The sequence below is a fragment of the Oncorhynchus clarkii genome, chromosome 2 (assembly GCF_045791955.1).
Source record: "Oncorhynchus clarkii lewisi isolate Uvic-CL-2024 chromosome 2, UVic_Ocla_1.0, whole genome shotgun sequence".
Lineage (NCBI taxonomy): Eukaryota > Metazoa > Chordata > Actinopteri > Salmoniformes > Salmonidae > Oncorhynchus > Oncorhynchus clarkii.
Window position 1 is genome coordinate 93,170,428 of NC_092148.1, and position 72,089 is coordinate 93,242,516.

The 72,089-nt window shown below is 43.8% G+C and overlaps 2 protein-coding genes across 2 annotated transcripts; one reads left to right on the forward strand and one right to left on the reverse strand.

Moving 5' to 3' along the window:
- Positions 1 to 15,679: 15,679 nt before the first annotated feature.
- On the reverse strand, positions 15,680 to 55,787 carry LOC139383196 (dual oxidase 2-like). The gene is made up of 33 exons (XM_071127647.1): positions 55,730 to 55,787; positions 55,489 to 55,572; positions 55,195 to 55,359; positions 54,771 to 54,958; positions 53,134 to 53,335; positions 51,945 to 52,111; positions 51,548 to 51,611; positions 50,491 to 50,587; positions 49,254 to 49,344; positions 48,933 to 49,035; positions 46,791 to 46,963; positions 44,995 to 45,170; positions 44,578 to 44,696; positions 44,191 to 44,331; positions 43,826 to 43,939; positions 40,200 to 40,402; positions 39,604 to 39,789; positions 37,123 to 37,348; positions 36,899 to 36,992; positions 36,382 to 36,557; positions 36,081 to 36,153; positions 34,917 to 34,997; positions 25,748 to 25,926; positions 24,284 to 24,514; positions 23,455 to 23,554; positions 22,984 to 23,033; positions 22,355 to 22,482; positions 20,168 to 20,321; positions 19,465 to 19,697; positions 19,155 to 19,313; positions 18,542 to 18,697; positions 18,301 to 18,429; positions 15,680 to 15,802 (listed from the first exon to the last, which is right to left on the reverse strand). The coding sequence occupies exons 1-33, from the start codon at positions 55,785 to 55,787 to the stop codon at positions 15,680 to 15,682; spliced, it is 4,623 nt and encodes a 1,540-aa protein (XP_070983748.1).
- Positions 55,788 to 59,532: 3,745 nt separating this feature from the next.
- LOC139383201 (dual oxidase maturation factor 1-like) lies at positions 59,533 to 72,037 on the forward strand. Its single transcript, XM_071127660.1, has 7 exons — positions 59,533 to 59,679; positions 60,398 to 60,455; positions 60,789 to 60,923; positions 63,023 to 63,230; positions 70,806 to 71,023; positions 71,243 to 71,436; positions 71,802 to 72,037. Exons 1-7 carry the CDS (start codon positions 59,533 to 59,535, stop codon positions 71,859 to 71,861), a joined length of 1,020 nt encoding a protein of 339 aa, XP_070983761.1. The 3' UTR covers positions 71,862 to 72,037.
- The last annotated feature ends 52 nt before the right edge of the window (positions 72,038 to 72,089 follow it).

Sequence of the window (72,089 nt, forward strand, 5' to 3'; positions counted from 1 at the left end):
TCAGTGAACTTAAAAGACATGGGCCTTTTGCTCAACTCCTCCATCCTCTCTCACCTCCTTTTGAAAAAGGTAAAAGGTCATTGAGGAGACTCTGCTGAAAAAACAGCATAGACCAGCATAGGCCAATGACCAGCCTTCATTGTGTTTTTGCTGGTGACCAGCCTTCATTGTGTTTTTGCTGGTGACCAGCCTTCATTGTGTTTTTGCTGGTGACCAGCCTTCATTGTGTTTTTGCTGGTGACCAGCCTTCATTGTGTTAGCTGGACTAATCCAATCTGTTAGCTGGACTAATCCAATCCGTTAGCTGGACTAATCCAATCTGTTAGCTGGACTAAACCAATCCGTTAGCTGGACTAATCCAATCTGTTAGCTGGACTATGCTGCTCTGTACCATCACTCATTCATATATCCTTATGTACATATTCTTTATCCCCTTACACTGTGTACAAGACAGTAGTTTTGGAATTGTTAGTTAGATTACTTGTTATTACTGCATTGTCGGAACTAGAAGCACAAGCATTTCGCTACACTCGCATTAACATCTGCTAACCATGTGTATGTGACAAATAAAATTTGATTTGATTTGATTTGATTTGATTTGGACTGATCCAATCTGTTAGCTGGACTAATCCAATATGTTAGCTGGACTAGTCCAATCTGTTAGCTGGACTAATCCAATCTGTTACTGAAATAGTTGTTTCAGTTTAGATGGGTTAGGTAGTCCTAATTTATTAATCTTTCTAACCCTGGCCGTCTTTCTGAATGCAGCTTGTGGGAATCCACTCTGGCTGGATGCCAATAGGAATTAAACATCACTTGGCAAGCCAACACAATGTGACTTGATGCGGGCTTTGCTTTAACTTAGCCTGCTCACCAGTGTCCAAAAACACAGCGAAGGCTTGTCACCAGTGTCCAAAAACACAGCGAAGGCTGGTCACCACCTGGAACTGGTAGGTTCACTAGACCTTATTCATGATTACCTTGTGTGTAAAGGTGGTGGAATCATGAGGGAATGAAGTCAAGGTGAAAACAGGGCCTCTATGTAAACACACCTTTATATATTTGATCTCCACCTCGAACTAATAGCAGGTTGAATAGCATGCTGTCATCATGCTTAAGTTCCCGGTCAGAATGGAGAGAAAAGTGCAGAAATAAAGGGAATTACATTCCCTTTACACACGCTTAGCTCAGGTCCGATTCCCTCCCCCAAAGTGTCTCAGAGAGGAAGTGCTGATCTAGGATTACTGAGAGTCCCCTTGTTCATGTAATAAGCAGATTCAGCACTGCTCAGCACTGAGAAAAGGTCCCCTTGATTACGTCCCCTTGATTGCGTCCCCTGTTTGCGTCACCTGATTGCGATATCATTATAGTAAATCAAATCAAATCAAATGTATTTACATAGCCCTTCTTACATCAGCTGATATCTCAAAGTGCTGTACAGAAACCCAGCCTAAAACCCCAAACAGCAAGCAATGCAGGTGTAGAAGCACGGTGGCTAGGAAAAACTCCCTAGAAAGGCCAAAACCTAGGAAGAAACCTAGAGAGGAACCAGGCTATGAGGGGTGGCCAGTCCTCTTCTGGCTGTGCCGGGTGGAGATTATAACAGAACATGGCCAAGATGTTCAAATGTTCATAAATGACCAGCATGGTCAAATAATAATAATCACAGGCAGAACAGTTGAAACTGGAGCAGCAGCACGGCCAGGTGGACTGGGGACAGCAAGGAGTCCTGAGGCATGGTCCTAGGGTTCAGGTCCTCCGAGAGAGAGAAAGAAGGAAAGAGAGAAAGAGAGAATTAGAGAGAGCATACATTACATTCACACAGGACACCGGATAGGACATGAGAAGTACTCCAGATATAACAAACTGACCCTAGCCCCCCGACACATAAACTACTGCAGCATAAATACTGGAGGCTGAGACAGGAGGGGTCAGGAGACACACTCCCCTTCCTCTCTTTCACTTCAGAAGTAAAAGGCCCATGTAAATGAAGACTCAAGTATCACTGTGCGTTCTTCATGGTCATGTTGTATCTTCCCCACTAGACGTCAAATCCTCGCTTTCTACATCGCTATGTCCTCCACTCCCCGCCTCTCTTTCAAAAACACTTCAGAGGAGGAGGAGGAGGCACCATCAATCCCAATGTGCTTTGAGAGGGAGGTGAGGAATGAAGGAAACAAGGACAGAGGAAGCAAGGATTTGACAGCTAGTAACACTTTTAGACAGTGCTTGAGTAAGTGAATGAGTGATTGATTGAGTGAGTGAGTGAGTGAGGACGTGAGTGAGTGAGGAAGTGAGTGAGTGACTGAGGAAGTGAGTGAGTGAGTGAATGAGTGAGTGAGGAAGTGAGTGATTGATTGAGGAAGTGAGAAAGTGACTGAGTGAGTGAGTGAGTGAGTGAGTGAGTGAGTGAGTAACCACGATACCCAAGTCTGAAAGGGATTGATGGGTGGTGACTAGGGCTGTTACAGTGACCGTGTTACCGCTACAGGTCACGAGTCATGAAGACAGTCAAATACCACGTTCACCTGTTTAGTCACTTTAATTAGGCTTCTCCAAGCTCTGATGCTGCTGATGGTCATTAGTAGCCTACCAAACTGGCTAACTGCCTGGTACTCAGCACTCTATTGTCCCTCTAAACACTCTGATATCAATGTGAATGTGAATGGAAAATCTAATCAAACACTTCATGAGAGCCCATGAGCTCATGTTGCGCAACATTTCTATAAGCTATGCAATTGTGGCCTCTACTAAAAAGAGGAGGATCCCATCAGCTTTCTATAGGCTAGGCCTACTATATTTATTTCTCAACTTTCCTAATATTAAGCACATTGCTTATATTTACAACAGGAGTATAGCCTACCTGGCTGGCATGAAAATAAACCACGGGAAAAGCATTTTCCAGTCTCTATTTAAGTGCATAGAGACATATTTCTGCTCCTGTTTTGAGACAGGTGCATGATAATGGTCCATTCAAAATCAAAACAAATTTCACACATATTTTATTTAGTAAATGTAAAGACAAGATTAAATCATGAATAGTCTGGTGGGTGACAATATTAGCCTATCACTTCTTGAATGATGCCCAGAGTAAGGCAAGAAACAATGGCTTTTTTTTGTGCAACTTTTGAATCATAGTCACACACCTCATGTAGCCTAGCCCATAGGCCTATATGTTTTAATAAGGTTAGTATCACACCTCATGTAGCCTAGCCCATAGGCCTATATGTTTTAATAAGGTTAGTATCACACCTCATGTAGCCTAGCCCATAGGCCTATATGTTTTAATAAGGTTAGTATCACACCTCATGTAGCCTAGCCCATAGGCCTATATGTTTTAATAAGGTTAGTATCACACCTCATGTAGCCTAGCCCATAGTTCTATATGTTTTAATAAGGTTAGTATCACATCTCATGTAGCTTAGCCCATAGGTCTATATGTTTTAATGAGGTTAGTATCACACCTCATGTAGCCTAGCCCTTAGGCCTATATGTTTTAAGGTTTGTATCACAACTAAAGTGGCCAAATAACTTCTTCAAATTAAGCACATTAATCCGCTTTACAAGGGGTGTAGAGCCTAACTGTCACGGCTTCCGCCGAAGTCGCTCCCTCCCCTTGTTCGGGCGGCGTTCGGCGGTCGACGTCACCGGCCTTCTAGCCATCGCCGATCCACTTTTTATTTTCCATTTGTTTTGTCTTTGTTTTACACACCTGGTTTCAATTCCCCAATTACATGTTCATTATTTAACCCTCTGTGTTTTCCCCGTGGTTTTTGTGTGTGTTTGTTTATTGTAAGTTCGGTCCGTTGTTTGTGGGCCTGGTGTTACTTATGTATTTTGAATTTTTGAGTAAAGTTCCTTGTGTTACTCATCTCTGCTGTCCTGCGCCTGACTCCTCTGCACCAGCTACACCCAGATCCTTACACTAACTGGTATACATAAGCAGCGTGGGAGTTTCAAGTTTGGTGGAAAATCATTTTCATCATTAAAATGCACCTTCAAAAATAAAACAATTAATTGCATAATCACATTTGGGGTCACTTTTGATAATGGTGTTTTCTGCTAATGGAACATTTGGGTGCATTATGGCCACACAAAGGAGATGCAGCCATTAAATTCGAGGTATTATCAAGTGCTTGTCAAATTGTGAATGAGAGACTGATGAAGTGTGTACAGCCTGCGCGAAAAAAACAACAAAGCAGATTTCTTTCAAGACACTTTTTTTCCAAATCGCCATTAGAGTTGTCGTCATGCAGTCTTACAATGTGTTAAACATCAAAACATATAATTTAACATTTATTGAACGACTAAAGGTACATTAATAACTCAACATTAATAAATGAAGCATATAGGAGTACCTGTGTCTTTGTTAATCGCTCAACACTGAACAGCCCCATGTACCCACTCCCTCAAATCGGTTTTGGAAAATATATATATTCTTCAGAATATAAAATAATGTAAAATAATGCCAAGGAATTCTAACCAAATGTTGTCTGCTAAATGAACTAGTATAGAAGTATAGTACACAACCATATGGCACAGCCAGATCAGGGCCTAACATAAGGACAACTCAGAGTATGTTATTCTGTTCTTCTGAAATAGACTACATTTTCTTCATATCATGTTTCTTTAGACCTGTCTAAAATAAATATTGGATTTATCGTGAAGGTGAAGATTACATTACATATTACATTACATTACATTACATATTTATTAGACTTAAAAAATATATATGTTCCAAAGGTCTGCGTCAGTGTGGAAGCCAAGTGTGGAAGCCAAGTGTGGAAGCCAAGTGTGGAAGCCAAGTGTGGAAGCCAAGTGTGGAAGCCAAGTGTGGAAGCCAAGTGTGGAAGCCAAGTGTGAAAGCCAAGTGTGGAAGCCAAGTGTGAAAGCCAAGTGTGGAAGCTAAGTGTGGAAGCCAAGTGTGGAAGCCAAGTGTGAAAGCCAAGTGTGGAAGCCAAGTGTGGAAGCCAAGTGTGGAAGCCAAGTGTGGAAGCCAAGTGTGGAAGCTAAGTGTGGAAGCCAAGTGTGAAAGCCAAGTGTGGAAGCCAAGTGTGAAATCCAAGTGTGGAAGCCAAGTGTGAAAGCCAAGTGTGGAAGCCAAGTGTGGAAGCTAAGTGTGAAAGCCAAGTATGGAAGCCAAGTGTGGAAGCCAAGTGTGGAAGCCAAGTGTGGAAGCCAAGAGATGCTAAATGTACAAAATACAATCACAGCGCCACAACCCTAGTGGTTACATGGTGAGAGCTCCACCTTACACTCCGATAGGCTATTTCCTTATCAGAGGTTATCTCACCAATCATTTTTCAATCAAGTAACATTTATTCTTTCATGTGTTTACTCTTTTGAAAATACATCTATTGTTTTTTTTATTGTGCTTTAAAATCTGTTTAAGATAACATTCAATACTGTAGAATCAGCTGGAGATATCGCTATGCTGCACGCAAACCATTTTTTCTTGGTACACTACATGACCCAAAGCATGTGGACACCTACTTGTCAAACATCTAATTTCAAAATCATATGGAGTTGATCCCCCTTTGCTGCTATAACAGCCTCCATTCTTCTGGGAAGGCTTTCCACTAGATGTTGGAACATTGCTGCTATAACAGCCTCCACTCTTCTGGGAAGGCTTTCCACTAGATGTTGGAACATTGCTGCTATAACAGCCTCCATTCTTCAGGGAAGGCTTTCCACTAGATGTTGGAGCATTGCTGCTATAACAGCCTCCACTCTTCTGGGAAGGCTTTCCACTAGATGTTGGAACATTGCTGCTATAACAGCCTCAACTTTTCTGGGAAGGCTTTCCACTAGATGTTGGAACATTGCTGCTATAACAGCCTCCACTCTTCTGGGAAGGCTTTCCACTAGATGTTGGAACATTGCTGCTATAACAGCCTCAACTTTTCTGGGAAGGCTTTCCACTAGATGTTGGAACATTGCTGCTATAACAGCCTCCACTTTTCTGTGAAGGCTTTCCACTAGATGTTGGAACATTGCTGCTATAACAGCCTCCACTCTTCTGGGAAGGCTTTCCACTAGATGTTGGAACATTGCTGCTATAACAGCCTCAACTTTTCTGGGAAGGCTTTCCACTAGATGTTGGAACATTGCTGCTATAACAGCCTCCACTTTTCTGGGAAGGCTTTCCACTAGATGTTGGAACATTGCTGCTATAACAGCCTCCACTTTTCTGGGAAGGCTTTCCACTAGATGTTGGAACAACGCTGCGAAGGGCACTTCCTTCCATGCAGCAACAAGAGCATTCGTGAGGTAGGCACTGATGTAGCAGAAACTTAATGTTGTCAGGAAAACCGTTTCAATTCACATTAATTAAGGAACACAGCTTCTGAGTCCATAGACTCTCTCTCTCTCTCTATCGCTATGCTGCACACACACACACACACACACACACACACACACACACACACACACACATACACACACACACACACACACACACACACACACACACACACACGCACACACACACACACACAAACACACGTGTTGGCTAAAGAGCAGACAGAACCATCACACATGTTGGCTAAAGAGCAGACAGAACCATCACACCTGTTGGCTAAAGAGCAGACAGAACCATCACACCTGTTGGCTAAAGAGCAGACAGAACCATCACACCTGTTGGCTAAAGAGCAGACAGATCCATCACACGTGTTGGCTAAAGAGCAGACAGAACCATCACACGTGTTGCTAAAGAGTAGACAGAACCATCACACGTGTTGGCTAAAGAGCAGACAGAACCATCACACGTGTTGGCTAAAGAGCGTGCCACCTCACAGTTTGGACATACTGTTAGTGTACTGCAGATTTTCCAAAGCTTCAGCCGGCTTCAGCTAAAAGCACATTAATCATGTTTAGAAACCATAAAACTGAAATGTACCAACAGTATGGAGAAAGTTGATAAGACTTGATTGTGTTGACAATTGGCATCAGTAAGGCAGCAGCACCCTTGTGTACACTAAGAGAACGATGTCTGTATCACGCTGAGAGGGAGATGTGCAAACGGGTACTTCAACTGTAGTTCCTTTGGTGCAGAGAAAAGAGCCTTATCGACTGTACCACAAAAGCCAGGGCCCCTTGCATCTGATAACCTTTTAATGCTACTGGGCCAAACCGAGCCAAGCTGTACTGGGCCAACCTGGTTCTCATAGTGGCTGTCACCACACTGGAATGTGAAAGGAAACTACCTGAACCAGAAGAATGTTCTAGAATATGCTCTAGAATGTTCTAGAATGTTCTGGGATGTTCTAGAATGTCAAGTAGGTATAATAAGTGTAACAAGAATCTCACATTACGGTCTGTGTATTACTCTTGTGCTGATAGGCCTTTCACTTCAGCATTATGGCACTGAAGTCGTTTATCTACTTACCCAGAGTCAGATGAACTCAAGTTTCAAGTTCTTGATTGTGCTTTAAGCCTACGGGCCTTGGACAAAAGTAGTGCACTATATATGGAATAGGGTTCTATAGGGCCCTGGTCTAAAGTAGTGCACTATATATGGAATAGGGTTCTATAGGTCCCTGGTCTAAGGTAGTGCACTATATAGGGAATAGGGTTCTATAGGGCTCTGGTCTAAAGTAGTGCACTATATAGGGAATAGGTTGCCATTTTGGATGATTGGTAATAATTAAATATACCAAGGGAAAAGTGTTTGTGTGCAGCATAGCGATATCTCCAACTGATTGGACAGTATTCAATGTTATCTTAAACAGATTTTAAAGCACAATAAAAAACTATACATGCATTACAAAAGAGTAAACACATGAAAGAATAATTATTATTTGATTTACAAATGAGTTGTGAGATAACCTCTGATAGGAACCAGGCCTAAGATCACCATGCGTCAGCTCGTCATTGGACTCTGGAGCAGTGGAAACGTGTTCTCTGGAGTGATGAATCACGCTTCACCATCTGGAAGTCTGACGGACAAATCTGGGTTTGCCGGCTGCCAGGAGAACGTTACCTGCCCCAATGCATAGTGGCAACTGTAAAGTTTGGTGGAGGAGGAGTAATGGTCTGGGGCTGTTTTTCATGGTTCAGATACCTTAGTTCCAGTGAAGAGAAATCTTAATGCTACAGAATACAATGACATTCTAGACGATTCTGTACTTCCAACTTTGTGGGAAAAGTTTGGGGAAGGCCCTTTCCTGTTTCAGCAATGCCCCTGTGAACAAACCAGGTCCATACAGAAATGGTTTGTCGAGATCGGTGTGGAAGAACTTGACTGGCCTGCTCAGAGCCCTGACCTCAACCCCATCGAACACATTTGGGAGTAATTAAAAGGCTGCCTGCAAGCCAGGCCTAATCGCCCAACATCAGTGCCTGACCTCACTAATGCTCTTGTGGAAGCAAGTCCCTTCAGCAATATTATAGCAGCAAAGGGGGACCATATTAACGGCCATGATTCTCATCAACGGGGCTGTAGTGGAGCAGGTTGAGAGCTTCAAGTTCCTTGATGTCCACATCAACAATCTATCATGGTCCAAGCACACCAAGACAGTCGTGAAGAGGGCAAGACAAAACCTATTCCCCCTCAGGAGACTGAAAATATTTGTCATGGGTCCTCAGATCCTCAAAAGGGTCTACAGCTGCAACGTCGAGAGCATCCTGACTGGTTGCATCACATCCTGGTACGGCAACTGCTCAGCCTCCGGCCGCAAGGCACTACAGAGGGTAGTTCGAACGGCCCAGTACATCACCGGGGCCAAGCTTCCTGCCATCCAAGACCTCTATATCAGGCTGTGTCTGAGGAAGGCCCTAAATATTATCAAAGACTCCAGACTCTTTAAAGACTGTTCTCTCTGTTACTGCACGGAAAGCGGTGCCAGAGCTCCCTCCAAGTCTAGGTCCAAGAGGTTTCTAAACAGCTTCTACCCCCAAGCCATATGACTCCTGAACAGCTAATCAAATGGCTACCCAGACTATTTGCACTGAGGACGCACACAGAGTAGGAAACAAAGTGTCCACATACTTTTGGTTGATGTAGAGTAACACCAAAAAGATGTCCCACTGAGGACGCACACAGAGTAGGAAGCAAGGTGTCCACATACTTTTGGTCGATGTAGAGTAACCCCAAAAAGATGTCCCACTGAGGACGCACACAGAGTAGGAAACAAGGTGTCCACATACTTTTGGTCGATGTAGAGTAACACCAAAAAGATGTCCCACTGAGGACGCACACAGAGTAGGAAACAAAGTGTCGTTCCAGTAAGAAGCGTGATATCTACAACCTCTCAAAAGAGCAAACAAAGTCAAAAGAATAATTGTCTTTTTATTTTTCGAAATGAGTCATGTCAAGATACGAAAAGATTACCGCCGCTTTCCTCATATAGTGTAACAAAGTGTTTTACCAGAAGGTGTCTGCCCTAATCCTGGGGATTCAAGTGCACACAAGCACGTATGACCGACCGACCGTAAGTTGCTTTGGATAAAAGTTTGTGCTAAATGGCGTATACAATATATTGCATAACGTGATGAAGTAAACCCATGAAATGATTGTCTGATATCAGATGTTTCCATTCAAGGTCCCATACATGTTATTGTCCAATGTTAAATACAACAAACTTAAACGGTAATATATCCCTACTATAGTAACACATACAGTCAGGCCTCTGGGATTGAGAGCTGTTCAGTTTGTATTGGCCAGGCCTCTGGGATTGAGAGCTGTTCAGTTTGTAATGGCCAGGCCTCTGGGATTGAGAGCTGTTCAGTTTGTAATGGCCAGGCCTCTGGGATTGTGAGCTGTTCAGTTTGTAATGGCCAGGCCTCTGGGATTGAGAGCTGTTCAGTTTGTATTGGCCTCTGGGATTGTTAGGCTGTTCAATTTGTAATGTCCAGACCTCTGGGATTGAGAGGCTGTTCAGTTTGTAATGGCCAGGCCTCTGGGATTGAGAGGCTGTTCAGTTTGTAGCCTCTGGGATTGAGAGGCTGTTCAGTTTGTAATGGCCAGGCCTCTGGGATTGAGAGCTGTTCAGTTTGTAATGGCCAGGCCTCTGGGATTGAGAGGCTGTTCAGTTTGTAATGGCCAGGCCTCTGGGATTGTGAGGCTGTTCAGTTTGTAATGGCCAGGCCTCTGGGATTGAGAGGCTGTTCAGTTTGTATTGTCCAGACCTCTGGGATTGAGAGGCTGTTCAGTTTGTAATGGCCAGGCCTCTGGGATTGAGAGGCTGTTCAGTTTGTAATGGCCAGGCCTCTGGGATTGAGAGCTGTTCAGTTTGTAATGGCCAGGCCTCTGGGATTGAGAGCTGTTCAGTTTGTAATGGCCAGGCCTCTGGGATTGAGAGGCTGTTCAGTTTGTATTGTCCAGACCTCTGGGATTGAGAGGCTGTTCAGTTTGTAATGGCCAGGCCTCTGGGATTGAGAGCTGTTCAGTTTGTAATGGCCAGGCCTCTGGGATTGAGAGGCTGTTCAGTTTGTAATGGTCAGGCCTCTGGGATTGAGAGGCTGTTCAGTTTGTAATGGCCAGGCCTCTGGGATTGTGAGCTGTTCAGTTTGTAATGGCCAGGCCTCTGGGATTGAGAGCGGATCACTTCAGTTCAATACACCTTTATTGATTGTCTTGGAGCTCATTCGTCGCTCTCAAAACACACTGAAAAGACAGTTGGTCCTAATTTTCTCCCTATGGTATACTCTATACATGCATTATAGTATATTACAGTATATACTGTTTGCAGATCTGAAGAGTCGATTGTTTCACCAGTACATGAATCTAGGTTAAAAAAAAACAACAACATTCTAATTCAAATCTGGCAGTTTGAACTAGAGATGCACTACATGACCAAAAGTATGTGGACACCTGCTTGTCGAACATCTCATTCAATGATCTCAAGAATTCACTTCATCACATTATGCAATACATTATATATGCCACTTAGCAGGCGCTTTTTTCCAAAACACTTTGTAAGACTGCTACTCTAACTTCCGCCATGCATACAAGGCCCTCCCCCACCCTCCCTTCGGCAAATCCGACCATGACTCCATTTTTCTGCTCACTTCCTGTAGACAGAAACTCAAACAGGACGTACCCGTGACAAGATCCATTCAACTCTGGTCTGACCAATCGGAATCCAAGCTTCAAGATTGTTTTGATCACGCGGACTGGGAAATGTTCGGGGCAGCCTCAGAGAATAACATCGATCTATAGGCTGACTCGGTGGGTGAGTTTATAAGGAAGTGCATTGGAGATGTCGTACCCACTGTGACTATTCAAACCTACCCTAACCAGAAACAGTGGATAGATGGCAGTATTCGCACAAAACTGAAAGCGTGAACCACCACATTTAATCATGGAAGGATGACTGGGAATATGGCCGAATATAAACAGTGTAGTTTTTCCCTCCGCAAGGCAATCAAACAAACGAAATGTCGGAAAGTGGAGTCGCAAGTCAACGGCTCAGACACAAGACCTATGTGGCAGGGTCTACAGGCAATTACGGATTACAAAAAGAAAACCAGCCCCATCACGGACACTGATGTCTTGCTTCCAGACAAACTAAACACCTTCTTTGCCCGCTTTAAAGATAATTCAGTGCCACCGACGCGGCCCGCTACCAAGGACTGGGGGCCCCCCCTCTCCTTCTCCATGGCCGACGTGAGTAAGACATTTAAACATGTTAACCCTCGCAAGGCTGCTGGCCCAGACGGCATCCTAAGCCGTGTCCTCAGAGCATGCACAGACCAGCTGGCTGGTGTGTTTACTGACATATTCAATCACTCCCTATCCCAGTCTGCTGTCATCACATGCTTCAAGATGGCCACCCTTGTTCCTGTACCCAAGAAGGCAAAGATAACTGAAATAAATGACTACTGCTCAATAGCACTCACTTCTGTCATCATGAAGTGCTTTGAGAGACTAGTCAAGAATAATATCACCTTCACCTTATCTGCCACTCTAGACCCACTTCAGTTTGCATACCGCCCTAACAGGTTCACAGACGATGCAATCGCCATCACACTACACACTGCCCTATCCCATCTGGACAACAGGAATACCTACGTATGTAAGAATGCTGTTCATTGACTACAGCTCAGCATTCAACACCATAGTGCCCTCCTAGCTCATCAGTAAGCTTGAGGCCATGACTGCGTGGCCACGCACGCTTTCAACTCAATCATCAAGTTTGCAGTCGACACTACTGTGGTAGGCTTGATTACCAAGAACGACGAGACGGCCTACAGGGAGGAGGTGAGGGCACTCAGTGTGGTGTCAAGAAAACAACCTCTCACTCAAAGTCAACAAAACGTAGTAGATGATCGTGGACTTCGGGAAACAGCAGAGGGAGCACCCCCCTAACCACATCGACAGGACAGCAGTGGAGAAAGTGGAAAGTTTTAAGTTCCTCGGCGTACACATCACGGACAAACTGAAATGGTCCACCCACACAGACAGTGTGGTGAAGAAGGCGCAACAGAGCCTCATCAACCTCAGGAGGCTGAAGAAATTTGTCTTGTCACCTAAAACCCTCACAAACTTTTACAGATGCACAATTGGGGGCATCCTGTCGGGCTATATCGCTTTCCTGGTACGGCAACTGTACCGCCCTCAACCGCAAGGCTCTCCAGAGGGTGGTGCGGTCTGCATCACCGGGGGCAGACTACCTGCCCTCCAGGACACCTACAGCACCCGATGTCAAAGGAAGGCCAAAAGATAATCAAGGACAACAACCACCCGAGCCACTGCCTGTTCACCCCACTACCATCCAGAAGGCGAGGTCAGTACAGGTGCATCAAAGCTGGGATCGAGAGACTAAAAAATAGCTTCTATCTCAAGGCCATCAGACTGTTAAACAGCCACCACTAACATTGAGTGGCTGCTGCCTACATACAGACTTGATCATCATTAATAAATGGATCACTCGTCACTTTAAATAACACCACTTGAATAATGTTTATGTATCTTACACACCTCATCTCATATGTATATACAGTATTGTATACCATCTATTGCACCTTGCCTATGCTGCTCGGTCATCGCTCATCCATATATTTATGTACCTGTTATTTTTCCATACCTTTAGATTTGTGTGTATCAAATCAAATCAAATTGTATTTGTCACATGCGCTGAATACAACAGGTGTAGGTAGAAAGTGAAATGCTTACTTATGTCAGGTAGTTGTTGTGGAATTGTTAGATTACTTGTTAGATATTACTGAACTAGAAGCACAAGCATTTTGCTACACTCGCATTAACATCTGCTAACCAGGTGTCATGTGACCATTAACATTCGATTTGATGGAAATCTCCAGCATTATTTTCATATCTCACATGACTCATTGCTAAATCAAAAGACAATTCTTCTTTTGACTTGTTTGCTCTTTTGTATATATACAACTTTTTGTTATTTTCTGAGCTCGCACACCAATTGACATCTCTTTAGGGACACAGAGATTGTAGATGTCACTCTCTTTTTACTGGAAAGCCACCTTGCTTCATACTCTGTGTCCTCAGGGTGTCTATCTACAGCCACACCACCTTGCTTCCTACTCTGTGTCCTCAGGGTGTCTATCTACAGCCACACCACCTTGCTTCCTACTCTGTGTCCTCAGGGTGTCTATCTACAGCCACACCACCTTGCTTCCTACTCTGTGTCCTCAGGGTGTCTATCTACAGCCACACCACCTTGCTTCCTACTCTGTGTCCTCAGGGTGTCTATCTACAGCCACACCACCTTGCTTCCTACTCTGTGTCCTCAGGGTGTCTATCTACAGCCACACCCCTTTGCTTCCTACTCTTGTGCGTGATACAGACATCGTTCTCTTAGTGTACACAAGGGTGCTGCTGCCTTACTGATGCCAATTGTCAACACAATCAAGTCTTATCAACTTTCTCCATACTGTTGGTACATTTCAGTTTTATGGTTTCTAAACATGATTAATGTGCTTTTAGCTGAAGCCGGCTGAAGCTTTGGAAAATCTGCAGTACACTAACAGTATGTCCAAACTGTGAGGTGGCACGCTCTTTAGCCAACACGTGTGATGGTTCTGTCTGCTCTTTAGCCAACATGTGTGTATGTGTGTCTGTCTGCTCTTTAGCCAACATGTGTGATGGTTCTGCCTGCTCTTTAGCCAACATGTGTGTATGTGTGTCTGTCTGCTCTTTAGCCAACACGTGTGATGGTTCTGCCTGCTCTTTAGCCAACATGTGTGTATGTGTGTCTGTCTGCTCTTTAGCCAACACGTATGATGGTTCTGTCTGCTCTTTAGCCAACACGTGTGATGGTTCTGTCTGCTCTTTAGCCAACACGTGTGATGGTTCTGTCTGCTCTTTAGCCAACACGTGTGATGGTTCTGTCTACTCTTTAGCCAACGCGTGTGTATGTGTGTCTGTGTGTGTGTCTCTCTCTCTGTGTGATGGTTCTGCCTGCTCTTTAGCCAACACGAGTGATGGTTCTGTCTGCTCCAGTTTCAACTGTTCAGCCTGTGAATACTATTATTTGACCATGCTGGTCATTTATGAACATTTGAACATCTTGGCCATGTTCTGTTATAATCTCCACCCGGCACAGCCAGAAGAGGACTGGCCACCCCACATAGCCTGGTTCCTCTCTAGGTTTCTTCCTAGGTTCTGGCCTTTCTAGGGAGTTTTTCCTAGCCACCGTGCTTCTACACCTGCATTGCTTGCTGTTTGGGGTTTTAGGCTGGGTTTCTGTACAGCACTTTGAGATATCAGCTGATGTAAGAAGGGCTATATAAATACATTTGATTTGATTTGGATTTATCTTTATCCAACACGAAAGAAGGTGGATGCATGGGACAACTTGGCAAGAACATGTGGATCATAGGTGTGTGTGTGTGTGTGTGTGCAGCATAGCGAGAGAGAGAGTCTATGGACTCAGAAGCTGTGTGTTCCTGACCACAAGAACTACCAAGCGTCCACCCCCACTGTCTAGCATTCCTGGTATTCTGGAGTAAACACCCACATGACTGGCACTGCCAACCCCTGGCACGAGTCCCATCACTTACCGTACCACTTGTATTACCATATCTAATCCCAAGATCTGATGAAATCTCTTGTGGCAAATAGACTAGATCTCCTTAAGCATAATTCATGTCTATTGAAACGGTTGACCTGACAACATTAAGTTTGTGCTGTGTAATAATCAGCTGGCTAGAAGTAGATAAGACACACTTTCTTTCTTCACACCTGTACTAGTCAGCTGATCAGCTATTCAAACTACTTCCTCTATAGAGTAAGTGTCGTAAAAACGAAAGCATAGCGGTATCACATGTAAGATACAGTATGTGATTTAATAAAAACGAGTTCATATTGATGCAGTCTTGAAAGAGAAACATATTTCATTTTATTATATTGTTGAATTACAATTTTTTTGCAGATGATGTGCATTTTTAAAAAAACGTAATACAGTATATACTGTCTTTTATTTTCACTGTAAATCATTTGTAAATCATAAATCTAGTCTGAAGGAATCATAAACTGTTCTTTCTAAAAAAAATGATATTCCAATGTTTACATTTAGGAGTTATATATATATATATATACACACATCCTGTTACTTTCAGATGCACGGTACAAAAAAACAATGTAAAAGAAAGACAGATACCCACGGTAATTCTTATTTCCCATAGTAACATGTGGTGTGTGTATTGTAACCCCTAGTATGTCCCTAGTAAGGGCAGAAATCCCTAGTAGTGTTGTACAAGTTTAGAAGTTTTCATAGTGGTGTATGAAATGTGCTTGATCTCTCTTGTTCATCTGTTGGCAGCCCTTCTCTACGTTCTTAGTGAGACCAGGAGGACCACAGCTGAACACACCGATCTTACCCACCTGGAGAGAGGAGAGAGGGGTAGAGAGAGAGAGAGAGAGGGGTAGAGAGAGAGAGAGGGGTAGAGAGAGAGAGAGAGAGGGGTAGAGAGAGAGAGAGAGAGAGAGAGAGAGGGGTAGAGAGAGAGAGAGAGGGGTAGAGAGAGAGAGAGAGGGGTAGAGAGAGAGAGAGAGGGGTAGAGAGAGAGAGAGAGGGGTAGAGAGAGAGAGAGAGGGGTAGAGAGAGAGAGAGAGGGGTAGAGAGAGAGAGGGGTAGAGAGAGAGGCAGAGAGAGAGAGAGGGGTAGAGAGAGAGGGGGGTAGAGAGAGAGAGAGGTAGAGAGAGAGAGAGGTAGAGAGGGGGGGGGGGGGTAGAGAGGGGGGGGGGTAGAGAGAGAGAGAGGGGTAGAGAGGGGGGGTAGAGAGAGAGAGAGGTAGAGAGAGAGAGAGGTAGAGAGGGGGGGTAGAGAGAGAGAGGGGTAGAGAGGGGGGGTAGAGAGGGGGGGTAGAGAGAGAGGAGGTAGAGAGAGAGAGAGGTAGAGAGAGAGAGGGTAGAGAGGGGGGGTAGAGAGAGAGAGGGGTAGAGGGGGGGGGTAGAGAGAGAGAGGTAGAGAGGGGGGGTAGAGAGAGAGAGGTAGAGAGGGGGGTAGAGAGAGAGAGGTAGAGAGGGGGGTAGAGAGAGAGAGGTAGAGAGGGGGGTAGAGAGAGAGGAGGTAGAGAGAGAGAGGTAGAGAGGGGGGGTAGAGAGAGAGAGGGGTAGAGAGGGGGGGGTAGAGAGAGAGAGGTAGAGAGAGAGAGAGGTAGAGAGGGGGGTAGAGAGAGAGAGGTAGAGAGAGAGAGGTAGAGAGGGGGGTAGAGAGAGAGAGGGGTAGAGAGGGGGGTAGAGAGAGAGAGAGGTAGAGAGGGGGGGTAGAGAGAGAGAGAGGTAGAGAGGGGGGGTAGAGAGGGGGGGGTAGAGAGAGAGAGGGGTAGAGGGGCAAGAGAGATAAAGAGATTGTGTGAGATACATTGTCAGTGTCATTATCTGTAAAAAAAAAAAAAAAAGTTGATGTTAGCATAATTACATTTTTATTTATAATTTGATTTACACAACATGCCTACCACTTTGAAGATGCAAAATATTTTTTTATTGTGAAACATGGCTACCCCCCAAAGTCAATACTTGGTAGAGTCACCTTTTGCAGCATTTACAGCTGCAAGTCTCTCGGGGTATGTCTCTATAAGCTTGGCACATATAGCCACTGGGATTTTTGCCCATTCTTCAAGGCCAAACTGCTCCAGCTCCTTCAAGTTGGATGGGTTCTGCTGGTGTACAGCAGTCTTGAAGTCATACCACATTCTCAATTGGATTGAGGTCTGGGCTTTGACTAGGCCATTCCAATACATTTAAATGTTTCCCCTTAAACCAGTCGAGTGTTGCTTTAGCAGTATGCTTAGGGTCATTGTCCTGCTGGAAGGTGAACCTCCGTCCCAGTCTTAAATCTCTGGAAGACTGAAACAGGTTTCCCTCAAGAATTTCCCTGTATTTAGCCCCATCCATCTTTCCTTCAATTCTGACCAGTTTCCCAGTCCCTGCCGATGAAAAACGTCCCCACAGCTTGATGCTGCCACCACCACGCTTCACTGTGGGGATGGTGTTCTCAGGGTGATGAGAGGTGTTGGGTTTTCCTTGATGGCCAAAAAAGCTACATTTTAGTCTCATCTGACCAGAGTACCTTCTTCCATATGTTTGGGGAGTCTCCAACATGCTTCTTGGCGAACACCAAACGTGTTTGCTTATTTTTTTCTTTAAGCAATGGCTTTTTTCTGGCCACTCTTCTGTAAAGCCCAGCTCTGTGGAGTGTACGGCTTAAAGTGGTCCTATGGACAGATACTCCAATCTCCGCTGTGGAGCTTTGCAGCTCCTGTCGGGCGGCCCTTACTTGGCAGGTTTGTTGTGGTGCCATATTCTTTCCATTTTTTAATAATGGATTTAATGGCGGTCCGTGGGATGTTTCAAAGTTTCAGATATTTTTTATAACCTGGTCTGTACTTCTCCACAACTTTGTCCCTGACCTGTTTGGAGAGCTCCTTGGTCTTCATGGTGCCCCTTGCTTGGTGGTGCCCCTTGCTTTGTGGTGTTGCAGACTCTGGGGCCTTTCAGAACAAGTGTGTATATATACTGAGATCATGTGACAGATCATGTGATACTTAGATTGCACACAGGTGGACTTTATTTATGGACAAACGTACAGGGAGAGTTGTACTGGATACTGTGGAATGGATCAGAACAGCAGCAGTCTGTTCCCAGAGATGTTTGTGCTGTGTAGCCAAGTCCAATGGATTGATCATAACGATCGTAGGATAACAGATTACAGTGCACAATAACAGTCATAGTAGTTGACTATACGGAAAAACAGTTATACAACAACTACAGCAGATCTGTAACTATCACTGACCTCAGCCCGCACCTCCTGCAGTGTGCTGAAGGACACATGCGCACACACACACACACACACACACAGTTGTGTAGCAGTAACTGACCTCAGGATGCACTTCCTGCAGAGAACTGAAGAAGGAGACGAATGGTGGACGGCCAAAGTGGGTGACAGAGCGCAGGCCGGTGAAGAGGCTCCTGTTCCACACCTTCTGGAAGTGACGCTCGCACACGTACTGACCAGAGACAACCCAGATATACCAGCTTAGACCATTGTTTGAAACACAAATTCATGATTGCTTCTTCATGGGCATGTTTTTTTTTTGGGGGGGGGGGGTGGTTTTTTACCAGCATGGTGGTTCGCAGGTCAAACTTCTCCGCCAGCTGTGTGATGTAGATGTGGACAGAGACCAGATCCACACTGTCCTGCTCCTCCACCTCCCGGATGATGTCAGACACCCACTCAAACTGACGCTGCGTACGAGTCACCCAGATAAAGTACACCTACAGACAGACAGAGGCAGCGTCCCAAATGTGTCTTTATTTTGAGAAGAAGAAGAAAAAAGAAGAAAGAAAAAGAAGAAGAAAGAAGAAGAAAGGAGAAGAAAAAAGAAGAAGAAGAAAGAAGAAGAAAGGAGAAGAAGAAAGAAGAAGAAGAAGAAGAAGAAGAAAGAAGAAGAAAGGAGAAGAAAAAAGAAGAAGAAGAAGAAGAAGAAGAAGAAAGGAGAAGAAAAAAGAAGAAAGAAGAAGAAGAAGAAAGAAGAAGAAAGAAGAAGAAAGAAGAAGAAGAAAGAAGAAGAAAGAAGAAGAAGAAAGAAGAAGAAAGGAGAAGAAAAAAGAAGAAGAAGAAAGAAGAAGAAAGAAGAAGAAAGGAGAAGAAGAAAGAAGAAGAAGAAGAAGAAAGGAGAAGAAGAAGATCATAGTAGGTGTGCATCATGCTCCGGTTGGATAGCTTACTGACTTTTCTACACTGGGTCTTAAACTTGACGGAGGACTTAAAGACCAGGTCTTTGAGGATGGAAGCGAAGGGGGTGACTCCAATCCCTCCTCCCACCAGGACTGACACCTCGAAGTCCGTCCACTCCTGGTGGCCTTCCCCAAACGGCCCGTCCAGGTACAGCTGTGGAACAGGAGTACAAATATGTGATAGAGTAAGCATTGCAAGACAGCAAGAATTAATCAACCAACCAACCACGCTTGCAGCAGACACGGATGTGAGCGAGCGAGCGCGCGCGCACACACACACACACACAGTCTCTCTCCCTCCATGCCTTTGGATATGTTCCTAGTTGCTCCAGGTTGTCGGGGGTGTACGCCTCTCGGAGGTGGCTGGTCCAGGGGCCTACAGCGCGGATATGAAGGCTGAGGGTCTCCTCATGTGGAGCTGACGTCAAGGTGAATGGGTGGTACTCATCTGTGCCAAGCGTCAGGCACGCCACCCTTACCCACTGGCCTGAGCGGTACATGAAACCCTGGGGACGCTTGAACTCCAGGAAGGTCACACCTGCAGAGGGGGGGGGGGGGGACGGCACACACACACAGAGAGAGAGAGAGAGAGAGAGAGAGAGAGAGAGAGAGATACAGAGACAGAGACAGAGACAGAGACAGAGAGAGAGCGAGAGAGAGAGACAGAGACAGAGAGAGAGCGAGAGAGAGAGAGAGATACAGAGATAGAGATAGAGAGAGATGCAGATACAGAGATAGAGACAGAGAGAGAGAGAGATGCAGATACAGAGATAGAGACAGAGAGAGATGCAGATACAGAGATAGAGACAGAGAGAGATGCAGATACAGAGATAGAGACAGAGAGAGATACAGAGAGAGAGAGAGAGAGAGAGAGAGAGAGGGGGGGGGGAGTGAGTACAAACAGGACAGTGTAGCCGATGTGCTGACACGCCGGGCCACGTCATAATGGCTACAGTAGCACCAGGACATAACCAGAGAAGAGCCGTACAGTACAGTACAATATAGTACCTGAGGGCAGCAACGTAGCATTGACCACAGGGATCTCCACCTTCTTCCTGTTGAGGCTGATGAGTTTGTCCAGGAGGAAGAGCAGAGCCGGAGGGATCAGGTAGATGTAGAAACTAGGCTGTTGAAGCAGAGCGTAGCTTCCATGGACCACCGTCTGACAGGGAGACGACCAAGAGGAAATCAACCAATGAACGGCTAGAGTCCATCCCAGTGTGTCTTGGTGAGACTAGTCCTGTGTGGCTCGTATGGTATTATTGGGGCGGCAGGGTAGCCTAGTGGTTAGAAGGTTGGACTAGTAACCGGAAGGTTGCAAGTTCAAACCCCCGAGCTGACAAGGTACAAATCTGTCGTTCTGCCCCCTGTTCCTAGACCAGTTAACCCACTGTTCCTAGACCAGTTAACCCACTGTTCCTAGACCAGTTAACCCACTGTTCCTAGACCAGTTAACCCACTGTTCCTAGACCAGTTAACCCACTGTTCCTAGACCAGTTAACCCACTGTTCCTAGACTAGTTAACCCACTGTTCCTAGACCAGTTAACCCACTGTTCCTAGACCAGTTCCTAGGCCGTCATTGAAAATAAGAATTTGTTCTCAACTGACTTGCCTGGTTATATACAGGTAAAATAAAATAATGACAACGACTGACTCACTGGTAACCTTGACGCTCAGTCTCGGCAGAATTTGTCTGAAAGAAGTTCTGTTGAGACTAAGGTTGTCCTAATATGGACACCGTATTGTCACAGAATTATAGGAAACACACACTGAACAAAAAAAGATATATAAACACAACAATTTAAAATATTTTACTGAGTTCATGTAAGGCCTCAAAGATATGGTGAGTGTGCAGACTGAACTGGAATTCCAGGAAGTGTGTCCAGATCCTTGCGACATGGGGCCGTGCATCATCATGCAGAAACATGAGGTGATGACGGCGGATGAAAAATGGCACGACAACGGGCCTCAGGATCTCGTCACGGTCGTCTTTGTGTATTCATAGGTAAAATGCAATGGTGTTCGTTGTCCGTAGTGTATGCCTGCCCATACCAATAACCCCACCGCCAACATGGTCGACACTGTTCACGACGTTGAGATACTACCATCTGCTTGATATGTGTGAAACCGGGATTCCTCCGTGAAGAGCCTACACAACAGCATACACGCTGACTACCATCTGCCCAGTACAGATTCCTCCGTGAAGAGCAGACTTCTCCAGCGTGCCAGTGGCCATCGAAGGTGAGCACCCACTGAAGTCAGTTATGACATCAAACTGCAGTCAGTTCAAGACCCTGGTGAGGACGACGAGCAGATGAGCTTCCCTGAGACGGTTTCTGACAGTTTGTGCAGAAATTCTTTGGTTGTGTAAACCCACAGTTTACATCAGCTGTCCGGGTGGCTGGTCTCAGATGATCCTGCAGGTGAAGAAGCCGGTTGGTCCTGGACTGGTGTGGTCACACGTGGTCTGAGGTGAAGAAGCTGGATGTGGAGGTCCTGGGCTGGAGTGGTCTGAGGTGAAGAAGCTGGATGTGGAGGTCCTGGGCTGGAGTGGTCTGAGGTGAAGAAGCTGGATGTGGAGGTCCTGGGCTGGACTGGTCTGAGGTGAAGAAGCTGGATGTGGAGGTCCTGGGCTGGAGTGGTCTGAGGTGTAAAAGCCAGATGGAGGTCCTGGGCTGGCGTGGTTACATGTGGTCTGTGGTTGTGAGGCCAGTTGGAGGTACTGCCAAATTCTCTAGGCGGCTTATGGTTGATAAATTAACATTCAATTCTCGTGCAACAGCTCTGGTAGACATTCCTACAGTCAGCATGCCAATTTCACTCTCCCTCAAAACTTGAGACATCTGTGGCATTGTGTTGTCTCAAGTTTTGAGGGAGAGTGAAATTGGCATGCTGACTGTAGGAATGTCTACCAGAGTGGCCTTTTATCGTCCCCAGCACAAGGTGCACCTGTGTAATGATCATGCTGTTTAATCAGCTTCTTGATATGCCACACCAGTCAGGTGGATAGATTATCTTGGCAAAGGAGAAATGCTCACTGACAGGGATGTAAACACATTTGTGCACATTTTAGAGAAATACGATTTTTTTTGGTGCGTTTGGAACATTTCTGGGATATTTTATTTCCGCTCATGAAACATGAGACCAACACTTTACATGTTGCATTTAGATTTTTTGTTCGGTAGTGTGCTCACCAGGATGTAGATAACCACATAGAGGTAGTGTGTGAGCCAGAATCCCTGGAAGCTGATTCGTCGGAAGTAGTGTGAGGCGAAGACGTACATAAACGCAAAGATGAACAGAAGCAGGATGCCCGTCATTCCTGGAGTAACGTGTGAGAGAGAGAGAGACAGAGAGAGAGAGAGAGAGAGAGAGAGAGAGGTGGGAGTAGGGGTAGGAGAGAGAGAGAGAGCGAGAGAGAGAGAGAGAGAGAGAGAGAGAAGGTGGGAGTAGGGGTAGGAGAGAGAGAGAGAGCGAGAGAGAGCGAGAGAGAGAGAGAGAGAGAGAAGGTGGGAGTAGGGGTAGGAGAGAGAGAGAGAACGAGAGAGAGAGAGAGTAGGTGGGAGTAGGGGTAGGAGAGAGAGAGAGAACGAGAGAGAGAGAGAGAGAGAGAGAGAGAGAGAAGGTGGGAGTAGGGGTAGGAGAGAGAGAGAGAACGAGAGAGAGAGAGAGAATGTGGAATTACTGAGCTACTGTGATCTTCAGAAATTACATCAAGTAGCTCTTTCTCTTTCAGTCACCCAGTGGGTGAAACGGGGTGAAATGACATAATTATGACATCATACAGTCTTGACCGTTGGGAATGGTTTGTATTCTGTCCTACCTGGAACTGTCTGAAAGAACCACCACGACCATCTCATCGGCATCTCAGACCTGCAAACAGTCAACACACAGTCAACACACAGTCAACACACAGTCAACACACAGTCAACACACAGTCAACACATAGTCAACAGTCAACACATAGTCAACAGTCAACACATTGTAAACAGTCAACACACAGTCAACAGTCAACACACAGTCAACAGTCAACACACAGTCAACAGTCAACACACAGTCAACAGTCAACACACAGTCAACAGTCAACACACAGTCAACAGTCAACACACAGTCAACACACAGTCAACACACAGTCAACACACAGTCAACACACAGTCAACAGTCAACACACAGTCAACAGTCAACACACAGTAAACCAGATACAAGAGAAGACCTTTTAAGGGTGATATATCTCCAGATGAACATAGACAGCTACCAGGAGTATTGTATGGTGAAATAATGCTGATGTCATTACCCGTTGTTGGCTAGGACCCTGGGGAACAGACAGGCCAGGATGCTGAGGTCACTGACCGAGAACACATAGATGTTCACCACGTGACCCAGACAGTGGGTGACTGCAGGGGAGATGAGGAAGGGAGGAACACACAACATGACCTGTAAACACCATGTGTGATTGTGCTACAGTCCCACATGGTGATCTGTAGAACTATTGATAAATGTAGTACCAGTATGTAGTGTTGAATCTCTATTACAGTGAGTACCAGTATCTAGTATTGAATCTCTGCTACAGTGAGTACCAGTATCTAGTGTTGAATCTCTATTACAGTGAGTACCAGTATCTAGTATTGAATCTCTGCTACAGTGAGTACCAGTATCTAGTGTTGAATCTCTGTTAGGAGTTAGGGTTAAGGTCAGTCTGACCTGTGACCCGTGAGGAAGATGGCGGACATGACCGTGAAGGGTTAGAGATAGGAGTTAGGGTTAAGGTCAGTCTGACCTGTGACCTGTGACCCGTGAGGAAGATGGCGGACATGACCGTGAAGGGTTAGAGATAGGAGTTAGGGTTAAGGTCAGTCTGACCTGTGACCTCTGACCTGTGAGGAAGATGGCGGACATGACCATGAAGGGTTAGAGATAGGAGTTAGGGTTAAGGCCAGTCTGACCTGTGACCTCTGACCTGTGAGGAAGATGGCGGACATGACCATGAAGGGTTAAAGATAGGAGTTAGGGTTAAGGTCAGCCTGACCTGTGACCTCTGACCTGTGAGTAAGATGGCAGACATGACCATGAAGGGTTAAAGATAGGAGTTAGGGTTAAGGTCAGCCTGACCTGTGACCTCTGACCTGTGAGTAAGATGGCGGACATGGCCATGAAGCGATGGAAGTCTATAGCGGCGTCGAAGGGGATGTATCGGTTGAGGAAGGTCTCTCGTCCCAGGGTGATGAGGTTGCGGCACACCGTCAGCAGCATGTAGGGGTACAGGAAGGAGATGGCCGCCGCCGAACCACGCGACACCACTATGCCCACCGCCGACGTCTCCGGCACGCCCGAAGAGTCTGCCTGCAAACCATAGTCTAAAAACACAGCAAGATGTTCGTTTTTCCTGTTAGTCCAATGGTTTTTATTCTATGGGCTGGTTTCCCAGATGCAGATTATGCCTTGTCCTTAATTAAAAAGCACTTTCAAAAAAGAGATTCTCCATCGTGTATGTTTTTTTTAGTCTAGGACTAGGTTTAATCTGTGTCTGGTTAAACCACAGCTTTTATTTTCAGATGCCTTTTGTAGGGCAATGGAGTCTACATTGCATGAGTATTAAATTAAATTATGAATATCCAATTAAAAAAGTGCACTATGCTAAAAATCTCTCCTCCATTTCCTGGTTGCTAAAAATTAAAATAGTTGACCTCGTTTCAGTTTATATGGCAAAACAAGTCAGTAATACTGTAGAAAAACTGAAATGAAAAGATGTAATAGAAATAGAGCTCATGGAACAGACATACCTTCTTAGACTTGCTTTATGTGAGAAGGACAGCTCTATAACTCACATTTCTATGTGAATTTTAGTAGTGTCAACAAAACCGTCTCGTGTGACCGTCGTCAGCTTACTGTACGCTTCCCAGGTGAAACATTTCACACAGACTGTACATTACGACAACATTTTGTGATATTTATGTACGTTTTTTTGGTGTTCGCTCACGCAAATGTATTTTTGGTCGGCACGGCGAAGTTCTGTAGCCTGCACCCCTTTAGCCGGTGATTGGTAAACAGCACCACTCCTAATAAGAGTGGGGGAAAATGTATAGTTTGTTGTCGAGCAACAAGATAATTATATTTTTCATGCATATTTCTTCACTTGAGAAATACTTCGCCAAAACATCTTAGTTATATGTAAAATTGCGCGACTAAGACCTCCTCGGCCAAAAAAAAAGTTTATCTTCGATTCATACAGACTATTTTGAGGAAGTGTTTCTGGCTATGTTGTTGCTACAGTGGCTCAAAAAGGACAAACAACACTAACATTTCTCTTTGTTTTGACCAGCCAGGCTATGTCAAATTCAATCAATCAAATGTATTTTATAAAAGCTCTTTTTACACCAGCAGTTGTTCACGAAGTACCCGGCTAACTACCAAAACAGGAGACCAGAGAGAGAGAGAGAGAGAGAGAGAGAGAAGAGAGGAAGACAACACAACAACACAACTCACAGTAGCATCTCTCCAGAAGACCAGAGAGAGAGAGAGAGAGAGAGAACAAGAGAAGAGAGGAAGACAAGAACACAACAACACAACAACACAACAACACAACTCACAGTAGCATCTCTCCAGCGCCACTCCAGCTGTGATGCCGTAGACGATGGTGAAACAGACAATGTGACGACGGTAGTTCTCTATGAAACGTTTGAAGTGCTGGATCTTCTGCTGGACGGCGTTCCTGCCGGAGCGATCCTTCTTGGGTTTCACGTACACTTTAGGACTCTGGAGGCCGGATCTGGGAGGAGGATAAGAGGTAGTTAGACAGATTAATACATACACTTTAGGACTCTGGAGGCCCGATCTGGGAGGAGGATAAGAGGTAGTTAGACGGAGATTAACATTAGGATTCAGATCAACTTTATTGTCCCAACATAATTCATTAAACAAACTATTAAAGAAGGTTCAGGTCGGCAGTATAATTCACTTCAATGGCATTTATTGCTGAACGTGTTCCAACAGCAAACGTCTTTATCACAGCACTGTTGGAACACTTTTTTTAAACCTTGATTTTACACGGAAGTCAAAAGACCTCTTTCTCAAGAAAGACCTGAAAAATTTGGCCAATTTAATTTGCAACTGTATACTATAAAAACAAAAACATCTCACAACAAGGCAACAGTAAACATGTCATCCCCCAACAAATAATGCAGCATCCTCGTCCCCCCTCCCTCCTCCCCCTCCTCCTCCTCTGGGCCAATTGAGATATTGTGTGACTAACAAACGTCCTTTTATTACCATAGCTCCCGCCTTGGGCCAATTGGTGTCGTTTTGTATAATGACGGATCTTTATGGCAAGGCGCATCATTCACCCGAGTTTCGTCAAAATCGTCCCAGTGCTGTCTGAAATATGGTGTGTGATTTGTATTAGTCCCTCTCACTCAGATATCATGTGAACCTGGTATAATTCAGATATCATTTGAACCTGGTATAATTCAGATATCATGTGAACCTGGTATAATTCAGATATCATGTGAACCTGGTATAATTCAGATATCATATGAACCTGGTATAAGTCAGATATCATGTGAACCTGGTATAAGTCAGATATCATGTGAATCTGGTATAATTCAGATATCATGTGAACCTGGTATAATTCAGATATCATGTGAACCTGGTATAAGTCAGATATCATATGAACCTGGTATAAGTCAGATATCATGTGAACCTGGTATAATTCAGATATCATGTGAACCTGGTATAATTCAGATATCATGTGAACCTGGTATAATTCAGATATCATGTGAACCTGGAATAATTCAGATATCATGTGAACCTGGTATAATTCAGATATCATGTGAACCTGGTATAATTCAGATATCATGTGAACCTGGTATAATTCAGATATCATGTGAACCTGGTATAATCCAGATATCATATGAACGTGGTATAAGTCAGATATCATGTGAACCTGGTATAATTCAGATATCATGTGAACCTGGTATAATTCAGATATCATGTGAACCTGGTATAATTCAGATATCATATGAACCTGGTATAAGTCAGATATCATGTGAACCTGGTATAATTCAGATATCATATGAACCTGGTATAATTCAGATATCATGTGAACCTGGTATAAGTCAGATATCATGTGAACCTGGTATAATTCAGATATCATGTGAACCTGGTATAAGTCAGATATCATATGAACCTGGTATAATTCAGATATCATGTGAACCTGGTATAATTCAGATATCATATGAACCTGGTATAATTCAGATATCATGTGAACCTGGTATAAGTCAGATATCATGTGAACCTGGTATAATTCAGATATCATATGAACCTGGTATAATTCAGATATCATGTGAACCTGGTATAATTCAGATATCATATGAACCTGGTATAATTCAGATATCATGTGAACCTGGTATAATTCAGATATCATATGAACCTGGTATAATTCAGATATCATGTGAACCTGGTATAAGTCATATCATGTGAACCTGGTATAATTCAGATATCATGTGAACCTGGTATAAGTCAGATATCATATGAACCTGGTATAAGTCAGATATCATGTGAACCTGGTATAATTCAGATATCATGTGAACCTGGTATAATTCAGATATCATGTGAACCTGGTATAATTCAGATATCATGTGAACCTGGTATAAGTCAGATATCATATGAACCTGGTATAATTCAGATATCATGTGAACCTGGTATAATTCAGATATCATATGAACCTGGTATAATTCAGATATCATGTGAACCTGGTATAATTCAGATATCATGTGAACCTGGTATAAGTCAGATATCATGTGAACCTGGTATAATTCAGATATCATGTGAATCTGGTATAATTCAGATATCATATGAACCTGGTATAATTCAGATATCATGTGAACCTGGTATAATTCAGATATCATGTGAACCTGGTATAAGTCAGATATCATATGAACCTGGTATAATTCAGATATCATGTGAACCTGGTATAATTCAGATATCATATGAACCTGGTATAAGTCAGATATCATATGAACCTGGTATAATTCAGATATCATGTGAACCTGGTATAATTCAGATATCATGTGAACCTGGTATAAGTCAGATATCATATGAACCTGGTATAAGTCAGATATCATGTGAATCTGGTATAATTCAGATATCATATGAACCTGGTATAATTCAGATATCATGTGAACCTGGTATAAGTCAGATATCATGTGAACCTGGTATACTTCAGATATCATGTGAACCTGGTATAAGTCAGATATCATGTGAACCTGGTATAAGTCAGATATCATATGAACGTGGTATAAGTCAGATATCATGTGAACCTGGTATAAGTCAGATATCATATGAACGTGGTATAAGTCAGATATCATGTGAACCTGGTATAAGTCAGATATCATGTGAACCTGGTATAAGTCAGATATCATATGAACGTGGTATAATTCAGATATCATGTGAACCTGGTATAAGTCAGATATCATGTGAACCTGGTATAAGTCAGATATCATGTGAACGTGGTATAAATCAGATATCATATGAACCTGGTATAATTCAGATATCATATGAACCTGGTATAATTCAGATATCATATGAACCTGGTATAAGTCAGATATCATGTGAACCTGGTATAAGTCAGATATCATATGAACGTGGTATAAGTCAGATATCATGTGAACCTGGTATAAGTCAGATATCATGTGAACCTGGTATAAGTCAGATATCATATGAACGTGGTATAAGTCAGATATCATGTGAACCTGGTATAATTCAGATATCATATGAACGTGGTATAATTCAGATATCATATGAACGTGGTATAATTCAGATATCATGTGAACGTGGTATAATTCAGATATCATATGAACGTGGTATAATTCAGATATCATGTGAACCTGGTATAATTCAGATATCATGTGAACCTGGTAAAATTCAGATATCATATAAACCTGGTATGATTCAGATATCATATGAACCTGGTATAAGTCAGATATCATGTGAACCTGGTATAATTCAGATATCATGTGAACCTGGTATAAGTCAGATATCATGTGAACCTGGTATAATTCAGATATCATGTGAACCTGGTATAAGTCAGATATCATGTGAACCTGGTATGATTCAGATATCATATGAACGTGGTATAATTCAGATATCATATGAACGTGGTATAATTCAGATATCATGTGAACCTGGTATAATTCAGATATCATGTGAACCTGGTATAATTCAGATATCATGTGAACCTGGTATAAGTCAGATATCATGTGAACCTGGTATAAGTCAGATATCATGTGAACCTGGTATAAGTCAGATATCATGTGAACGTGGTATAATTCAGATATCATATGAACCTGGTATAATTCAGATATCATGTGAATCTGGTATAATTCAGATATCATATGAACCTGGTATAATTCAGATATCATGTGAACCTGGTATAAGTCAGATATCATATGAACCTGGTATAAGTCAGATATCATGTGAACCTGGTATAATTCAGATATCATATGAACGTGGTATAATTCAGATATCATATGAACGTGGTATAATTCAGATATCATATGAACCTGGTATAAGTCAGATATCATATGAACCTGGTATAAGTCAGATATCATATGAACCTGGTATAATTCAGATATCATGTGAACCTGGTATAATTCAGATATCATATGAACCTGGTATAATTCAGATATCATGTGAACCTGGTATAAGTCAGATATCATGTGAACCTGGTATAATTCAGATATCATATGAACCTGGTATAATTCAGATATCATGTGAACCTGGTATAATTCAGATATCATATGAACCTGGTATAATTCAGATATCATGTGAACCTGGTATAATTCAGATATCATATGAACCTGGTATAATTCAGATATCATGTGAACCTGGTATAAGTCATATCATGTGAACCTGGTATAATTCAGATATCATGTGAACCTGGTATAAGTCAGATATCATATGAACCTGGTATAAGTCAGATATCATGTGAACCTGGTATAATTCAGATATCATGTGAACCTGGTATAATTCAGATATCATGTGAACCTGGTATAATTCAGATATCATGTGAACCTGGTATAAGTCAGATATCATATGAACCTGGTATAATTCAGATATCATGTGAACCTGGTATAATTCAGATATCATATGAACCTGGTATAATTCAGATATCATGTGAACCTGGTATAATTCAGATATCATGTGAACCTGGTATAAGTCAGATATCATGTGAACCTGGTATAATTCAGATATCATGTGAATCTGGTATAATTCAGATATCATATGAACCTGGTATAATTCAGATATCATGTGAACCTGGTATAATTCAGATATCATGTGAACCTGGTATAAGTCAGATATCATATGAACCTGGTATAATTCAGATATCATGTGAACCTGGTATAATTCAGATATCATATGAACCTGGTATAAGTCAGATATCATATGAACCTGGTATAATTCAGATATCATGTGAACCTGGTATAATTCAGATATCATGTGAACCTGGTATAAGTCAGATATCATATGAACCTGGTATAAGTCAGATATCATGTGAATCTGGTATAATTCAGATATCATATGAACCTGGTATAATTCAGATATCATGTGAACCTGGTATAAGTCAGATATCATGTGAACCTGGTATAATTCAGATATCATGTGAACCTGGTATAAGTCAGATATCATGTGAACCTGGTATAAGTCAGATATCATATGAACGTGGTATAAGTCAGATATCATGTGAACCTGGTATAAGTCAGATATCATATGAACGTGGTATAAGTCAGATATCATGTGAACCTGGTATAAGTCAGATATCATGTGAACCTGGTATAAGTCAGATATCATATGAACGTGGTATAATTCAGATATCATGTGAACCTGGTATAAGTCAGATATCATGTGAACCTGGTATAAGTCAGATATCATGTGAACGTGGTATAAATCAGATATCATATGAACCTGGTATAATTCAGATATCATATGAACCTGGTATAATTCAGATATCATATGAACCTGGTATAAGTCAGATATCATGTGAACCTGGTATAAGTCAGATATCATATGAACGTGGTATAAGTCAGATATCATGTGAACCTGGTATAAGTCAGATATCATGTGAACCTGGTATAAGTCAGATATCATATGAACGTGGTATAAGTCAGATATCATGTGAACCTGGTATAATTCAGATATCATATGAACGTGGTATAATTCAGATATCATATGAACGTGGTATAATTCAGATATCATGTGAACGTGGTATAATTCAGATATCATATGAACGTGGTATAATTCAGATATCATGTGAACCTGGTATAATTCAGATATCATGTGAACCTGGTAAAATTCAGATATCATATAAACCTGGTATGATTCAGATATCATATGAACCTGGTATAAGTCAGATATCATGTGAACCTGGTATAATTCAGATATCATGTGAACCTGGTATAAGTCAGATATCATGTGAACCTGGTATAATTCAGATATCATGTGAACCTGGTATAAGTCAGATATCATGTGAACCTGGTATGATTCAGATATCATATGAACGTGGTATAATTCAGATATCATATGAACGTGGTATAATTCAGATATCATGTGAACCTGGTATAATTCAGATATCATGTGAACCTGGTATAATTCAGATATCATGTGAACCTGGTATAAGTCAGATATCATGTGAACCTGGTATAAGTCAGATATCATGTGAACCTGGTATAAGTCAGATATCATGTGAACGTGGTATAATTCAGATATCATATGAACCTGGTATAATTCAGATATCATGTGAACCTGGTATAAGTCAGATATCATATGAACCTGGTATAAGTCAGATATCATGTGAACCTGGTATAATTCAGATATCATATGAACGTGGTATAATTCAGATATCATATGAACGTGGTATAATTCAGATATCATATGAACCTGGTATAAGTCAGATATCATATGAACCTGGTATAAGTCAGATATCATATGAACGTGGTATAAGTCAGATATCATATGAACGTGGTATAAGTCAGATATCATATGAACGTGGTATAAGTCAGATATCATATGAACGTGGTATAAGTCAGATATCATATGAACGTGGTATAATTCATGGCAAAATGTGTGGAATTGCAGGACATTAGCTGTAAAAAATAAAATAAAAACTGCAACAACAACAAAAAATAAGTTCTGTAAATCAAAAGTATTTGTTTACCTTTTGTTAATAAAATACTTTTTCTGCTAACAGATCCCTCTGTACTGTATTCAATGTATAGTTGTGACTCCACGGTGCTGAGTTCACGTGAGGTCACGTGAGTTCATGTGTAACGGCTTTCCTCCTCTTCGTCTGAGGAGGAGTAAGGATCGGACCAAAACGCAGCGTGCTAAGTGTCCATATTGATTTATTCAAAAAAACAACTGAACACTGGAACAAAAATAATAAACGAGAAATCTACAAAAACCGAAACAGTACCGTGTGGCCCAAACACTCACACGGAAACAAACACCCACAAACCAACAGTGAAACCCAGGCTACCTAAGTATGATTCTCAATCAGAGACAACTAACGACACCTGCCTCTGATTGAGGACCATACTAGGCCGAACACAGAAACCTAAACATAGAAAAACAAACATAGACTGCCCACCCCAACTCACGCCCTGACCAATACTAAAAACCAAGAATAAAATAACAGAACTACGGTCAGAACGTGACATAATGTAGCAGCCTAAATGTATACTTTGTGTTTCTAGATCAACCGAAAGGTAAATTAATCTACAATGCTTGTTGATTTTTTTTTTCTCTCTCTCCCGAAGAGAGAGAATATTCCCCCACAGTAAATACTAAGTACTCTACCGCACGGTAAAACCATCATAATCCCTATATTTGAAGAGCTCAAACCTCAAGTGTTGTGTTATCTGCTAATGGAGGTAAGTAGAGGCAGGTGGCATCACTCTAGATACCAGACATACTGTCATCCACACAAGCAACCAAAGTCTCTTACACAACCTGAGGTAACCGTGGTAACCCCAAATTACTGCTATCACTCACACTTCCCTGAAGTAGAACTTATTTTTTATTTAAATTTTTTTTTTAACCTTTATATCCCCAAGTTTTTAGTCTCATTGTTAATGTTAATATCTTTTATAAGATATAAAGACTATAAGGTCTATAAGACCTGGACGAAAAAGCAGCAGACAACATGTCAAACATTTACAATATAAAACACTACAGTATAAAACACTACAGTATAAAACACTACAATATGAAACAGAGTCCCAGCTCTGTACGGCCCTTAGGCCCCATCAAGAAGATACAGTCACGTGAGTGAAGGAGATACTTGTCATTAAGTCAACTGAAAACGTAGGTACTACAGTAAAAAGAAAACATTGATTTAATCTCCGAAGAGCTAAGGAAGGACAGAGGAGCTAAGGAAGGACAGAGAAGCTAAGGAAGGACAGAGGAGCTAAGGAAGGATAGAAGAGCTAAGGAAGGACAGAGGAGCTAAGGAAGGACAGAAGAGCTAAGGAAGGACAGAGGAGCTAAGGAAGGACAGAAGAGCTAAGGAAGGACAGAGGAGCTAAGGAAGGATAGAAGAGCTAAGGAAGGACAGAGTGAAGGAGATTCTTGTCATTAAGTCAACTGAAAACGTAGGTACTACAGTAAAAATAAAACATTGATTTAATCTCCGAAGAGCTAAGGAAGGACAGAGGAGCTAAGGAAGGACAGAGGAGCTAAGGAAGGACAGGAGAGCTAAGGAAGGACAGAGGAGCTAAGGAAGGATAGAAGAGCTAAGGAAGGATAGAAGAGCTAAGGAAGGACTGAAGAGCTAAGGGGAATTGGCTCCTCTTTGGTTGCCATCTAACCAATGAGACCGCCCAGCTCATTCAAGGATCACGACTTATCAAATACAACATGGAGAAGAAGTCTTCTTAGTGATGGACAAATGCAAAATATATATGTATATATATTCTAAGGAAGGACAGAGGAGCTAAGGAAGGACAGAAGAGCTAAGGAAGGCCAGTAGACGTAATCAGCATACATAATTAGCATACATAATTAGCATACATATAGATGATATCACCATAATGACTTTCCTAGTTAAATAAATAAAAAATAAATTACTACGTAGAGAATAGGGTGTAATTTAGCACATATCAATCACCACTATTGGTGTTGGCCAGCGATGACTTCATTACTCAGACATAAGAAGTCATGAGGAAATGTTCACCTTGAAACACACGTACCAAGAAGTCTGACATCGCTATGATGTCATCTGCGCCACGGAACAGAGACGTTATAAGATACACCAAGACCACTAACGGCACGGACACTATAGCACGTTGTCAGACTAGTGAAATGAACTCTCGTCTGTCACCCGACCACGAGGATGTCAGAGGACAGGCGTCTAGAGGTTAGAAGGGTTGTCCTTGTGTTCGCTGTTGTATTGTACTGTACTGTACTGTTGTAATGAACTCTTGCCAGGTCATCTTCACAAAATAGGTTTTTGAAAACCGTACATTTTAATCCCAAAGCCGCTAAAAGTACAAAAATCATTCAAATCCAGACGTAAAATATTCACACAAAAAAACAAACCTAATATCGGCCAGTCAACTCTCAGTCCTTTAGTAAGTTCACCATTCTGCGGTTCTCACTGTTAAACATCGCGCAGTGTTCAACACAACGCTCTTTATGTCCCACAATTCCCACAAGAATCACACACACACACAGATGAACGGATGCACCCTCTGTCCTCTAAGTTACCTTTTCCCTTGTCGTCTACGAAGCTCTTGTCCGTCTTTCCCCAGGCTGCTGGAGAACTGCGTGTCCCCTTCTAAGGGCGAGCTAGGACAGAGAGGACATGACCATTTTAAATAAGGACCACTAGACTACCAAGCCCAGTGTTTATAAACTGACGGTTATCATACCTGCAGACAAGGAGTGAAGTAATTGAGTCACAAAATATAATAACAGGTTACTTGGAAAAAGCAATCATCCTGTCATCAAGAAATCATTAGCATGTGCACGACCCTGATGAGAGCCTGACAATCAACATGTTGGTCAAACGGTATCCTATCTGTAATACCTCCCTGGTGTTATCTTATCCGTTCCTCTCTGGGGTAATATCTCCCTGGTGTTATCTTACCCGTTCCTCTCTGGGGTAATACCTCCCTGGTGTTATCTTACCCGTTCCTCTCTGGGGTAATACCTCCCTGGTGTTATCTTATCCGTTCCTCTCTGGGGTAATACCTCCCTGGTGTTATCTTATCCGTTCCTCTCTGGGGTAATAACTCCCTGGTGTTATCTTATCCGTTCCTCTCTGGGGTAATACCTCCCTGGTGTTATCTTACCCGTTCCTCTCTGGGGTAATACCTCCCTGGTGTTATCTTACCCGTTCCTCTCTGGGGTAATACCTCCCTGGTGTTATCTTACCCGTTCCTCTCTGGGGTAATACCTCCCTGGTGTTATCTTACCCGTTCCTCTCTGGGGTAATACCTCCCTGGTGTTATCTTACCCGTTCCTCTCTGGGGTAATACCTCCCTGGTGTTATCTTACCCGTTCCTCTCTGGGGTAATACCTCCCTGGTGTTATCTTATCCGTTCCTCTCTGGGGTAATACCTCCCTGGTGTTATCTTACCCGTTCCTCTCTGGGGTAATACCTCCCTGGTGTTATCTTATCCGTTCCTCTCTGGGGTAATACCTCCCTGGTGTTATCTTATCCGTTCCTCTCTGGGGTAATACCTCCCTGGTGTTATCTTATCCGTTCCTCTCTGGGGTAATATCTCCCTGGTGTTATCTTATCCGTTCCTCTCTGGGGTAATATCTCCCTGGTGTTATCTTATCCGTTCCTCTCTGGGGTAATACCTCCCTGGTGTTATCTTATCCGTTCCTCTCTGGGGTAAGAACTCCCTGGTGTTATTATCTTACATTTTCCTCTCTGGGGTGATGAAAGATACACGTTGGTTTCGACTCAGTCTGTTTCCTCCCTCCTTCTCCATCCCTAGATATACAGAGGATTATGGGTAAGTGCTGAGACAAGGACAGAGGAGGCCTTTGGTCCTGTCCTGCTCAGTTGGTAAGAGTGGATCTAGCAATGCCAAGATGGTGGGTTCAATTCCCACAAGAATCACATGTATAGATGAATGGTGTTATCTTATCTCTGTCCTCTAAAACTCTCTGGATTAAAGCGATCTGCTAAGTTGCATATACTATATTATTGTATAGTCACCTTTAATGTTGAGCTTGGCAAATTTCAGCTCCTTCTCGTGGTCCCGGAGCAAGAAGTGGAAGTCCTCCCAGGTGATCTGTTCCTTGTCGTTGAAGCCCGCGGCCTGTAGCATGGCTTGGATAGCCTCCTCAGCCTGGCCTTTAGACAGAAGGCTGCTGGAGATCTCTATGAATGACCTGCAGAACAGAGGGAGACAGGGTAGCCTAGTGGTTAGAGTGTTGGACTAGTAACCGGAAGGCTGCAAGTTCAAACCCCCGAGCTGACAAGGTCGTTCTGCCCCTGAACAGGCAGTTAACCCGCTGTGCCTAGACCAGTTAACCCACTAGGACGGAGTTAGGAACCTGTCGCACGGTGCTTAGTTCTTCATGTTGGGTTTGTGTGTGCAGCCAACGGCCTGGGATGTGGACGTACTGTACATCTACAGAGGACCACTGCTGAGTGTGTAATGTACCTTCAAAAGCCAGGCTTTTTTTTTTTTAGGATGACCGGCTGAAACGATGAAGAAAGGACCGCTTACCGAAGTAGTCCGGAAAATTCCTCTTTCGATAAGAAACCGTCTCCGTCAACGTCGTGCATTGAGAACATCAGTTTGGATTTTTCCTCTGGTGAACCTACGACAAAATACCAATTCAAATACGTATTAATGTATTCATGTATTCACAAATTAATGTATTCGCATATTCATCTATTCATGTATTAATTCATATTCAAATGCTGTGAATATGCATCCACGTCCTATACCTTTCATGAAAATGACGATGACATCGAGGAACTCCTGGAAGGAGAGGTATCCGTTTCCGTCCTTGTCGGCCAGCGTGAACATGGAGTCGACAAAGAGCGAGTCCGGTTTGAGTCCCAGAGCGTCGGCAAACTCAGTTCCTGTCAGCTCAGTCTGCAGGGCTTCCCGGGTCTTCCTACAGGACGCACCACTCAGGTCTCTGACTCCAGCCCTCTCTATCTCCAGGACCTATAGAGGACGGGGATCTGTTTTAACTCTGGGTTGAAGTCAATACGTATGCTTAGCCTGGTGTCATTGGGATTGTTAATGGTGGTCACATTGAATGGCTCAGTGAGTTAGAGAATGGCGTTAACAATGCTATGGGTACAGAAGGTCTGTGTCTATCCGTACTGCGCACAGAAGGTCTGTGTCTATCCGTACTGCGCACCAGGGTGGTACACAAGGTCTGTGTCTATCCGTACTGCGCACCAGGGTGGTACAGAAGGTCTGTGTCTATCTGTACTGCGCACCAGGGTGGTACAGAAGGTCTATGTCTATCTGTACTGGGTACAGAAGGTCTGTGTCTATCTGTACTGCGCACCAGGGTGGTACAGAAGGTCTGTGTCTATCTGTACTGCGCACCAGGGTGGTACAGAAGGTCTGTGTCTATCCGTACTGCGCACCAGGGTGGTACAGAAGGTCTGTGTCTATCCGTACTGTGCACCAGGGGGTACAGAAGGTCTGTGTCTATCTGTACTGCGCACCAGGGTGGTACAGAAGGTCTGTGTCTATCTGTACTGCGCACCAGGGTGGTACAGAAGGTCTGTGTCTATCCGTACTGCGCACCAGGGTGGTACCGAAGGTCTGTGTCTATCTGTACTGCGCACCAGGGTGGTACAGAAGGTCTGTGTCTATCCGTACTGCGCACCAGGGGGTACAGAAGGTCTGTGTCTATCTGTACTGCGCACCAGGGGGTACAGAAGGTCTGTGTCTATCCGTACTGCGCACCAGGGTGGTACCGAAGGTCTGTGTCTATCTGTACTGCGCACCAGGGTGGTACATAAGGTCTGTGTCTATCCGTACTGCGCACCAGGGGGTACAGAAGGTCTGTGTCTATCCGTACTGCGCACAGACGGTCTGTGTCTATCCGTACTGCGCACAAGGGTGGTACAGAAGGTCTGTGTCTATCCGTACTGCGCACAGAAGGTCTGTGTCTATCCGTACTGCGCACCAGGGTGGTACAGACGGTCTGTGTCTATATGTACTGCACACCAGGGTGGTACAGAAGGTCTGTGTCTATCTGTACTGGGTACAGAAGGTCTCTGTCTATCTGTACTGCGCACCAGGGTGGTACAGAAGGTCTGTGTCTATCTGTACTGCGCACCAGGGTGGTACAGAAGGTCTGTGTCTATCCGTACTGCGCACCAGGGGGTACAGAAGGTCTGTGTCTATCCGTACTGCGCACCAGGGTGGTACAGAAGGTCTGTGTCTATCTGTACTGCGCACCAGGGTGGTACAGAAGGTCTGTGTCTATCCATACTGCGCACCAGGGGGTACAGAAGGTCTGTGTCTATCTGTACTGGGTACAGAAGGTCTGTGTCTATCTGTACTGCGCACCAGGGTGGTACAGAAGATCTGTGTCTATCTGTACTGCGCACCAGGGTGGTACAGAAGGTCTGTGTCTATCCGTACTGCGCACCAGGGTGGTACAGAAGGTCTGTGTCTATCTGTACTGCGCACCAGGGTGGTACAGAAGGTCTGTGTCTATCCGTACTGCGCACCAGGGTGGTACCGAAGGTCTGTGTCTATCTGTACTGCGCACCAGGGTGGTACAGAAGGTCTGTGTCTATCCGTACTGCGCACCAGGGGGTACAGAAGGTCTGTGTCTATCTGTACTGGGTACAGAAGGTCTGTGTCTATCTGTACTGCGCACCAGGGTGGTACAGAAGGTCTGTGTCTATCTGTACTGCGCACCAGGGTGATACAGAAGGTCTGTGTCTATCTGTACTGCGCACCAGGGTGGTACAGAAGGTCTGTGTCTATCTGTACTGCGCACCAGGGTGGTACAGAAGGTCTGTGTCTATCCGTACTGCGCACCAGGGGGTACAGAAGGTCTATGTCTATCCGTACTGCGCACCAGGGGGTACAGAAGGTCTGTGTCTATCCGTACTGCGCACCAGGGGGTACAGAAGGTCTGTGTCTATCCGTACTGCGCACCAGGGTGGTACAGAAGGTCTGTGTCTATCCGTACTGCGCACCAGGGTGGTACAGGTCTGTGTCTATCCGTACTGAGCACCAGGGGGTACAGAAGGTCTGTGTCTATCCGTACTGCAAACCAGGGGGTACAGAAGGTCTGTGTCTATCTGTACTGAGCACCAGGGTTGTTGACAGTTCTGTAAGTGGCACAGGATAAAAGCGTCTCCTAAATCACCAAATTACAGTAAAGTGTCTCCTAAATCACCATATTACAGTAAAACGTCTCCTAAATCACCATATTACAGTACCTTGGCAAAGGCACTCCTGATGAAGGTCTCAACTATCTGAGTCCTCTGGTCTCTGGTCACTGCCTCTCTCAGTAGCTCCTTCTCTGTCATGTCCCTCACCGCCAGCTCCTGTCCACCGTCTGTCACCTCAGAGCGAAGATACCGGACAAACTCTCCACGCTGGCCCTCGTCCTCAAAGTACAGCACCTGGAGACAGACCACAACAAACAGAGTTTAAACACATACATACACACTCTCTCCCTCTCTGTCTCCCTCTCTGTCTCCCTCCCTCCCTCTCCCTCCCTCTCTCCCTCTCTCTCTCTCTCTCTTTCCACCCCCCTATCTCTCTCTCTCTCTCCCTCCCTCTCCCTCTCTCTCTCTCTCTCTCTTTCCACCCCCTATCTCTCTTTCTCTCTCTCCCTCCCTCTTCCTCTCCCTCTCTCTCCCTCTTTCCACCCCCTATCTCTCTCTCTCTCATTCTCTCTACCTCCCTCCCTCTCCCTCTCTCTCTCTCTCTCTTTCCACCCCCTATCTCTCTCTCTCTCTCTCTCTTTCCACCCCCCTATCTCTCTCTCTATCCCATGCTCTTTCTTATTTGTCCCCTGTTAATCACTCACCAGGTCATACTCTTTGGGTACTTTCATCAGCAGAGCCCTGCAGTAATAGTCACTGGACAGCAGGACGTCCAGGTGGGTCTGGGAACCAAGGCTGAGTGACCGTTGAGCGGGTCCAGACTGGTCAAACACCTGCAGTCTCCTCTTATCATCCACCAACAGATTGACTGGACGTAAGGGCTTCTTAGGGCCCTGCCACTCACAGGCTGGAGAGAGAAGAGGAAAGATGCAGAGAAGAGATGTAGAAGAGAGACGGAGAAGAGAGACGAACCACAGCAGAGAAGGAGAGGAGAAATGGAGAGGAGAGAATGAGAGGAGAGACAGAGAGGAGAGATGGAGAGGAGAGACGGAGAGGAGAGAGAGGAGAGACAGAGAGGAGAGACGGAGAGGAGAGACGGAGAGGAGAGACGGAGAGGAGAGACGGAGAGACAGAGAGGAGAGACGGAGAGAAGAGACGGAGAGGAGAGATGGGGAGGAGACGGAGAGGAGAGACAGAGAGGAGAGACGGAGAGAAGAGACGGAGAGAAGAGACGGAGAGGAGAGGCGGAGAGGAGAGACAGAGAGGAGAGACGGAGAGGAGAGACAGAGAGGAGAGACGGAGACAAGAAAGAGAGGAGAGATGGAGAGGAGAGACAGAGAGGAGAGACGGAGAGGAGAGACAGAGAGGAGAGACGGAGAGGAGAGACAGAGAGGAGAGACAGAGAGGAGAGATGGAGAGGAGAGACGGAGAGGAGAGAGAGGAGAGACAGAGAGGAGAGACAGAGAGGAGAGACGGAGAGGAGAGACGGAGAGGAGAGACGGAGAGACAGAGAGGAGAGACGGAGAGAAGAGACGGAGAGGAGAGATGGGGAGGAGACGGAGAGGAGAGACAGAGAGGAGAGACGGAGAGAAGAGACGGAGAGAAGAGACGGAGAGGAGAGGCAGAGAGGAGAGACAGAGAGGAGAGACGGAGAGGAGAGACAGAGAGGAGAGACGGAGACAAGAAAGAGAGGAGAGATGGAGAGGAGAGACAGAGAGGAGAGACGGAGAGGAGAGACAGAGAGGAGAGACGGAGAGGAGAGACAGAGAGGAGAGACAGAGAGGAGAGACAGAGAGATGGAGAGTAGACACATCACAGGGTACCTAACTTGACACAACACACAGTACCTAACCTGACACATCACACAGTACCTAACCTGACACATCACACAGTACCTAACCTGACACATCACACGGTACCTAACACATCACACAGTACCTAACCTGACACATCACACGGTACCTAACACATCACACAGTACCTAACCTGACACATCACACGGTACCTAACACATCACACAGTACCTAACCTGACACATCACACAGTACCTAACCTGACACATCACACAGTACCTAACCTGACACATCACACAGTACCTAACCTGACACATCACACAGTACCTAACCTGACACATCACACAGTACCTAACACATCACACAGTACCTAACCTGACACATCACACGGTACCTAACCTGACACATCACACAGTACCTAACCTGACACATCACACGGTACCTAACACATCACACAGTACCTAACCTGACACATCACACAGTACCTAACCTGACACATCACACAGTACCTAACCTGACACATCACACAGTACCTAACCTGACACATCACACAGCACCTAACCTGATACATCACACAGTACCTAACCTGACACATCACACAGTACCTAACCTGACACATCACACAGTACCTGACACATCACACAGTACCTAACACATCACACAGTACCTGACACATCACACAGTACCTAACACATCACACAGTACCTAACCTGACACATCACACAGTACCTGACACATCACACAGTACCTAACCTGACACATCACACAGTACCTGACACATCACACAGTACCTAACACATCACACAGTACCTGACACATCACACAGTACCTAACACATCACACAGTACCTAACCTGACACATCACACAGTACCTGACACATCACACAGTACCTAACCTGACACATCACACAGTACCTAACCTGACACATCACACAGTACCTAACCTGACACATCACACAGTACCTGACACATCACACAGTACCTAACCTGACACATCACACGGTACCTAACACATCACACAGTACCTAACCTAACACATCACACAGTACCTAACCTGACACATCACACAGTACCTAACCTAACACATCACACAGTACCTAACCTGACACATCACACAGTACCTAACCTGACACATCACACAGTACCTAACCTGACACATCACACAGTACCTAACCTGACACATCACACAGTACCTAACCTGACACATCACACAGTACCTAACCTGATACATCACACAGTACCTAACCTGACACATCACACAGTACCTAACCTGACACATCACACAGTACCTGACACATCACACAGTACCTAACCTGACACATCACACAGTACCTAACCTGACACATCACACAGTACCTGACACATCACACAGTACCTAACCTGACACATCACACAGTACCTAACCTGACACATCACCCAGTACCTAACCTGACACATCACACAGTACCTGACACATCACACAGTACCTAACCTGACACATCACACAGTACCTGACACATCACACAGTACCTAACCTGACACATCACACAGTACCTAACCTGACACATCACACAGTACCTGACACATCACACAGTACCTAACCTGACACATCACACAGTACCTGACACATCACACAGTACCTAACCTGACACATCACACAGTACCTAACCTGACACATCACACAGTACCTGACACATCACACAGTACCTAACCTGACACATCACACAGTACCTGACACATCACACAGTACCTAACCTGACACATCAAACAGTACCTGACACATCACACAGTACCTAACCTGACACATCACACAGTACCTAACCTGACACATCACACAGTACCTGACACATCACACAGTACCTAACCTGACACATCACACAGTACCTGACACATCACACAGTACCTAACCTGACACATCACACAGTACCTAACCTGACACATCACACAGTACCTGACACATCACACAGTACCTAACCTGACACATCACACAGTGCCTAACCTGACACATCACACAGTACCTAACCTGACACATCACACAGTACCTAACCTGACACATCACACAGTACCTAACCTGACACATCACACAGTACCTGACACATCACACAGTACCTAACCTGACACATCACACAGTACCTAACCTGACACATCACACAGTACCTAACCTGACATATCACACAGTACCTAACCTGATACATCACACAGTACCTAACACATCACACAGTACCTAACCTGACACATCACACAGTACCTAACCTGATACATCACACAGTACCTAACACATCACACAGTACCTAACCTGATACATCACACAGTACCTAACACATCACACAGTACCTAACCTGATACATCACACAGTACCTAACACATCACACAGTACCTAACCTGACATATCACACAGTACCTAACCTGACACATCACACAGTACCTGACACATCACACAGTACCTAACCTGACACATCACACAGTACCTGACACATCACACAGTACCTAACCTGACACATCACACAGTACCTGACACATCACACAGTACCACAGAAACACGATCACCTGATACACACCTGTGATTCCAGCAGCGGGTTCCTTTGTTGTGTCGTTAGCTCCTCCTCTCTTCTGGAACTTCTTAAACTTGGACTTTCTGAAGTAGGCCACCACGAGAGCCATGAGGAAGCTCACTGGCAGGGGAACAATGTAGTCAACAGAGAATCACTCAGGGAAGTTCACCACGGCTATGGTCAAAATTATTGTGTATCAAAATCTGCTATTTTAAAATGTTTTACTTGCTATTGTTTTCCCCTGTCCAAAAAATGTGACATTTGGTTGTTTTACCTACTTTAAATAAATGAACTGATCGCAAGTCACTCTGGATAAGACTAATGACCTCATGTAAAATGTGGATTCTGATTGGTTAACATCGGATACCGACCAACGGGAAAGAGGAACAGGCAGATGACTAGGATGCCGAAGCCAGCTTTACTCCCGGCGTCAAAGTAGTTGAGCTTGGTGGCGTTGGTGCAGGGGTGGAGCTCAGAGGTCGTGACCTGAGAGGGCTGGGGACAAGGGTCACCTGGGACAGACAGACAGACAGACAGACAGACAGACAGACAGACAGACAGACAGGCAGGCAGACAGGCAGACAGACAGACAGACAGACAGACAGACAGACAGACAGACAGACACAAGGAGATTTGTTACTGTACCAGCAGCAACTACAGGCAACATTTTAGAGCTACAGGGAACACTATGGTTTCATTGCTTATTTGTATTGGCAATACCACAAAGATTATAAATTTAAAGAGGACATGATCTTTACCATCCTTCCAGAAGAAGACTCTTTTCTGTATGTCCTCAGCCTCCGCGCCGGTGACCGCTGTAATGACGTCATGAAAGGTTGTGTTGCGAATGGCCTGCAGCTCTTCAGCTGTGAACAGACTTGAGGAACAACCAGAAGGAGTTGTCAGATCGACTGGAACCGTTATGATACAACGTCACCCAAAACAGTGAATCAAAGCTGATCATAACAGACTTGTTAACTAGTCTTGTGTTGCCTCAGTTCAAAGTCGAGTTCAACACCAGGCTATTGTTTTATTTCATTCGTGGCTTACGTTCTCACAGGTATCCATCCAAGCTTCCCGAGCGAAACGCGAGAAAGCCAGGAAATCGAGGTTCAACTAACGGTAACAGTTTCATACGATTACCGTATGAAGTTCGTATTGGACGTTGTTCCTACCCGTTCTGTGTGTTCTCGAACCAGAAGCGGTCTCCATTCCTGATGCGGTTAAACTGGTCCAGTATGATAGTGGAGAAGACCTGACCAGGACCGTCCACAGACTCTAGGAGACCTCCAGGAAACAGCTCCAGTTTAGAAATGTCCCCATGATACAGGTCTGCAAGGTCCCTGAATAGCTATAGATCCAGTAAGGTAGAGACAGAATAGAGAGGGCAGGTTATTCACTGCATCACAGCAATAGGAGAAGTTCATCCTGATTCTGTCCATGTGTTAGTTTAATCCCCTCCCTGTGGCTCTGACTGATCTCAGACCAGTGGTTTAATCCCCTCCCTGTGGCTCTGACTGATCTCAGACCAGTAGTTGAATCCCCTCCCTGTGGCTCTGACTGATCTCAGACCAGTAGTTTAATCCCCTCCCTGTGGCTCTGACTGATCTCAGACCAGTAGTTTAATCCCCTCCCTGTGACTCTGACTGATCTCAGACCAGTGGTTTAATCCCCTCCCTGTGGCTCTGACTGATCTCAGACCAGTAGTTTAATCCCCTCCCTGTGGCTCTGACTGATCTCAGACCAGTAGTTTAATCCCCTCCCTGTGGCTCTGACTGATCTCAGACCAGTAGTTTAATCCCCTCCCTGTGGCTCTGACTGATCTCAGACCAGTAGTTTAATCCCCTCCCTGTGGCTCTGACTGATCTCAGACCAGTAGTTTAATCCCCTCCCTGTGACTCTGACTGATCTCAGACCAGTAGTTTAATCCCCTCCCTGTGGCTCTGACTGATCTCAGAACAGTAGTTTAATCCCCTCCCTGTGGCTCTGACTGATCTCAGACCAGTAGTTTAATCCCCTCCCTGTGGCTCTGACTGATCTCAGACCAGTAGTTTAATCCCCTCCCTGTGGCTCTGACTGATCTCAGACCAGTAGTTTAATCCCCTCCCTGTGGCTCTGACTGATCTCAGACCAGTAGTTGTAATCCCCTCCCTGTGGCTCTGACTGATCTCAGACCAGTGGTTTAATCCCCTCCCTGTGGCTCTGACTGATCTCAGACCAGTAGTTTAATCCCCTCCCTGTGGCTCTGGCTGATCTCAGACCAGTAGTTTAATCCCCTCCCTGTGGCTCTGACTGATCTCAGACCAGTAGTTTAATCCCCTCCCTGTGGCTCTGACTGATCTCAGACCAGTAGTTTAATCCCCTCCCTGTGGCTCTGACTGATCTCAGACCAGTAGTTTAATCCCCTCCCTGTGGCTCTGACTGATCTCAGACCAGTAGTTTAATCCCCTCCCTGTGGCTCTGACTGATCTCAGACCAGTAGTTTAATCCCCTCCCTGTGGCTCTGACTGATCTCAGACCAGTAGTTTAATCCCCTCCCTGTGGCTCTGACTGATCTCAGACCAGTAGTTTTAATCCCCTCCCTGTGGCTCTGACTGATCTCAGACCAGTAGTTTAATCCCCTCCCTGTGGCTCTGACTGATCTCAGACCAGTAGTTTTAATCCCCTCCCTGTGGCTCTGACTGATCTCAGACCAGTAGTTTAATCCCCTCCCTGTGGCTCTGACTGATCTCAGACCAGTAGTTTAATCCCCTCCCTGTGGCTCTGACTGATCTCAGACCAGTAGTTTTAATCCCCTCCCTGTGGCTCTGACTGATCTCAGACCAGTAGTTTAATCCCCTCCCTGTGGCTCTGACTGATCTCAGACCAGTAGTTTAATTAACAGCACATACTGTATGGACTTACGTATAAACACGTTAATAACCCATACAGAAAACATTCATGAGCATTGCGTAATAAGTTCTGATAGTACCTGTGGGTTGGTGGTGTTGAGCTGAGGGTTTACGTCTCCCCACCTCTCCACAGGGACCAGGCCCAGCCCCTCTCTGACCTGGTTGTAGCTGGGCAGGCCAAAGTCTCGGCCTCTCTGCACCGTCAGAGCCACCAAGTCCGACCGCGAGAAACGCAGAGGCCCGTACATATAATCTAGTGGGGAGAAGGCCCACCAATATACATCAATATTTATTACTTTTATTACTTTTATTTTATTTATTATAAGGTCTACTACACCTGTTGTATTCAGCATTTCACTGTGAGGTCTACTACACCTGTTGTATTCAGCATTTCACTGTAAGGTCTACTACACCTGTTGTATTCAGCATTTCACTGTAAGGTCTACTACACCTGTTGTATTCAGCATTTCACTGTGAGGTCTACTACACCTGTTGTATTCAGCATTTCACTGTGAGGTCTACTACACCTGTTGTATTCAGCATTTCACTGTGAGGTCTACTACACCTGTTGTATTCAGCATTTCACTGTGAGGTCTACTACACCTGTTGTATTCAGCATTTCACTGTGAGGTCTACTACACCTGTTGTATTCAGCATTTCACTGTGAGGTCTACTACACCTGTTGTATTCAGCATTTCACTGTGAGGTCTACTACACCTGTTGTATTCAGCATTTCACTGTAAGGTCTACTACACCTGTTGTATTCAGCATTTCACTGTGAGGTCTACTACACCTGTTGTATTCAGCATTTCACTGTAAGGTCTACTACACCTGTTGTATTCAGCATTTCACTGTGAGGTCTACTACACCTGTTGTATTCAGCATTTCACTGTGAGGTCTACTACACCTGTTGTATTCAGCATTTCACTGTGAGGTCTACTACACCTGTTGTATTCAGCATTTCACTGTAAGGTCTACTACACCTGTTGTATTCAGCATTTCACTGTGAGGTCTACTACACCTGTTGTATTCAGCATTTCACTGTAAGGTCTACTACACCTGTTGTATTCAGCATTTCACTGTGAGGTCTACTACACCTGTTGTATTCAGCATTTCACTGTGAGGTCTACTACACCTGTTGTATTCAGCATTTCACTGTGAGGTCTACTACACCTGTTGTATTCAGCATTTCACTGTAAGGTCTACTACACCTGTTGTATTCAGCATTTCACTGTAAGGTCTACTACACCTGTTGTATTCAGCATTTCACTGTGAGGTCTACTACACCTGTTGTATTCAGCATTTCACTGTAAGGTCTACTACACCTGTTGTATTCAGCATTTCACTGTGAGGTCTACTACACCTGTTGTATTCAGCATTTCACTGTAAGGTCTACTACACCTGTTGTATTCAGCATTTCACTGTAAGGTCTACTACACCTGTTGTATTCAGCATTTCACTGTAAGGTCTACTACACCTGTTGTATTCAGCATTTCACTGTAAGGTCTACTACACCTGTTGTATTCAGCATTTCACTGTAAGGTCTACTACACCTGTTGTATTCAGCATTTCACTGTAAGGTCTACTACACCTGTTGTATTCAGCATTTCACTGTAAGGTCTACTACACCTGTTGTATTCAGCATTTCACTGTAAGGTCTACTACACCTGTTGTATTCAGCATTTCACTGTGAGGTCTACTACACCTGTTGTATTCAGCATTTCACTGTAAGGTCTACTACACCTGTTGTATTCAGCATTTCACTGTAAGGTCTACTACACCTGTTGTATTCAGCATTTCACTGTGAGGTCTACAACACCTGTTGTATTCAGCATTTCACTGTAAGGTCTACTACACCTGTTGTATTCAGCATTTCACTGTAAGGTCTACTACACCTGTTGTATTCAGCATTTCACTGTGAGGTCTACTACACCTGTTCTATTCAGTATTTCACTGTAAGGTCTACTACACCTGTTTTATTCAGCATTTCACTGTAAGGTCTACTACACTTGTTTTATTCAGCGCATGTGACAAATAACAATTTGATTTGATTCACTCAACTATAACAGCTGTAGCTATGACAACTGAAACTTCACAAGGTTTCTTCATACGGTACCGAAGCATGAAGACAGAGACAACTCCTCTCTACTTCTGACCATGTAAAGCCACGTGCCAGTACAAGGCCTTAAAAATACCATTTAAAACTGAAAGTAATCGTAAACCTCTTAAGTCTTCCACGATGACGTTGTCCTCTCGCTCTGCGATCTGCGAGGTCATGCCCATAATCAGACGGTCTATATCCTGTCCGGACTTCAGGTTGGGGTTCTACAACAGACAACTGTCTCAACACCGGTACATATAAAGTAGGTAGCAGATACCGCCTGGTCCCAGATCAGTGGTGCATCAAATTCAAAATGGCCGTATGAGTCGGACAGACAACTAACACGTATCTGGGACCAGGCTACAATAAATAACACAACATTTTTTTTTAAACAATTTGACAGAGATGTGTTTTTCGTACATAATTGGATCAATAGGTTTACCTGCCGGTTCCAGAAGCTGTTACACAGGCGAAGGGCTGGCGATGTGCTCCCATCAACGTTGACAACCTTCTGAAAGTGGCAAGTTCTGTCCCTGTGGCCAAGAGCAGGAAGTAGGAAAAAGTCACGGTGACACACATGACATGCAAGCAGCTGTTAATAATATATGAATGTTGACACAAACGCAGCATTAAAGGAGGGTCTGTTGTTTCTTAGAACAAAACTACACCACAAACCCAAGAGAACATGTGTAGCCTAGAGATACTAACTCTGCTACAAATATTGAGTTTTTTAACCTTTATTTTAACGAGGCAAGTCAGTTAAGAAACAAATTCTTATTTACAACGACGGCCTCCCCAGGGAGAGACTGGGCCAATGGTGCGCCGCCCTATGGGACTGCCAATCATGGCAGGTTAAGATACAGCCTAGAATCGAACCAGGGTCTGTAGTGACGCCTCTAGCACTGAGATGGAGTGCCTTAGACCGCTGCGCCACTCGGGAGCCCTATTGGAGTAGCCTGAAGAAATCTGATGTGTTTTATTTAACCTTTATTTAACTAGGCAAGTCAGTTAAAGAACAAATTCTTATTTATAATGACGGCCTACCGGGGAACAGTGGGGTTAAACTGCCTTGTTTCGGGGGAGCAGAACGACAGATTTGAACCTTGTCAACTCGGGGATTCAATCTAGCAACCCTTTTCCATTACAGGTCCAACAATCTAACCGGCTACCTGCCGCCCCAAAGTGTTTTTATAGGCTGGTGTAACCAGCCTGATCACCTGATAGTTCACCTTTCTGTTTCCCTGATGATCACCTGATAGTTCACCTTTCTGTTTCCCTGATGATCACCTGATAGTTCACCTTTCTGTTTCCCTGATGATCACCTGATAGTTCACCTTTCTGTTTCCCTGATGATCACCTGATAGTTCACCTTTCTGTTTCCCTGATGATCACCTGATAGTTCACCTTTCTGTTTCCCTGATGATCACCTGATAGTTCACCTTTCTGTTTCCCTGATGATCACCTGATAGTTCACCTTTCTGTTTCCCTGATGATCACCTGATAGTTCACCTTTCTGTTTCCCTGATGATCACCTGATAGTTCACCTTTCTGTTTCCCTGAAGTTAAACTGAAAGGTGAACGCAGCTGTCAGGCTGGTTTTTACCAGGCTAGTGTGGATTCCGAATCTATCGGAGGAGCGTAATCTATTCTCCAGCCGGCGGGAAGCTAGGCCACAGTACCTCATGAAGACACCAGGGGGAGCCATCGTAGAGGCAAAACGAATGGCAGCTGCCTGAAACTCAGGTGAGATCCCTGGATCCACAAACTTCTGGTAGCCTGCGGGAGACAAGGCAGACAATGACACCAGCGTATAATAATACTGTAGACCTACTATAGTATAGAAGAGAGGACGTATAGAGCATTTCTGTCCCAGGTAAGGTATGTCCACAGGTAAAGGAAGGATCGTCTAACGTTGTGAAATAACAACACAGGGAAAGAAACACCTCTAACGTCCATATGATTTATTAACAGAAAACAAAGGAACATAATGTGACCTCTGACCTTAGTATTCTGGCTGACTGTGGAGCACCTGGCCTTTACACGCTGGCCTCTACAGGCTCTGAGGTGTGCGTGTGTGTGTGTGTGTGTGTGTGTGTGTGTGTGTGTGTGTGTGTGTGTGTGTGTGTGTGTGTGTGTGTGTGTGTGTGTGTGTGTGTGTGTGTGTGTGTGTGTGTGTGTGTGTGTGTGTGTGTGTGTGTGCGTGCGTGCGTGCGTGCGTGCGTGCGTGCGTGCGTGCGTGCGTGCGTGCGTGCGTGCGTGCGTGCGTGCGTGCGTGCGTGCGTGCGTGCGTGCGTGTGTGTGTGTGTGTGTGGAGAACCTGGCTATGTGTGTTTCTCTGATGACGCAGAGAACAACTCACCTAACCACTGATTACCAGCGCATGACCTTGCTTCAGTCGTTCCTCTTCCCTCCTCTCTCATCCACGCAGTCCCTCTCTCTCTCTCTCTCTCTCTCTCTCTCCCTCTCTCTGTCCCACACACTCTCTCTTTCCCTCTCTCTGTCCCACAAACTCTTTCTCCATCTCTCTGTCCCCCCTCTCTCTCTCTCTCTCCTTCTCTCTCTCTCTGTTCCTCTCTCCCTCTCTCTGTCCCACACACTCTCTCTTTCCCTCTCTCTGTCCCACAAACTCTTTCTCCCTCTCTCTGTCCCCCCCTCCCCCTCTCTCTGTCTGTCCCCCTTCCTCTCTCTCTCTCCCTCTCTCTGTCCCCCCCCTCTCCCTCCCTCTTTCTTACTTACCCAGGTATGGAGACATTGTCTTTTCCCCCAGGAATCCAGGCAGCCATTCATAGAATGCAATATTCTGTAAAATGCCAAAACAAAAATCAGAGAGTCTATTTAAGTCCTGACTTACTTCTCTGTGAATTTATTGCCAGTGTACCATACACTTTCATTGCTTGTCAAAACAGAGGATAATAACCTTGGTAGTTGCCCCAGGGAGGGGGGGGAGGGGGGGGGGTTGTGAGAGGTGACGCAGACACCTAACTCTCAACTAATACCATTTCATCCAAAAAACCCACAACCACCTGGCATTGATGTAACTAACGACTCTCTTTTCTGGTCATGTGACCTGCCGTATTACAGTGTAAAATGACCACAGCGTGTTGGTTGGATTACAGCAGACTTTTCCTGGTACCTGGAACGTGGCGACCACGGTCTTCCTGGCGCTTTGAAACAGGTCTTCGTCAGACCACGACGGGTGTTTCTCACGCAGCCGGGAGGCGATGTAATTGTGGTAGCGAAACCACACGATCCCCTCGGCCATGGTGAACACATTCTCGTTGCCCCAGCCGTTACCCAACTCTGGAGGATGGAAGAACAAATATTACATACATATGAATAATAATACAGTATATTGACTGTATAGCAGGGGGTTGGGTTAATCCCCAGTATGTCTACTTGCACATTCATCTTCTGCACGTCTATCACTCCAGTGTTTAATTGCTAAATTGTAATTACTTCGCCACCATGGCCTATTTATTGCCTTACCTCCCTTATCTTACCTCATTTACACACACTGTATATAGACTTATTTTTTTTTACTGTATTATTGACTGTATGTTTTGTTTTATTCCATATGTAACTCTGTGTCGTTGTTTGTGTCGCACTGCTTTGCTTTATCTTGGCCAGGTCGCAGTTGTAAATGAGAACTTGTTCTCAACTGGCCTCCCTGCTTAAATAAAGGTGAAATAAAATAAATAAATAAAATAAAATAAACAGAAAATCAGTCAATTGACTGAAGGGAAATGAAGTAACCCTCATCCTGGTATTTGGGTTAATAAGCAGTGATAACTGTCCTGAAACGAAAGTATTTTCAGTATTTCTTTACAGTTCTGAACAAGGCAGTTAAACCCACTGTTCCTAGGCCGTCATTAAAAATAAGAATTTGTTCTTAACTGACTTGCCTGGTTAAATAAAAAGATTACAATTTAAAATATTCTCTAAATGTGCTAATGTCTATATCCTCGTGCTGAAATCTTTATATCCATTACGAAATACATGCAGATATTTTTGGTGCTTCCTTGTTTTCATTCTTCGGGCATTAGTGAGGTGTCTAGCCAGACCAGGCTGGCATTATCAAGCTTTACTTTGTAAGTCCGTTGTCATTCACCACTAAATCCTCAGAGAATAATGCACAGCTTTTTAAATTCCAATGTTTTGTATAGCTGATTTTTGTCAAAGGTGTGGTTCTTATGTGAGACGGACAGTGATGCAGGAGTCACCAGGGCAGCTATTGTAGATCTCAAAACTGGAAGAAGAAGATGAAGAAAAAGAAGACGAAGAAGAAGACAACGACGAAAACAACAACAAGCAGCCTCTCTCACCATAGAGTCCCTCAGGTCCATGTTGACCAGTGGAGGGATCAGCGGCGCTCCACATGAGGTTACTGCCCCCCCCCCTCTTGGGCATGTTCCACTGCTCCCCGGAGGCTAGGAGACCTCCAGAGAAACTCCTCAGGGCGTCAGACCAGGAACTAGACGGGCCGTAGATAGAGCTGCCGTCCAGCCACGCTGTCACCAGGTTCACCTACAGTACATAGCATGACATAACGTGACATGACCTAACGTAACATCGCCTTTTTTTTAAAGACAGAAAATATTATTTTATTGTCATATACCCCAGATAGGTGCAGTGAAATGTAACATAACATGACATGACATAACATGACCTGATATAACATGACATGACACAACATAGCAGGACATGACATAACATGACATAACATGACCTGATATGACATGACACAACATAACAGGACATGACATAACATGAAATAACATAATATGACATAACATGACATAACATAACATGACATGACATAACATGACATAACAGGACATGACATAACATGACATAACAGGACATGACATAACATGATATAACAGGACATGACATAACATGACATAACATGACATGACATAACATGACATGACACAACATAGCAGGACATGACATAACCTGACATAACATTACATGACATAACATGACATAACATGACACAACATAGCAGAACATGACATAATATGCCATAACATGATCTGATATAACATGACATAACATTGCATGACCTGATATAACATGACATAACATGGCATGACATAGGTCGTGGGTTCAACTCCCTCAGGGATCCCATACTCATTCTGAAATATGTACACGCTCATTCTACTGTAAGTCGTTATTACCTGTGTGTGAGGGTTATTACCTGTGTGTGGGGGTTATTACCTGTGTGTGGTCGTTATTACCTGTGTGCAAGAGTTATTACCTATGTGCGGGGGTTATTACCTGTGTGTGAGGGTTATTACCTGTGCGTGAGGGTTATTACCTGTGTGCAAGCGTTATTACCTGTGTGCGGGGGTTATTACCTGTGTGTGGTCGTTATTACCTGTGTGTGAGGGTTATTTCCTGTGTGCAAGAGTTATTACCTGTGTGCAGGGGTTATTACCTGTGTGTGAGGGTTATTACCTGTGAGTGGTGGTCATTACCTGTGTGTGAGGGCTATTACCTGTGTGTGAGAGTTATTACCTGAGTGCGGGGATTATTACCTGAGTGCGGGGGTTATTACCTGTGTGTGGTCGGTATTACCTGTGTGTGAGGGTTATTACCTGTGTGCAAGAGTTATTACCTGTGTGCAGGGGTTATTACCTGTGTGTGAGGGTTATTACCTGTGTGTGAGAGTTATTACCTGAGTGCAAGAGTTATTACCTGTGTGCGGGGGTTATTACCTGTGTGTGGTCGTTATTACCTGTGTGTGAGGGTTATTACCTGTGTGCAAGAGTTATTACCTGTGTGCAGGAGTTATTACCTGTGTGTGAGGGTTATTACCTGAGTGTGGGGGTTATTACCTGAGTGTGGGGTTATTACCTGTGTGTGAGAGTCATTACCTGTGTGTGAGAGTTATTACCTGAGTGTGAGAGTTATTACCTGAGTGCGGGGGTTATTACCTGTGTGTGAGAGTTATTACCTGGGTGCGGGGGTTATTGGGGCTCTGGCTGGAGTGTTTTTCCCAGGGCCCCCTCTGGAATGGCAGTAGGACCCGGCCGGTACGGTTGGGGTCAAAGACTGGGTCTCCCTCTGGGACGGGGATGTGCATAAATTCCGGAGGACAGCCGGGAGGACGGGAGTCCTGGATCTCAAATACAACGTGGTACCCTGGACAGACAGAGGAGAAATAGTGTCATTTGGCAGGTCGCTGCTACTGTCAATCTATTCTAAAACATTTCCAATCCTTTTTGACTACGTTGCCAGGTGTTTACTGGTCACTCATTTTGTGACGATGAACAACCTCCAAGCATTTCATTTCACAACATAGACCCGAAACAATATCTCCTGAATGAGTCGGAAATGAATAATAAACATTCAGATTGATGTTCCCAGTGTCAATTTACCGAAGAATACAGAGAGTACAGTCTGGTTACGTGCAGAGGGTAGGCCCGAGGGGCCCCTGGCCGTCACATCGCTGACACTGCGCGGGTTGGGGAGCTGTGGCTCCTGGAGCGGCTGGAGGACCCCGTCAGAGTAGCGCGCGGGCAGGAGGCGGACCAAGGGGGAACCTGCACGCGCACAGAGGAGTTCCTCGTCATAAAGCAACAATTCTATAAACGCGTCGTATATCTTTAAATATGAATATTTACAATATTTAATATTGTAAGTTAGTGGTTAAGATTCTGTGATAAACTTACCAACAGCACCTCGACTGTGATAGGCTAAGTTGTTATACCAGCCGTCATATCGTTGGACTTCCCAGGGGACTTTGGCCTGAGAATCTGCACAGGTAAATGTATAGAATTTCACGGTCCTTTCAGAGTGATACTCAAAATGCCGGACTTGTATAATAGTTATCAAAGCTTATGCAGATTCCGTGGGTTTTACTAGTAGTACATAAATAACCTGAAATAAGTAACTGGTTACCAGGCTACTTACGTTGAACGATAAGAAAAAGCACTGCTAGCACTGTCCACATCTGTTGACGCAAATCCATTGATGCGAGAGATTCACCTCAGCACGTACAGACCCACTCGAAGACGGTCAAGAGTTGTCGAGGTGCAGCCCACTGGTGTGGAAAGTGCAAGGTAGGAACACATCGGGGAAAATTGTTTCAATAAATGTGATATTGGGGATGTACATAATTGCGACATAGCCAAATACGTTTCGTAATGCGTAAAAGCTATGTGATTAGCAGTGCTTTAATTACTGCTATAATTAAATTGTGTCTGACACGTATAGAGTAGTTGTACATTGGAAGGAAGAAACAACACTAAAGAAAGATTTTAGACATGAAATGTTAATTAAAAAATTGTTTAAACTGGAAAACTTACCCAATTTTGAGAATGAAATGTCATGCGTACTGAAGAGCCGGAGTTACGAAACATCCAGGTGAGCGAAAAGGTGCTCTGGAAGAACAGCCAACAGTGTGTCTAAGACCTAAGTTCTCATAATATACTGACTGACACATGCGTTTCCTTGTAGGAATGGTCGTTACCGGTTCACACACCTGTTTCCAAAATACCAATCAATGCAAGCCTAAAGATACACAAAAGAAGTGCCCGGTATAAAATAAGTCTCTCTCCTTTGTGGTACTACATTAGTTGTTCCATCTTTCTGTCCCTGTCTTGACCTGCTGGGCTACTTTTTTTGCACTTTCAGGTGAGCAATATCTTAATTAATACATTTTATATTATTTTAAGCATACTTATTATGCATGACATGACAATAGCATAGTGGTGGTTCAGAGGTAGATGTTAGATTTGTTTTGTTTGTGTGATTTGTTTGTTATGTGTTTGTTGCTTACAAACCTGCATGGTCTAATTTGAGATGGGTCTTTGGTCGGTGATAGTTTGCCAGAGAGGGTAAACTTGAGTGCAAGAGTATCCACTTACTTTACTCGTACTCTGTTTAGTTTGAATGTGCTCTTAGTCACAACAGAGTGGTTTCTTAAAGCACTTTGTATGAAACCCCCCCAAAAAAATTGGCGTACCAAATGAGAGTATGTTCAAGTAAAAATTATCTTGTCTTGATTCAGAAATAAAATACTTTCTTTAAGTGATATAATATATAGTATACATCCTGAGACCACAACAAAAAAAAATCAGCTTTTCATTTATCTGACTTTCATTTATCTTCATGTCCAGCCTTTATATTGAGCCTCACAATTAAGTGTTTTACCATGTTCTTTAAAAAGGACAACCAGGGCTACAAGTAGAACACAAAACTAGTGGACATAAACTGTTGCATTCATGAGTTTTATTGGCAAATGTCTACATAAAAATTAAAGGTCAACCAAAGCAAAAACTGGATAAAAAATAATTTATATGAATCCTGTAAATACAGAAATGGTTTGTTCAGTGGGAAATAAATATCCCAACTAGTCAGTGACTACTGTTTGTAGTTTGACGGCAACTGTGAGCTAATTACAGTATTATAGACACTATGTCCTGGGATTTCCTATGGTCTATGTAGAAGAACCCCTTACAGTATTATAGACACTATGACCTGGGATTTACTATGGTCTTCTATGTAGAAGAACCCCTTACAGTATTATAGACACTATGACCTGGGATTTCCTATAGTCTATGTAGAAGAACCCCTTACAGTATTATAGATACTATGTCCTGGGATTTCCTATGGTCTATGTAGAAGAACCCCTTACAGTATTATAGACACTATGACCTGGGATTTACTATGATCTATGTAGAAGAACCCCTTACAGTATTATAGACACTATGACCTGGGATTTCCTATGATCTTCTATGTGGAAGAACCTCTTACAGTATTATAGACACTATGTCCTGGGATTTCCTATGTAGAAGAACCCCTTACAGTATTATAGACACTATGTCCTGGGATTTCCTATGGTCTTCTATGTAGAAGAACCCCTTGCAGTATTATAGACACTATGTCCTGGGATTTCCTATGATCTATGTAGAAGAACCCCTTACAGTATTATAGACACTATGTCCTGGGATTTCCTATGATCTTCTATGTAGAAGAACCCCTTACAGTATTATAGACACTATGTCCTGGGATTTCCTATGGTCTTCTATGTAGAATAACCCTACAGTGTAATATACACAATATGACCTGGGGTTTCCTATTGTCTATGTAGAAGAACCTCTTACAGTATTATAGACACTATGTCCTGGGGTTTCCTATGATCTATGTAGAATAACCCCTTACAGTATTATAGACACTATGTCCTGGGATTTACTATGATCTTCTATGTAGAATAACCCCTTACAGTATTATAGACACTATGTCCTGGGGTTTCCTATGATCTATGTAGAAGAACCTCTTACCTTCTAACAACTCTTATGTAGCTTGCGAGTGTCCATTAGAGTCTCAGCTTTTCATAGATAGCTTTTAATAGTTTGTAGCTCAAACCATTTGGACTCTACAGACGTTTTTGTAAAAAGACCCAGCCCTGGGCCCCTTCAGGATGCTTTTTTGTGTACTAGGTCATCAAATTGTGTACCACGTCATCATATTCGTGTGATATGTTTCAAATTCAATTTGTTTGTTGTGCTTAAGATCCTGGGGCCTGTTGGACCAGTTGGTCCTAAGTGGGTCGTAACTCTAAATTCGATGTAAAATGTGCTCTATGCAGGACCTAAAACGTGTACCTGTTGCACCAGCTGGTCGTATTCCCTTCTATGAGCTACGTATGGAGTAGGCATAGGATGTTACATTGGGACAATCTTATTTCATGATATACAGAGAAAATAATAGCAATATATATTTTTTAGAAGGATGTGAGTCTCGTGTTCATATGTCACAACCTCCGAGGGCTTTTCGAGATGGCTATGCACGAGTCGACAGCTAAATAATACAATTGATTTATGCTACATTAAAGCATGCTAAATGTGTCTGATTAGATATCAAGTAAACAAATACACAGAAGGAAAGTTAGTGAAAGAAAATCACATTGATTAATTATCAGACAAGTCAAGGGCTTTTAGTCAGGATAATATAGCCTAGGCTACTATGTGAGTGAAGAGCAAAATAACCCACCTGTTAATCTAGGCTTTCGTGCTAGCAAAATGTTAGCAAAATGCTAACATGCTAACAAAATGTTAGCGAAATGCTAACATGCTAGCAAAATGTTAGCGAAATGCTAACTTGCTAGCAAAATGTTCTGATAACACCATTAGACGAGCAAACTAGACCAAAGATTATCATCATAAACACTCATCTCAGTTTGACTAACATTTTCCCAGCCTAATTGTAACCAAATGTCCAACTGGAGATTCCGGGAAACAAAAATCTGACATTGATTGATTTATCATGACGGATCCCCACGCCTAGCAACCATCAAATCTCATGAACGCATATTGTTTACGCCGGATTTAGCTACGACTAGTCTTATTTTTGGTTGGTGCAACAAGTTTAAATTCTGATCCCAAAGTAGGACGTATCTATACCCGACCTAGCATTTAAAACCAACTTTATTTTACCCCCAACTGGTGCAACTGGCCCCTGGAGTGCATCTGTAAGTTATTTTTTTATTAAGTTATTTTTTTATGAATAAATGTTTTTTGGGGGGGGGGGGATTATGTGACATTCCAATTCCCCAGTCTACATTATCCCCTACTATATAGTAATGAACTGATGGCTCAATGTATCGCCTATCTCTGGATCTTTAGCCAGTAAGTGAGACGCTCTTAACACTCTAACACTGTCTCTTCTGGTCAACGCTGTCTGCTCTCAGCCCCCGGAGATCCTGAGGAAAGATGACCTTCTACGATGACATTTACCCATTCTACCCCCTACCAAGAACCTCCTTTATCTTCAGCACCCACCTACTCACCATTATCCTGGTCTTCCTGGTCCTCACGGTCAGCTTCCTTCTTATTCTGCCAGGTATCAGAGGCAAGTCGGTGAGTAGCCCACCTATAATTTAGCCCAAACAACTACCTCTTTCCCTACTGAATTTATTTTATTTTATTTATTTATTTATTTATTTTGCTCCTTTGCACCCCATTATTTTTATTTCTACTTTGCACATTCTTCCACTGCAAATCTACCATTCCAGTGTTTTACTTGCTATATTGTATTTACTTCGCCACCATGGCCTTTTTTTTTGCCTTTACCTCCCTTATCTCACCTCATTTGCTCACATCGTACATAGACTTGTTTCTACTGTATTATCTATCGACTGTATGTTTGTTTTACTCCATGTGTAACTCTGTGTCGTTGTATGTGTCGAACTGCTTTGCGTTATCTTGGCCAGGTCAGAGTTGTAAATGAGAACTTGTTCTCAACTTGCCTATCTGGTTAGATAATTGTGAAATAAATAAAATAAAAATAATAAACAATATTAATGCCAACAGAAATGGAATCTTCAGACTCGATGGATCTTCACATTCCATTTATGTTGGCACAAATCTGACTCCGTATACCTACTGTAGCCTGTGATTAGATAATATAATTTTCTCAATGTAGATACATATTGACTTAAACTGATTATTTCCCCTTGGAATGTGATTAACATCAAATGGATTAATAAAAGAATAAAACATGTATTATAGCTGTCAGTCAGTGAAGGTAGGTACATGCTTCGTGACCTGACTTGTGTCCTCAAACCCTCTTTTCTAGAGACTGTTCTGGATGTTCAGAATCATCATCAGTTTCTTCATAGGTGTGGTAATCGTAGGTAAGTACTGTACCTAGCTGGACATTTGTATCAATTTCGCATCATCATCTTTTGCAACACTATACAAGAGTTTTGAACTCTCTACATATTTATAATTTATTTTTATACCACAGGATTGTAATGTAAAGAATTGTTGAATAGGCTACTCGATTCAGATTGGTCGAGAGGGTGTCAATTATTTCACAGTAAACTCACATCAAAACAAATGATGATCAACTGCTATAAAGTAGTTCATTGTATTGTTGTTGTTTTTAGTATGACACTCAATCTTAATCTCAATCTCAATCTTAATCTCAATCTCAATCTTAATCTCAATCTCAATCTCAATCTCAGCACTGAATTTCACCAGTGACTGGGCTGAGGCCCGAACCACCACCAACGCTACCTACAAGTCGTTCAGCAGTGAGGAGGTGAACGCTGAGGTGGGCCTGCATGTTGGACTGTACGGCATCAACATTACTTTAAGAGGTGAGCCCCGTAGACCCTAGGCGGTGAGTCCAATAGGCTAGGGGGGAAGCTAAACTGACCCTAAATGTACATTCAAATAAATATGACAAATTTATAGGCCTCCGCATCGCTGTGCGTACTACGTATAACTCCATATAGCTCCGCATTGACATGATTGGTTGGTAGGTGGGCGGGGGCGGTACTTCCTGTATAAATACACTCACTTCTTTGACAACTTCCTTCACAACAGCTCTGCTCTGCTCAGCAAGTATGAATGCCCCCGTAAATGCTGTGCCGCCAATGCAGACACCGGAATGACCATAAATCTACTAATACAGAGTACTTATACAGAGCATTCAGGAAGTATTCAGGAAGTATTCAGGAAGTATTCAGACTTTTTCCACGTTTTGTTACGTTATAGCTTTACTCAAAAAATTGATAAAAAAATAATAATCTTCATTAATTTACACACAATACCCCATAATGACAAAGACAAAAAAAATATATTTTTAATTTTAGCAAATATATAAAGAAAAATAATCAGAAATATCCCATTTAGTATTCAGACCCTTTACTCAGTACTTTGTTGAAGCACCTCTGGCAGCGATTAGAGCCTCGAGTCTTCTTGAGATGAACCGTCACTTGAAAACTAGCGAACCAAAGGAGACGTAATATATACGCTAGTGTTGAATGGAGCCAAAACCACTCCCTTTTTCCCCGGGATAAATAACAGCGAGAAACCGGTAAATTATAATAAAATATTATAATACATTATTTATATGAACATGACGTGCAAATGGAAACTGTTAAAATGATATATATGTGTGGATGTCTAAATCTGGATTCTATACGGCCTTCTCTCTGGTCACTCACTGCATGATCAACGCTCAGGGTGGAAACCGACAGCTCAGTATGTGGACCTATCATCTCATCATGGTGACTTTTATTATTTACTGTGACAGGTGGACCTACATTTCCTGCAGCATAGGCTATGCTACAGTAATATAAAAGAGATAATGCATGCTACAGTAATATAAAAGAGATAATGCATGCTACAGTAATATAAAAGAGATAATGCATGCTACAGTAATATAAAAGAGATAATGCATGCTACAGTAATATAAAAAGAGATAATGCATGCTACAGTAATATAAAAAGAGATAATGCATGCTACAGTAATATAAAAGAGATAATGCATGCTACAGTAATATAAAAAGAGATAATGCATGCTACAGTAATATAAAAGAGATAATGCATGCTACAGTAATATAAAAGAGATAATGCATGCTACAGTAATATAAAAGAGATAATGCATGCTACAGTAATATAAAAAGAGATAATGCATGCTACAGTAATATAAAAAGAGATAATGCGCTTTTCTAATTGACACATCTCCATCTGGATTTCATGGGGTCACCTCGTTTTTTAAAGATATTTTTTTAAATTGTAAGGATTATTTTGTTTTAAACACTCATATATCGTTGCTTTAAATCAGTACACAAGCGAGTGGTCTTTCTCTCTCTCCATCAATTCCATTCAAATTGTATCCAAAATAGATCATCCTGTTCTAGATTGATATACATAGTCCTATATATAGATGTCCTAGCCTATTTCTTTCAGGTAATACATTCAATGCAGGTTTAGTCTTATATTTGGCTAATGAATGATGGCCTATGTTTAATAAGCTTCTAACTGATAGCCTCTGTCTCTTGCGTAATACCCAAGCACCTGTGCTCCGCTGGCCTCTCCTTAGATAACGCTCCTTAGCTCTTGGAGTCCCATGCAGGAAAAGATAGACTAGAAAGAATAGCTTGCTTTTTTTGTTATTTTTTTGTTACCAGTGACAGACAGGTTGTGACAGACAGGTTGTGACAGACAGGTTACCAGTGACAGACAGGTTGTGACAGACAGGTTGCCTCCCACCAGGTTACCAGTGACAGACAGGTTGTGACAGACAGGTTACCAGTGACAGACAGGTTGTGACAGACATGTTACCAGTGACAGACAGGTTACCAGTGCTGTAGCTCTCGGTCTGGGATTGTGACACATAACTTGTCATGTGTATTATAAGTGCATGGATTATAACAGCCCATTGTCCTCTATGGTCTCTATCCTTCCAGGGAATCCTGTGAATCAACTGAACGAGACCATCAACTACAACGAGATGTTTGAGTGGAGAGACACCATCGACGAGGAGTACGAGGATGCCCTAGAGAGAGGTCTACCTAACCCCATACTCTATATCGCTGAGAAGTTTACCCTCAACAACCCCTGTGGTCTCATCTACCAGTATAGATACTCTGGGCGCTACGCCTCGGCCACTCTCTGGTAAGCTGACTAGATCTAAACACCTGTAGTGGATATTTCACCACCAGATATGAAGGTTAATGTTAAGCATCAAGTCAAATTAAATCAAATGTGATTTGTCGCATGCACCGAAATACAACAGGTACCTGTAGTGGATATTTCACAGTGAAATGTTCATTTACAAGCCCTTATTAACTCTATTTTCTTAAAACTGCATTGTTGGTTAAGGAAATATTTACTAAATAAACTAAAGTAAAAAATACACAAAAAAAACAACACAATAAAATAACAATAACGAGGCTATATACAGGGTATTACAGTACAGAGTCAATGTGGAGGCTATATACAGGGTATTACGGTACAGAGTCAATGTGGAGGCTATATACAGGGTATTACGGTACAGAGTCAATGTGGAGGCTATATACAGGGTATTACGGTACAGAGTCAATGTGGAGGCTATATACAGGGTATTACGGTACAGAGTCAATGTGGAGGCTATATACAGGGTATTACGGTACAGAGTCAATGTGGAGGCTATATACAGGGTATTACTGTATAGAGTCAATGTGGAGGCTATATACAGGGTATTACGGTACAGAGTCAATGTGGAGGCTATATACAGGGTATTACGGTACAGAGTCAATGTGGAGGCTATATACAGGGTGTTACGGTACAGAGTCAATGTGGAGGCTATATACAGGGGGTACCGGTACAGAGTCAATGTGGAGGCTATATACAGGGTGTTACGGTACAGAGTCAATGTGGAGGCTATATACAGGGTGTTACGGTACAGAGTCATTGTGGAGGCTAAATACAGGGGGTACCGGGACCTAGTCAATGTGGAGGCTATATACAGGGGGTACCGGGACCGAGTCAATGTGCGAGGGTACAGGTTAGGTTTTATTAATATATACTAAAATGCCTACATATTCTACCTGAGGTCTTATGGCTGGGGGTACAAGCTGTTAAGGAGGCTTTTGGACCTAGACTTGGCGCTCCGGTACCGCTTCCCGTGCGGTAGCAGAGAGAACCATCTATGACTTGTGTGACTGGTCTTTGACAATTTGTTGCGTCTTCCTCTGACACTGCCTAGTACAGTGCCTTGCGAAAGTATTCGGCCCTCTTGAACTTTGCGACCTTTTGCCACATTTCAGGCTTCAAACATAAAGATATAAAACTGTATTTTTTTGTGAAGAATCAACAACAAGTGGGACACAATCATGAAGTGGAACGACATTTATTGGATATTTCAAACTTTTTTAACAAATCAAAAACTGAAAAATTGGGCGTGCAAAATTATTCAGCCCCCTTAAGTTAATACTTTGTAGCGCCACCTTTTGCTGCGATTACAGCTGTAAGTCGCTTGGGGTATGTCTCTATCAGTTTTGCACATCGAGAGACTGAAATTTTTTCCCATTCCTCCTTGCAAAACAGCTCGAGCTCAGTGAGGTTGGATGGAGAGCATTTGTGAACAGCAGTTTTCAGTTCTTTCCACAGATTCTCGATTGGATTCAGGTCTGGACTTTGACTTGGCCATTCTAACACCTGAATATGTTTATTTTTGAACCATTCCATTGAAGATTTTGCTTTATGTTTTGGATCATTGTCTTGTTGGAAGACAAATCTCCGTCCCAGTCTCAGGTCTTTTGCAGACTCCATCAGGTTTTCTTCCAGAATGGTCCTGTATTTGGCTCCATCCATCTTCCCATCAATTTTAACCATCTTCCATGTCCCTGCTGAAGAAAAGCAGGCCCAAACCATGATGCTGCCACCACCATGTTTGGCAGTGGGGATGGTGTGTTCAGCTGTGTTGCTTTTACGCCAAGCATAACGTTTTGCATTGTTGCAGGTGGCTTGTGGCAACCTTTAAACAACACTTTTTATGGATATCTTTAAGAAATGGCTTTCTTGCCACTCTTCCATAAAGGCCAGATTTGTGCAATATACGACTGATTGTTGTCCTATGGACAGAGTCTCCCACCTCAGCTGTAGATCTCTGCAGTTCATCCAGAGTGATCATGGGCCTCTTGGCTGCATCTCTGATCAGTCTTCTCCTTGTATGAGCTGAAAGTTTAGAGGGACGGCCAGGTCTTGGTAGATTTGCAGTGGTCTGATACTCCTTCCATTTCAATATTATCGCTTGCACAGTGCTCCTTGGGATGTTTAAAGCTTGGGAAATCTTTTTGTATCCAAATCCGGCTTTAAACTTCTTCACAACAGTATCTCGGACCTGCCTGGTGTGTTCCTTGTTCTTCATGATGCTCTCTGCGCTTTTAACGGACCTCTGAGACTATCACAGTGCAGGTGCATTTATACGGAGACTTGATTACACACAGGTGGATTGTATTTATCATCATTAGTCATTTAGGTCAACATTGGATCATTCAGAGATCCTCACTGAACTTCTGGAGAGAGTTTGCTGCACTGAAAGTAAAGGGGCTGAATAATTTTGCACGCCCAATTTTTCAGTTTTTGATTTGTTAAAAAAGTTTGAAATATCCAATAAATGTCGTTCCACTTCATGATTGTGTCCCACTTGTTGTTGATTCTTCACAAAAAAATACAGTTTTATATCTTTATGTTTGAAGCCTGAAATGTGGCAAAAGGTCGCAAAGTTCAAGGGGGCCGAATACTTTCGCAAGGCACTGTATATAGGTCCTGGATGGCAGGGAGCTTGGCCCCAGTGATGTACTGGGGCCGTTCGCACTACCCTCTGTAGCACCTTATGGTCAGATGCCGAGCAGTTGCCATACCAGGCGGTGATGCAACCTGTCAGGATGCTCTCGATGGTGCAGCTGTGGATATTTTTGAGGATCTGAGGGACCTGTGCCAAATTTTTTCAGTCTCCTGAGGGGGAAAAGGCATGGTCGGGCCCTCTTCACAACTGTCTTGGTGTGTTTGGACAATGATAGTTTGTTGATGATGTGGACACCAAGGAACTTAAAACTCTCGACCCGCTCCACTACAGCCCCGTCGACGTGAATGGGGACGTGTTCGGCCCTCCTTTTACTATAGTCCACAATCAGCTCCTTTGTCTTGCTCACATTGAGGGAGAGGTTGTTGTCCTGCTCATCATTGTCGGTGATCAGACCTACCACTGTTGTGTCGTCAGCAAACTTAATGATGGTGTTGGAGTCGTGCTTGGCCACGCAGTCATGGGTGAACAGGGATTAAAGGAGGGGACTAAAGCATGCACCCATGAGGTGCCCCGTTTTGAGGATCAGTGTGGCAGATGTGTTGTTGCCTACCTTTACCACCTGGGGGCGGCCCGTCAGGAAGTCCAGGATCTAGTTGCAGAGGGACGTGTTTAGTCCCAGGGTCCATAGCTTATTGATGAGCTTTGAGGGCACTATGGTGTTGACCGCTGAGCTGTAGTCAATGAACAGCATTCTCACATAGGTGTTTATTTTGTCCAGGTGGGAAAGGGCAGTGTGGAGTGAGATAGAGATTGCATCATCTGTGGATCTGTTGGGGCGGTATGCGAATTGGAGTGGGTCTACGGTTTCCGGGATGATGGTGTGGATGTGAGCCATGACCAGCCTTTCAAAGCACTTAATGGCTACTGATGTGAGTGCTATGGGGCGGTAATCATTTAGGCAGGTTACCTTCGTTTTCTTGGGCACAAGGACAATGGTGGTCTGCTTGAAACATGTAGGTATTACAGACTCGTTCAGGGAGAGGTTGAAAATGTCAGTGAAGACACTTGCCAGTCAGTCTGTGCATACTCTGAGTACACATCCTGGTAATCTGTCTGGCCCCGTGGCCTTGTGAATTTTGACCTGTTTAAAGGTCTTTCTCACATCGGCTACGGAGAGCGTGATCACAGTCTTCCGAAACAGCTGGATCTCTCAAAAGCATGCTTCAGTGTAGCTTGCCTTGAAGCGAGCATGAAAGACATTCTGCCCGTCTGGTAGGCTGCGTCACTGAGCAGCTTGCGGCTGGGTTTCCCTTTGTAGTTCGTAATAGTGTGCAAGCCCTGTCACATCCAATGAGCGTCAGAGCAGATGTAGTAGGATTCAATCTTAGTCCTGTATTGACACTTTGCCTGTTTGATGGATCGTCTGAGGGAATAGCAGGAGTTCTTATAAGCGTCCAGATTAGTGTCCCGCTCCTTAAAAGCGACAGATATAGCCTTTAGCTCGGTGCGGATGTTACCTGTAATCCATGGCTTCTGGTTGGGATATGTACGTACGGTCATTGTTGGGATGACATCGTCAATGCAGTTATTGATGAAGCCGGTGACTGAGGTGGTGGACTCCTCAATGCCATTGGATGAATCCCGGAACATATTCCAGTCTGTGCTAGCAACACAGTCTTGTAGTGTAGTATCTGCGTCATTTGACCATTTCCATATTGAGCGAGTCACTGGTACTTCCTGCTTTAGTTTTTGCTTGTAAGCAGGAGTCAGGAGGATATAATTATAGTCAGATTTGCCAAAAGGAGAATGAGCAAGAGCTTTGTGTGGTCTCTGTGTGTGGAAGTAAAGGTGGTCTAGAGTTTTTTTCCCCCTCTGGTTGCACATATGACATGCTGGTAAAAATTAGGTAAAATGGATTTAAGTTTGTCTACATTAAAGTCCCCGGCCACTAGGAGCGCTGCTTCTAGATTCTTGTTTGCTTATTGCCCTATACAGCTCGTTGAGTGGCCTTATACAGCTGGTTGAGTGGCCTTATACAGCTCGTTGAGTGGCCTTATACAGCTCGTTGAGTGGCCTTATACAGCTCGTTGAGTGGCCTTATACAGCTCGTTGAGTGGCCTTATACAGCTGGGTGAGTGGCCTTATACAGCTCGTTGAGTGGCCTTATACTGCTCGTTGAGTGCGGTCTTAGTGCCATCATCGGTGGTAAATAGACAGCCACGAAAAATATAGATGAAAACTCTCTTGGTAGACAGTGTGATCTACAGCTTATCATGAGGTACTCTACCTCAGGCAAGCAATACCTCGAGAATTATTTAATATTAGACATCCCACACCAGCTGTTATTGACAAATTGACACCCACCACAGCCCCTCGTCTTACCAGATGTAGCTGTTCTGTCCTTGCCGAGCGACGGTGGCAGAAACATGATGTACAAAATAAGTTACAAACAAGAAACGAGAAAAAAAATTGCACAATTGTTTTAGGAGCCCGTAAAAAGGCAGCCACCCCCTCTGCCGCCATTATGGGAATCATAGGGATGGAGATCAAAGTTATGATGTTTAGATGTTCAGGGTTCATGTTTTGAGGGGGGTGAGGGTAGGGTAAGGTTTAAGTTAGGTGTTCAGGGTTCATGTTTTGAGGGGGTGAGGGTAGGGTAAGGTTTAAGTTAGGTGTTCAGGGTTCATGTTTTGAGGGGGTGAGGGTAGGGTAAGGTTTAAGTTAGGTGTTCAGGGTTCATGTTTTGAGGGGGTGAGGGTAGGGTAAGGTTTAAGTTAGGTGTTCAGGGTTCATGTTTTGAGGGGGTGAGGGTAGGGTAAGGTTTAAGTTAGGTGTTCAGGGTTCATGTTCTGAGGGGGTGAGGGTAGGGTAAGGTTTAAGTTAGGTGTTCAGGGTTCATGTTTTGAGGGGGTGAGGGTAGGGTAAGGTTTAAGTTAGGTGTTCAGGGTTCATGTTTTGAGGGGGTGAGGGTAGGATAAGGTTTAAGTTAGGTGTTCAGGGTTCATGTTTTGAGGGGGTGAGGGTAGGATAAGGTTTAAGTTAGGTGTTCAGGGTTAATGTTTTGAGGGGGTGAGGGTAGGGTAAGGTTTAAGTTAGGTGTTCAGGGTTAATGTTTTGAGGGGGTGGGGGTAGGGTAAGGTTTAAGTTAGGTGTTCAGGGTTCATGTTTTGAGGGGGTGAGGGTAGGATAAGGTTTAAGTTAGGTGTTCAGGGTTCATGTTTTGAGGGGGGTGAGGGTAGGATAAGGTTTAAGTTAGGTGTTCAGGGTTAATGTTTTGAGGGGGTGAGGGTAGGGTAAGGTTTAAGTTAGGTGTTCAGGGTTCATGTTTTGAGGGGGTGAGGGTAGGGTAAGGTTTAAGTTAGGTGTTCAGGGTTAATGTTTTGAGGGGGTGAGGGTAGGGTAAGGTTTAAGTTAGGTGTTCAGGGTTCACGTTTTGAGGGGGTGAGGGTAGGGTAAGGTTTAAGTTAGGTGTTCAGGGTTAATGTTTTGAGGGGGTGAGGGTAGGGTAAGGTTTAAGTTAGGTGTTCAGGGTTCACGTTTTGAGGGGGTGAGGATAGGGTAAGGTTTAAGTTAGGTGTTCAGGGTTAATGTTTTGAGGGGTGAGGGTAGGGTAAGGTTTAAGTTAGGTGTTCAGGGTTCATGTTTTGAGGGGGTGAGGGTAGGGTAAGGTTTAAGTTAGGTGTTCAGGGTTCATGTTTTGAGGGGGTGAGGGTAAGGTTTAAGTTAGGTGTTCAGGGTTCATGTTTTGAGGGGGTGAGGGTAGGGTAAGGTTTAAGTTAGGTGTTCAGGGTTCATGTTTTGAGGGGGAGAGGGTAGGGTAAGGTTTAAGTTAGGTGTTCAGGGTTCATGTTTTGAGGGGGTGAGGGTAGGGTAAGGTTTAAGTTAGGTGTTCAGGGTTAATGTTTTGAGGGGGGTGAGGGTAGGGTAAGGTTTAAGTTAGGTGTTCAGGGTTCATGTTTTGAGGGGGTGAGGGTAGGGTAAGGTTTAAGTTAGGTGTTCAGGGTTAATGTTTTGAGGGGGTGAGGGTAGGGTAAGGTTTAAGTTAGGTGTTCAGGGTTAATGTTTTGAGGGGGTGAGGGTAGGATAAGGTTTAAGTTAGGTGTTCAGGGTTAATGTTTTGAGGGGGGTGAGGGTAGGGTAAGGTTTAAGTTAGGTGTTCAGGGTTAATGTTTTGAGGGGGTGAGGGTAGGGTAAGGTTTAATTTAGATGTTCAGGGTTCATGTTTTGAGGGGGTGAGGATAGGGTAAGGTTTAAGTTAGGTGTTCAAGGTTCATGTTTTGAGGGGGTGAGGGTAGGATAAGGTTTAAGTTAAGTGTTCAGGGTTAATGTTTTGAGGGGGTGAGGGTAGGGTAAGGTTTAAGTTAGGTGTTCAGGGTTAATGTTTTGAGGGGGTGGGGGTAGGGTAAGGTTTAAGTTAGGTGTTCAGGGTTCATGTTTTGAGGGGGTGAGGGTAGGGTAAGGTTTAAGTTAGGTGTTCAGGGTTCATGTTTTGAGGGGGTGAGGGTAGGGTAAGGTTTAAGTTAGGTGTTCAGGGTAAATGTTTTGAGGGGGTGAGGGTAGGGTAAGGTTTAAGTTAGGTGTTCAGGGTTAATGTTTTGAGGGGGTGAGGGTAGGGTAAGGTTTAAGTTAGGTGTTCAGGGTTAATGTTTTGAGGGGGTGAGAGTAGGGTAAGGTTTAAGTTAGGTGTTCAGGGTTAATGTTTTGAGGGGGTGAGGGTAGGGTAAGGTTTAAGTTAGGTGTTCAGGGTAAATGTTTTGAGGGGGTGAGGGTAGGGTAAGGTTTAAGTTAGGTGTTCAGGGTTCATGTTTTGAGGGGGTGAGGGTAGGGTAAGGTTTAAGTTAGGTGTTCAGGGTTCATGTTTTGAGGGGGTGAGGGTAGGGTAAGACAGAACCATTGAAAATCCTCTGACTGTACATACACTGTCAAATGTAAAACAAGTGCCGTTTCCCCCTCCCCAGGACAGCGTTCTGCTGCTGGATGGTAGCCAACGTGCTGTTCTCCATGCCTGTCATCCTTTACGCCGGCTACATGATGGTGGCCACCGCCGCTTTCATCTTCTTCTCCATGGCCTCCTTCTCCACCATCATGAAGCTGCCTACCTGTCTGTTCACCATAGGCACCTCTGGAGCCTTCCAGACAGAGTACAGCGGTTCTTTCTGGCTGGCACTGGCCACAGGTAAGGAAAGGTTTACCAGAGCTGAAGGCTCTTTCCTCAATTTAAACTTTCCTCAATTCCTTTGTGTCCTCTCTCCTAGCCTCCATCTCAAGAGGTTATGAGGTTAGGAGAAAGGGCTCTAGGAAACATAAAAGATTCATTGAGAAAGAGCCAAGTTATCCACACTAATGACAACATTAAAGGACATTTTGTTAAAAAGGCATCCATGTTGTTTTACAGGTGTCCTGTGTCTGGTCATCGGAATCCTGGTGGTTCTGCTGGACTGTCTGATCCCTGAGAAGATACGAGAGGCCTTCAGCGTCGAGGTGGACAACGACGAAGATGAAGATGTTTATTTTGGAGAGGGATACCTGAACTCCAACTTCCTGGCAAGCGTAACCACCACACCTTTGACAACCTTAGTACTTCCTACGGTAAGTCTGCCAGTTTAATAAGTAGATGCAAGTCTAGCTCTGGTCCAGGGCTTCATTTAGTTTCCCTCTAAGAGTCACCATCACTACTGTAGCTCTACTGATGTAGGATCTTAATTTGAGCCAGCAGGAAAATAATTCTGCAGCAACAAGAAATGTGCATTTGTATTTGGATTATAATTAATGGACATTTTACTAGCCAAAATCAAGTCTGAAATTTCTAAGTGGAAATTACAAACTTTAGAAGCCTATTTGAACCTCAAATACACAACAGGGTCATCAAATTAAGATCCTACATCTGTAGTAATAGGTTAATATTCTTGATTTAACTATAAATCATGTTATTTTCTTCTTCCTATGTGTTCCAGGATGAAATTCAGAAGGACAGCCACCAACCATCACTCCAGGAGCTGTCAATCGCAATGTAACCTAACGTAGCAGGTGTAAAAACACACCTGAGCGGAGTTCCCACATCTGGTTTTCAGCAAAAAAAGTATATCCCTGAAAACCGGACACACCCGGTTGTTGGCAACTCCTCTAAGTCAGATTGGAGTCAGATTCATAACCTCACTCCCCAGCTTGAAAGGTCTCTACCACACTATTGAATCCCTAGCCTTTTGACAGCGTAGTTGGTTAAAACGTAGTCAAGGAGGGCA

What these genes read in the sequence shown, in the direction of transcription:
- LOC139383196 (XM_071127647.1), bottom strand. Translation starts at nt 55,787, where the DNA reads ATGGATTTGCGTCAACAGATGTGGACAGTGCTAGCAGTGCTTTTTCTT. An exon ending in TGTACTCTCTGTATTCTTCG is followed by an intron (nt 54,959 to 55,194) that starts GTAAATTGACAC and finishes CTGTCTGTCCAG; the next exon opens with GGTACCACGTTGTATTTGAG. An exon ending in ATCACCCCAGAGAGGAAAAT is followed by an intron (nt 34,998 to 36,080) that starts GTAAGATAATAA and finishes TCTCTGTCCTAG; the next exon opens with CTCGCCCTTAGAAGGGGACA.
- LOC139383201 (XM_071127660.1), top strand. Translation starts at nt 59,533, where the DNA reads ATGACCTTCTACGATGACATTTACCCATTCTACCCCCTACCAAGAACC. An exon ending in CAGGTATCAGAGGCAAGTCG is followed by an intron (nt 59,680 to 60,397) that starts GTGAGTAGCCCA and finishes CCTCTTTTCTAG; the next exon opens with AGACTGTTCTGGATGTTCAG. An exon ending in CAACCTTAGTACTTCCTACG is followed by an intron (nt 71,437 to 71,801) that starts GTAAGTCTGCCA and finishes TATGTGTTCCAG; the next exon opens with GATGAAATTCAGAAGGACAG.